At 37.3% G+C, this 62,493-nt stretch overlaps 1 protein-coding gene across 1 annotated transcript; it reads right to left on the bottom strand.

Annotated features, from left to right (window-relative positions):
- Positions 1–4,754: 4,754 nt before the first annotated feature.
- Positions 4,755–44,610, bottom strand: LOC112964145. The gene is made up of 29 exons (XM_026061870.1): positions 44,536–44,610; positions 42,463–42,554; positions 40,183–40,342; positions 38,990–39,069; positions 37,652–37,708; positions 33,936–34,040; positions 32,776–32,934; positions 31,509–31,689; positions 29,538–29,749; positions 27,593–27,781; positions 26,480–26,619; positions 24,929–25,091; positions 24,721–24,807; positions 24,203–24,337; positions 23,647–23,766; positions 20,968–21,185; positions 19,850–20,043; positions 18,831–19,133; positions 17,791–18,020; positions 16,912–17,073; positions 16,022–16,099; positions 14,111–14,467; positions 13,203–13,559; positions 11,804–12,154; positions 9,700–9,831; positions 8,686–8,835; positions 7,845–7,961; positions 5,938–6,111; positions 4,755–4,808 (listed from the first exon to the last, which is right to left on the bottom strand). The coding sequence occupies exons 2-29, from the start codon at positions 42,526–42,528 to the stop codon at positions 4,755–4,757; spliced, it is 4,731 nt and encodes a 1,576-aa protein (XP_025917655.1). The 5' UTR covers positions 42,529–42,554; positions 44,536–44,610.
- Positions 44,611–62,493: the final 17,883 nt, after the last annotated feature.

Raw genomic sequence — 62,493 nt, 5'->3', positions numbered from 1 at the left:
ACTGCTCCACCACACAAAGCCAATACCCAGAACTGTTTTCTACCCAATCTCTCTGTTCTTAGTAGCTAGAATAATTAAACACATCCCTGGAATGAGTCTGATAGATCTCATTATTAATGTAGATGCACAGAAGCAGAGTCAAACAGAACAAATCCCCTGCAGTAGCTTCTGAATGCTAGCAACTTTGGAAAGCATCAACATCCTCAACAGCAACACCAAGATCAGAGATGCTAGTACTAGAAATAATGCAGCTCAACTCCTACAGTATTAGGTGAGACTAATGCGTAGTGATGTACGTGACAGATAACTTGCACATAGTTACCTTGGAAGAAAGTCCTGCTGCACTGGGAAAGTACTGTAGAAAGAAGGGAAGATTCTGGAAGGCTTTTATAGTCAGCTCTTCACTAAAGGGAAGAAACATATTGTTTGTTCAACAATATTTCAGAAACTCCAGTCTCACTCTCAGCACAAGTTCAGTTGAGTGGTCTCCAAGCCTGCCACAGTTTTTGGAGTTACAAATGGCAGTTTCTTCCACTGAACATTCAACCAGCTCAGGCTTTTCGATGCCCATATGCAAAGGCAAAGGAGACTAAACAGCAGCACCATCTCTGACCTCAGTGGAAGGCCTGTCTATGCATTCCTGGGATAGCATGTGGCCCATTAGGTCAGAAATTACTTTGACTATCAGAGTAGACACCTCTGGTTTTTAAAAGTGAGATTTATATTCTGGAATCTATGACTTTGCAAGCATTGTAATGGTTTCCACATTTGGAATTTACAATTATTAGACATTTTAACAGAAACTGAAAAAATTTTCAGTGCAACGATCTTTTGCTGTAGCTTATTTATGAAACACCCAAAATACCCTTTCAAGACTCTAAGTCTGAAAATACTACACCTCTTAAACACCTTCAAAAGCCTACAATTTTGTGTATACTCCATACAGAATCTTTCTGTTTAGGCATTTATTATTGAGCACTTTTGAAGTAAAGAATTATTGAAAAGTATTCATCTTTATTTAAACAATCTCAAAAACTTTCAGAAGACAGAAAGAATCAGGAAAATTAGCACAGTAGATAGAGCCACACTGATAGCAATTTAGAAAGTTGAGTGCACCTCCATTATTTTCACAAGGGTCAACTGTGCTAAAAGTACTTAATAGGATTTAAACAGCCATATGGAATTAAGGCACTTTCTTAAGTACTTGGCTGGCTCAGACCTTGAGTTTTCCAGATCCTTTCACTGTCCTATGGCTCAGCCCTGTGGAGGAAGGCAAAAAGACAAGCATGCCCAAAACTGCTGGGTGCAGGAGGGGAAGCTTTTGCAGATCTTCACAAATTTCCTGAAGTACACAGACTGTGTGATGTGACTGCGCACTTAATCAAGGATTTACTATCCGTTCACCAGTGCTTTGGCAAAGAAAACAATAACTTCTTCCACTGAATCACAGCAGCCTAATGACATTTTTACAATGTCCAAAATGACTCTCTTACCCTTGCTGGTCATTTTTCCTATTGATGGTTAAGGAAAAACTTGTGTTTTGTTCACTTGTCAGCCCCAGAGCTCCTGTAATTTCATTTTCAGTCAGAACTTCATGAATTGCCATCTGTGGGGAGGAAAAAATCACAGGCCATAGCTTCTACCCAGCATCTCACCTATCTTGAGCCCAGTCACTTGACTGACTAAAAAATACCTTCTTGACTGAAGTTTATCTTCCAGACAGACATGCTTTCTAGATGCCTTCTAGACTTAATCCAAAGGCATCAACAGATGTCCTCCTTTTTTCCTGTGAGTGTGCTTCCATAGCTACTCATTTACACTGTTGTCAAATATTAGCCATACTTTCAATGTTCCCTTGTCTGGTTTAAGTCTAGAGCCTCTAGTGTCTCCTCCACTAAATTAAGGAGCCATTTAATACCCTCTCTTCTCTTTCATATGCTGTACTGAAATCACCTTTCCTCTGCTTTTTGATAAAACAGACTGAGCTCCACAAATCTTCTAGTCTAAGGTATTTTCTTTATTTTCTTATTCCCACAGCTGCTGGCTCATCAGCCCTCTAGGAGGGTGAGCATCCTCTCCCACTAAACATCAACACATGTTGTGTTTACCAAAGTCAGTGGGAACAGTGGTCTTGAACATTTAGAGGATAAAAAGACATTTCACCAAAGATTAAGGTAGGAGAAGCAGGGGTTATATGTAATTTTTTGTAATAAAATGCTGACATTAACTATTCATTTCAAACACTGACACATAATTTGCAGGTTTAATAGTGATCTAATACTTATTTTCAGAAGAGTCTACCTTTATGCTTGTATCCTAGCTACAAATCCTCTTATTTCAAGAGACGATAATAAATGACTTGGATGTGCTGTTCTGTGTACTACCCGCCAAGAGGGAACGAGACATTTCAACTAATACTTCTCCCAAGAGATGAACAGGCACAGCCTTTGTTGACCCCACTGGATAGTTTGGGAACGCAAATTATTTCTGCTTATTAAACTGTATGCATTGAGAGACAGTGAGGCAAAAGTTTAGGCATCTATTTTACAGATGGTTTAACCAAGCCATGAAGGAAAGCTATTTTCTACCAAAAGTCCTTTATACTTTACTAGCAACCTGTACCAGCTAGGAAATGACCATCAGAACTCGCAGTAAATGAGCTCCTTCCTGAAATGATTAACCATGAGACAACAGGGATATCAGGTACCTCCTGAGTTTGCTTGGAAACAGACCATTAGCTATATACTTAGGTTAAACAAAGATTCAGATACACTAAGCCAATTCCCCCCTCATCTACACTTGTATAAACCTGGTGTAATTTCACTGGAGATCCTAACAGAATTCTTGCATATTGCAATTTGGCTGACATCCATAACCAAAGCACAACAAAACATCTATAGTTTATTACCTTAAGGAAGAAGGGAAGTCCCAGATGACTGAGAAGTGATATTGAATGTTTCACCTCTGCCATGAATTCAAATGTACCATACAGTTCAAAGTCTGCATCAACATCCATATTCACAGTTATATCTTTGTCATCATATTGGACTTCACAGATAGTCTTGGCTTTGTTTTCTAAATAGCAATGACAAAATGGTGCCATTTTGACAGGGTCTTTTATAAGGCATTTCAGTACTGCTTGCATAAAACCAAAACCTCAATCAAAAATCAAAAACTAGATTCAAAATCTCATTCAAGATGATATAGTTGCAGTCTGTGGTTTGAAGAGTTGAAGCAAAATTCAGGACTTTTTGGATATCCTTGAATATATCAAGCCCTGAGTTAACAGAGCATTTGCATTCATGTATAACTGTTAAGTGACAAATCAGTTCCTGACAGTAATGTTTTGTGCTAGACACTCAGCATGTCGCAGCCATTTCCTCTAGAGAAGAATTCTGAGCCTCTTTCAACCTCTAATGACTCCCTCAGTTCCACTGACAGCAACCAACACTGCTCAAACAACATGACTTAAGGCCTTCTTTCATCCATTTTGCTACCAACTTTCCATATTTGAAAAGGAGAAAATACAGACTGTTAAGAAATAAAAATAAGAAAAGGACCTGAAAGCCAAAAAAGTTTTAGGGAAAAAACAAAGTCGTGGGTGTGTATGTGGTCATACACTAACCACTCCAATGGCTGTCCTGAAAGACAATCAGTAAATATTAACTGACACTTAAGACTTGCTTATTTAGAATAGGTGATAGGAGATGGTGCTAGCAACATGTGTGCTGGTTCAGTGCCTGCTGACCTCAATAATGTCTGAGTTTTGGTGCTCCCTGGTTTCTTCCATTTACATGGTAGTTTTTTCAATGTGAATATACTCCCACGCAGGCAGTGAAAGTACTTGACACCATGGAAATAAGCAGTTGAGGGACATGCAGACAGGATTATGTCAGCGCAAGTTTTGAGGACAGACTGGCTAATTCAGGATGGGTCAGTCTGTCCCTCCACAGATCCAACAACAAAAGTCATTAATAGTGATAGGGTGGCACAGAGGCAATTAGAGCCTCTATATCAGCTGATGAGAAACTCTTATTAAGCCTTTGCTTTTGATGCAGGTACCATCCTAAGATATCCATATCAGCTTTTCACACTATTTAGGCATTCCTAGGCTAACATGGCATGGCTTGAACTTGGTAATACTTGCAGGAATCCTAAGCAGGATGACCTAACACTAGACTACTTAGAGCCTGCTCCAAGACCAGGCACACGGTGTCAGGACAGCAGTAGCATATGCTCCAGATAAAGCCCCGGCCTCTCCATTCATAGGTCAGACCTGTGCTCTGCTGCCCACAGCCTTTGAGAAAGCATCAGCTTCTACCATTTCACCATTCCTGTTTCTGGGATTTCCTTACTAAGCCCCATCAGGAGATCATATTACTGATAAATTACTGCTCTTTTATAGTCTGACAGGAGCTTTTCAAGGTACCACACTGGTAAATGGTATTGGTGGATTTTGAGATTTCTGTGTTTTTTTTATGATACAAATCAAAGCACGCCATGAACCAGATTAAACACTTGGTCAATATTTGCCAGACAATGGACAAATGTATGAGAAAATGTAGTTAGCTTTAAAGAATGTGCACATACACACAGAAAACCAGGATCTCATCTTTCACATCATTAACTTCTGCAAAATTATTTATAATTGTTTTCAATAACCACTTAAAATTACACTGGGATTCACACTTTTTATGCTCTGCAACAAGTTTCATTGTGTGATGCTGAACTACACAGTTTCTTAGTTCATGCAGCTAAATATTCTGGGGATCACCTATTTTACTAGGTGTTGTACCACAAAATTTTTTCTGGAATAAAGAAAAGAGGCAACCTAATTAATAACATATGAAGTTTAAGAATGACAGTTTTATTTGCAGACAACGAAAAACTGTCCCTTTTTAGGTACTACTAGCAAATCTTAGTGAATCAGTTGGTAGCTGTTAAAGGAACAGCTGAAACATCCTCACAGAGCTATTACATAACAGGAACTCCAAAAGGAACAGCAGGTACCTACCTAATTTCTGTAAACTCAGAATCAGATTGATTGCCTTAGGGTAGCCAGATGCCTGTAATGTCTTGCTGTTATGTACACTTTGGCAAAAAATATCCATTTGGTGACCAACATAATAAGAGTTTATTATGTATGTGACTGATGTTTCTCCAGCTGCAATGTGCATACGTCTTTCTTGAGTAGTGTTTCTTCCTTGAAAAAACACATCTATCTAAAACAGAACATGCAGATTTATGTCTTTGAAATATCATTTAAATACCATTTAATTTTAAAACAGAAGACAAATGGAAGATTAGTTTTCTCTAGTCTATGCTTATTTCAAAAATCCATCCATTAACAAAAAAAACTTAGCCTTTCATTATTCATCTATGACTTTCTAATATCAAATCCATTCAAGTGAATGAATTTCAAATCACTTTAGTCTTACTGATTTATGTCAAATTCTCATTAGGCTCTCTTTTTTTCCCCACAAAAAGATGAAAAACAGGACTCTAGTTATATAAAGGATCTTTGATCCATGCATACTGCTAATATTTACTGGATAGAAGATACTTCAATACTTTCCTGAAGACAGCACTTAAAGAAGTATTTCTTTAAGTGTAAAATCCCCATTTAAGAACATAGGAGCAATATTCCAGTTCCTGATACAATGTACTGAAACTATATTCCTATAGGAGTCACAATACCCTTGAAACATGCTGTACTAACACTGATCGGAATGGAATGACCTTGTTCAGAAACCAGCCAATTAATAAATTCTTAATATTTTATTAGGTAATGTTTAAGCCATCCATAGTTTGTAAATACTAGGAGAAAACCTCATCTTTCATTCTATACCTTACACAATGGTAGTCCTCATTCAAGCCATGGGCTGTTACACTATAAAAAAGGACAGTAATTTTCATTTTTTTTAAATAAAAAACTACCTGTAAAGATGTTGGCACCCTGGCTTGTAGCAACCATGGCCAAGTATGCTGAAAATTCCCAGTTATGTCAGTACTTGTTTCAGACTCCTGGATTTGTCCTTCAAAAACTGTCAGGTAACCACCACAGTGCACTTTAATACTAAAACGCTTGATCGCTTTCAGGTCCAAGATAGCCTGTGTGATACAATGATAATTTGTGAAAAGGCATCTTTATAAAAAGAAAAGCTCTTGTTATTCAGGGTTCTTTTTTTGGTTCAGGCAGTTTCAGCTCAAAGATGTGTAAATGAAGGTCCAGTAAAAACTTGTATCATTTTGTAACATAATACAGTTACAAACACTGAAGAAAGCTCCCACTTTTTTTTTTTTTTTTTTTTTTCCACAGTTTAACAAGTATTCTGCAGTACGTCCTTACCTTAACCCTATTCAGGCTGTTAAATGATTAATAAAGAGCTAGTGTTGTGCTGTAGGCTTGTGTATCTCAAATATACAAATATGCTAGACAACCATTCCGAATGTAAACCCTGAAATCATAATTGTATTCACCTCCATCTAGCTGATACCTGGCACACTGCAGACCTATCAGACAGACTAGGTATATTAGCTAAAACGCACTGCCCTCCTTGTGCAACACACAGTGCAAGCTCAGGTGTGGCCTGGGCTCTTCGCAGATCAGGAGCCAACCTCCAGTCTCCTCCTCCTATAAAACTTCTGGTTCAAGAAGCTATTCTCCAAATCTCTCAAGAATAAAACTAGCTTCTGGGCTCCCTTCCACATTGAATTTTAGACAAGAAAAAAAAGGGGTCATGAGGGAAGCACAGAGAGAAAAGGAGCAGGGAGAGAGAAAGGTAAAAAAGAAAATATAATGTCATTAAACCAGGAGTAGACATTCTGACCTGCGTATATTGGGAAAATATCTGAATTCACAAAAATCTTATTCCTCAAGAGCCTAAGCAGCAACCTGCTTGACCATCTCTACACCTCACTTAGAGACCGTCCTCCCCAACTTCCTCCCACTTCTGTTGGGTTACAGAGCTCAGGAATACAATTTGCATGGCAAGAAAGCAACTGGTTTGTCTCCGTCCAGTACAGAGTGACATTTCATTTTACCACGAACACACTTCTGTGCCTCACGTTATTCCAGCTCATTCAGAAATACTACATGTATGCATGGGTACAGTCTGCAAATGTCCCAGACCATTCATTTGCACAGAAAATTACAGTTAAAGCCTTGCACATCCTGAATGGGACTGCAATGCACTTTCATAATGAATATTCCACCATACTTCAAATTACGCAGAAGGACAGAGGACACTGCTGCTCTTTGTGTCAATTGAATAAAAGGTAAGGAAGGCCCAACTTAGAGTATAGATAAGGAACAGTGTGGGACTGGAGAAGATTATGAATGAGAAAAGAAGCTGAGACGGTGTATCAACTCAGACACCTTAATCAGAAGAAAGGCACATTATTGAACATTAGCTCATATTTTAAAATGTGGAGAACAATCTTTGCCGCTTGTACCTGCTACATTAGGTAGAAGATCATTTGTGGTTATGGTTTGCTTTATTTCGGCTGCATTTAACAGCATCAAGCTTTTTTTCCTGTATAAATCTTGACTTTTAAGTGAAGCAAAATTGTAAAGCAACTTTGAAGTCTGTGCTATGATTTGATGCAAGATGGCATAACACAAGTGAAAACATGAGAAAGATGCCAAAGTTAACAACTGAATGAGTCAAATCCTACTTTCTTTGACAAGGAGACAACAACAATTTCTCCTGCATAGCAAGTGCTGTACAAAGTCACATCTACACCCTCTGTTCTTTGCCATTCAGTTTCTACAGTTTCTGCTTCCATAATGGCTTGATTACAGACCGGACGCCCATCTCCTCTGTCATCGTTTGATAACTTACCTGCAACTCAATCCTGTCGTCTATTCGCAAAGTCTTCAGTGCTTCTATGTTATGAGTAAGTTTGTAGTTAAGAGACACACTATCCAACTTCTGGACAAAGCTCAGTTCTTCTGTAATCTGTTTAGTCCAAATAAAATATGACAAAACTTAACTGTGACACATCTCTGATATTGACACTGTTCTGATTAACTGTAATTACTGTTTCTATCACATTAAATTACCAAAAATTCAAAAAATGTGACCTATACAAAAGTTAGTTCCTCACTACAAATCTCTGTACTGTAATAGGGAGTATGCACCAAGTGAAGATACTTGAAAAGACAGGTTTGATAAAATTTACAAATGGCAATCACAGATCACTTTTGATATCAGATTTGTTGCTAGAAGGGATTACGCAGCAGGAGTGACTGAAAGATACATGAAAGTCAGTAGTTCAGTACTCTAAGGCCAGCCCAACGCTCAGTGAAATCAAAGAAAGTCAATTCTTAACCGGATTGGGTACCATTTTGGGGCCCTGACTTGGTGAAATTTCTTCTGCTGAGCTTCAGGCCCTTAATAAATTAGACCTTTTGTTTTAAGACTCTTGATTGATTTCCACACTGAAGACGCTTCTTCAATGGTCTCATGCTATTCTGCACTGAGCATGTTTACACAGTACACAATTCAGTTAGTCTTATGCTTCCTTTAACAAAGGCCTTTAAAATCAAACCAGCACCCGCACAGAATACTCCTATAAAGGCCTCATGCATAGCTATTCCAAATGGAAAAACAGTGGTTACCAAATCCCTTAGCTCACTCTAACCTCTCTTTCACATCTTGCTAATACGGAGGAGACACTTACTTGCTTGCTGTTCACAGAGAACTGAATAAATCTTTTATAGAGGTCCCCAGTTTTTTCTGATGTCACATCAGCTAACATCCTTGTAGGAATGCCAATGTCAGTAGCTCCTTGAATGTTATGGGTTAGCAGCACATCCAGCTCCTGTCTTTCCTGTTAATATTTCACAACACATACAGCAAAGCGTGTGTAGATCCCAAAGCTTGCAGCCATACACAGTTTGAACAGAAACTCAGCAAATCCATCTGTCCTACATTAAAACTAATTACATTAACTAAAACTTTAACTAACTAAATTAAAACTAATTAAATCCAACTGCACTGAATTTAGTGCAGTTACATCAAGGGAAAAAGTAGAGAAAAATCAAGCATAGGACAGATAGGATACAAAATATATCTTTCAGCTAAAATAAAAAAGGTGCAACTGTCTCTTTCTGGTGGCAACGAACTCCCGCTAGCTGTTTTTCTACAGCACAGAAATACACAGAAATTACCAGCTATGGCAACCAAGTGAATGCTCAACAGGAAGAAGCAACTTCTGTGTGTATTCTTTCCTCCTGCACTGATGACGAGAAGCCAAATCTGTGTCTCTGATCACAGAGATCACTCTGTAAATCACAATCTTTTTTCTTTGTGTGCATTGCTGTACATTTTCATGGTGACTGAACCGCACTATATTGAGAGGATCTGCAGCATATCTGGAGTGAGATAAGCATTTGTGCTTTTGCATGTCATATTATATTTGCAACATAATATAATGAACACCAAATAGTACAAAATAAAAAAATACAGGCACACAAAGAATATAACAAGGAAATGATTCAGGAAGTGCCACAGTCTGTATCCTATTATCCTATACATCTGTTTTACTGCACATTACAGGTGCCAAATTCTCAAAGATCTATGTTTTATTCTGGCATTTATTACAAAAGCTTGTCTATTTGTTCCCAATAAAATAGTTTACAGTATGTCACCCAGCACTTTGTACACTCATTCTAACAATCTGTAAGATACTTACAGCAGTGGCTTTTAGTATAAGGAGTCCTTGCAACTTATTTTCATCAACAAAGATCAACGTCTGTGACTCTAGGTTCATTTTATCTATCAAAACATAGCCTGAACCATCAATTTTTACTGGTGCTCCAAGATCCTGTAGAAATGGGAAGAAAAAAACCAAACACTTCTACAATTATCCACAAATATGCTATACACCTGAAATATTTTCTTCCTAGTAAGGATCTATAATAGCATCTGGCTATAAAACCAGTATATCAGGCAGCATGTCCATACAGTGTTTCAGAAATCTTGATATTATTTTCTAAAAGTTTATACACTTTTTTTTTTTGCATTTTAAAGAGATCTGCCATATTTTTGATATATTGGCCAGCAAAAATAGGACACAGGATAACTTGGCAGCTTTTCTTGCCTAACTGAAGAGTCAATTAATTTTCTACGCTTTGCATTGCTCCAGTGACACAAAGCATCCATAAATCCTGAGAAACCAGTAAGGGTAGGTTTATTACGGCAGTTTTGTTCTGTAAGAGTCTGCTCTTTGTATAGTCAGTTATACCCTGATTCACATATTGAAGTAACAGCTCATTCTGTGATAACATCTCTCTAAACTTTCCCTATACACACTTCTGTCCTTTCCATCTTCTGCCTATCTAGCATTGACTGGTGGGATGTGAGAAGCCTAGGTTTATGATACAAGTATTTCAGACAGCAATACAAATTTTCAGTAAAAATCAGTGCTCAATCAAGCCAAATTTACAACTGCTACTTCAGGAAATTCTGCTGCAGAAATTCTCCCTTTCGCCCATCTACTGTTAGGCCTGGGAAAATAAACTACCAGGCCAGAACTGAGGTAAGAAGTGCTATCCTTCTCTCTTCCATCACGGGGTAAAAAAAGCACAGCACATCACACTAACTGAGAGGTCTCAGCACACTGCCTTTCTTTACTTGGAGAGCTTTGAAACCTGTCTTGCGCCCCAGCTCACACAGCTCTTCCCAGGCAACTGCACTTTGGTCTCCTTCAGAGACGAGGACTCCCAGGACCAACGCAGCCAACCAGGTGGACTGTCCCAGAGCCACAGCTCACTTTCCTTTGCTTTAAATAGAAATGAGACTGTGCTGCAAATGATGGCTCATTTCTGTGATGTGGACTGATCTTTCTCCACAGAGCTCCAGAGACTTTTTTTCTTTTCCTTCTTTGAACAGCGCTCTTACTTCACTACCATTTATAGCGTTTGCAATTCAGACTCCAAGCCTGTAGCAAGGTCCCACCAGACCAGAAGTTAAATCTCATTAATGGAACAGGAGGTGTTACCTGGTGATGCATGGTCAGGCACTATAAATGGTAGGGTTCAGCTCTGGGGCAACTGCATGGACAGTATTTGCAAGAATAACCACTGAGAAAAGGCTCACCAGTCCAAACCAGCTTGTTTGAAATGCCATTTTTGTTTTTTCAGCCAAATCCCCCAGATATTCCTGAACTCGGGTCCTACAGGAAATTGTAATTGCTGTTTAATGCTGGCTTTCTCACTCTGTGTATTTTAAGCAATGTTTTTCTTATATTACATATCAGCTTGTTAGCAATTTCAATTTTCTGTAAAGCTGAATGGAAATTTCCTGACATGAAGATTATCCATTTAAATTATATTTTCATTTTGTTTCACAGTTTACTTGATGCATTTTTAAACTATTCCATGGTTTGTCAAAATGGCTGAGAAACTGCAATCACAGTTCCCAAAGAGAACTCTGAATACGCATTATCTCTGAAGATAAAAGCCCAGCAGATTTCTCAACTGTCCCTTTTAAAGAATACATCAGAATACTTAACAGTAATCCCACTTGAACAGTACGGACTAGTACAAGCAAGTCCATTGACTTCAGGTATTGATTCATACAAAATTTGGCTTATACCATATAAAAGTACAGTGAATGACTGGTTCCAAATGTAAGATACAACATAAAAAGGGGACAATGCTTTTCTAAGATCTGACTGTGCTACCATTGAAATCATCAGACTATTTTCTTTTGACCTTAGTAGGTGCAACGGTAAGATCCTGGTTTAGAATTAGATGTAGCAAGTCAAAAGTAAAGCAAAAGATTCTTTCAAATACCTGAATTGTTTGGCATTTGTTTTCTATAAACATTTTCCACTGAAGCTTCTTTTCAGAGTAGAAATCCCCATTCATTTGAAGCTCACAAGCACCTGAATTCAATCCTATGTCAATATGATATTTTAACTCCTTTTGTGCCGTGACAGACAGCTTGTTTTCCCTTGGAATTTCTTTCAGTTGAAGGAACTCATGTCTGAATTGAACTTCCAGGGTCATCTTTGGCTTGCACTCTGTTCTTACTTCAAGACGGGCAACCTTGCCATCTGTTTCAAGGATGCAGAGAAGTCCTGCTTGGCAGCTGTCTTTCTGAATATATCCTGTGAGCCGTGACTGAGCTGGAATACCAAGATCCTATCAAGATATTAAAAAATCCTTTAGATTATACATACACATTGAGAAGAGAGGTTTTTCTTCTCCTCTTAGCACATGAGGAATGAGATTTTATGCTACATCAGCAAACACAAAGCCTGCAGTCTCAGCGCTGCCATTTTTCTCCCTCCCAACTGTAAGGTGGCAATTTTGCCTGGATAATGCTTGAGAGAAGATTTTAGGACTGGCCCACAGAAATTACAACTTCTTTACCTATAAGAACTTTTACACTTACAAAAATACAAAATGTGTATTTCTTCAGAACAGCAAAGATTATTGACAATTGTCTGCTTCATTCAGATCACACCAATCTTAATTTTCAGAATGCACTAAGCCCCCCAAAATAATAGGCTCAACACATGTTCTTGTAGCTGATGGTCTGAGGAAATATTTTTTTGTAAAATATTAAAAATTCAAGCCTGTCTTGTGCAACATTCTAAATGAAATGTTATCTCCCATTTGTTTTCAAAATATTTGTGAAAACACTGAAAATTCTATTATTTTTTGCATTTTGAGTGGTTTTCATTCTCTCTTCATGATGGATGACAATACAACGATACACATTTTCCTGTCATTTTTGTATTGTTACCCTGTAGTTGAAGAAATTAAAATTGAGGAGTTAAATGGAAAAAATAAATGCATATGAACATCTGGAAATAACCCTAAACTTGCAGAAGTCATTCTTTCTAATGTAGTAAGTGAGACTAGATGGGAAAACAAAGCAAATTTCACAACTTCTACTTTGATAAAATGAAAGAAAATATTTTTTGACAAATGTTTCAAACTAAAACCTGCTGATCAGCCCTAGAACAGCAAGGGCAGTCTCAGTTTGCCAAGGCGACAAGCAGCAAGGACTTTAAAACTAACCTCAGTCTACGTAACATCTGTGAACCACAAGATCCATACCGTCTGCCGTAAGACATACGCCTGTAGAGTGACTTTCCAAAACCCAAACATTGTTATTTTAGCTAAATCCCCATAAGGCCTTCATTTGATCCCAAAACTTTCTTTAAAAGCCTCAAACAGCTACCTGCAGAAGCTGACACTCTGTTTCTGTTTCCAGTGTCCATTCAGCTTTATTCTGAATACAGAGACCTCCTCTAGCCTTAAGGTTGCATCTGCCAGCCTGCAGCAACAAAATGCCTTCAGTGGTGACATCTGTGGCTGCAGAGAACAGGACAGAATTTTCAAAAGGCAACCCAAGCTCCCTGAGCCAGGGAACTGAATGCCTTAGCATCCCTTGGAGTGTGTATTCATGCTTGCAGGAAGTGTCTATCTGCATATCTGCTGTTTTGCCATCACACTGGAGGTTCATCAATAAGCCAATGTTGCAGATGTTCTGTTTGAAAGAGCCCTCAAAGGCTACTGCATGAGGCAGTCCCACCATCTGCAACAGAAAAGATTATACTATTTAAAGTACATAAGGTAAAGCAACCGTCTTCCTAATTTGTTTTGAACTAATGATAAAGCATTTCTTCTTTCTGAACCCATATACTTTTGGAAAGGACCATATGAGACAGCTTGTTTCACAGAGTAATCAGAAATGACCCTGAGAATGAACAGTATGGAAAAAATCTGACAAAAACCTTTTAATAAAAACTGCAGAAGTTCATAATCCCAAAGGAAATCTCCAAAGTTTCAAACAGAAAGGATTCACTTTTCATTAGATTTTAGGACCAAAGTTATTTTATTAAAAAAGCTGGGATTAAGCAACTATTTTATGGCTACAGCAGTAACATGTGTCACTCTGTTACTCCAAATTCTCATTTTTAAGTATACCTTTGCAAATGTTTTGACTTGTTGCTCTGGCAGAACCCCTTTAATAACCAAAACTATCCTTCCCATAAATAAAAGTGTCAGGACAGAGTCCTCTGTGACTCATAGTGATACGAAATACAAAGATTATGATACCATATAGAAAACCATCTAGAGTGTTACCTCTAGACTGACACACTTGTTTCTAACAGTAAGTATCCATTCTGTATCTGTTTCATTGCTTGCCAGGTTCACTTCTCCATCAGCTTTTAAACTGCAGTGCCCAAGGACAATCTCAAGCACGCCTTTATACTTGTCACTTCTCATGGCTGACACCTTCACTTGGTTCTCTTTGGCAACACCCAGAGACTGAAGCTGAGGCAAGGAATGCTTGAAGTCAAGCTCCAAATGAGGCTGGATGTTGAAGGTGGCATAGAGTTGCAGACAGGCAAACATCTCATTAAAAGAAATGTGTCCAAAGAAGCTGACAGTAGAGTTGCTGGTAAACATCGACCCATTCAGTGAAACTTTTGCTGGAGTCTATAAAATTACAGAAAAACTGTTGTCAAGCTTGTTCCCCTGTCAGACCACATAACCATTTCCCTACTGCAATACACATGCTTATTCTTAAAAAAGAAAAAAAAAATGCTACTATGAGTGCAAGAGGAAACACATTTGGTATCCATCCTACATACACATAAATGTCTACAGAAATAGAGAGAAGGGCCCAGAGTCTTCCTTTAGAGTTCTATAATAAAAATAACAGCAACCCCCCCAACTGTTAAAACAATTATCAATAACAAAAAAGCAACTACTATTGCTTTTATTATCACTTTTATTTTTACTGTACACAAATAGAGCTCTAGCATGTGAGAATGTGTTAAATTCCCCACAGACTTCAGCAGAAGTGACCAGTGTTATGTAGACTGGACCCACATTACATGAGGGAACTGGAATCTATTTGTGTTTTTTGCCACTGGAACACATATGAGAATTGCAGTCACTGCCATTACTGTTTGTCTAAAGACAAATAGTAATCTTTCTGAAGTCACTCACAGGAGACATGTTTTTAACACAATCTTAAGAAAATGTCAGATTATAAGGCATATCTTTCTGGAACAGTTCAAGTGTCACAGGGGCTTTCACAAACAAATGATTAGTTAGAAAGAGCAGAAAATGGATTAAGAAAAAGTAAACCATGCAATTTATACTGACAACACTGGGAAAAAAACCCCACCACCAGCATCAAACTTACAGTAAGACAATATGGCTCAGTGGCCAGTTCCAGTCAAACAATTTTTTTGCCCAAGTAGTCTGCATTTTCAATTTGACTGACTTTCCAACCATAGCATAGTTAATGTACATCTTCAGGGAAATCATACTAGAAACTAATTGTCCATCAGTTTGTGTATTTATGGAACAGACAAGATTCTCAGCTTGCGCCTCCTATGTTCCCATGTCCAGTTCATTTCAGATTGGCTGCACAACAGCAAAACAAGATCATTTATACTGAGTTCAGTTCTAACTGGCAGAAGATACAGTTTGGAGGCCTCAGCTAGTAACATTAATGAAACTCTTTGCCTTTGGTTTTATGCAACCTGTTATCTCATGGTATCATTAGTTTTACGCTAGGTGCAGACTCTTTCACTGAGCTCTGAATCAGTCCAACTTACTTGCTTGTTGTAGGACATGGGAATATCACCTTTAAAATTGCACCTGTCGGGCCTGTAAGCACCTCTTAGCTCTGCTACATGTTTTGCACTTGGTGCATAATTGTGCACTAAGGATGTAAATCCGTATCACCCAGATACAAGTTTGGTTGAAAGTTCAGACTCAGAATAAAAATTCTATTGCATGACGGTGAAACTGAATGCTACCTTCCTCATGGATTTGTCTAGTTTTTGATGAACAAGCAATCTGATGCAGTTGAATCTGGAGATATTAAAGGAGTGAAAATATCTGAAGGTTTGTACACAACTTCCTGCAAATTCAAACTCATTTCTACATCTCTGACACCTTCCAGTACTTAGATTCCCTTGGTGGTAATTAAGACAGTATGCTGTTGATAGCAAAGTTTAAGAATGAAGCCTGTACCTCAGAATGATGACTTGCAATGTCTCCATTGCAAAGGCCAGAAAGTTGTTTGTAGATGGATTCTCCACTGCAAGTAACCTGTTGGCATATCAACATAGCACAATCGGAACATGGAGAAAAGCAGAGAGGACTAAAATACAAAGTAAAGATCTAAAAGGCTGCTTTCAAGAGAAAGAGCAGGAAAAAGTTAAAACATAGCTTTAAGATTAAAGGTTAGAGATCAGTCTCAAAAAGACAAAAAGTTTAGTGGATCTGAGCCTAAATCATGTCTCTAATCTTACATTATTATCCCAAATATCATCAGGATAGACAAAGAGAAGAATATCTTCAAACAGTAGGAAACTGTCACTTGCTAGACAGATTTTTGATGCTCTGGCTTTTGAATTTGGCAGGAGCTAGTGGTATTTCTTATGTTTAACATGGAAAATACCACTGTCACAAGTAGACACTCAGTGTTTTAAATGCCATCAGCATGCCCAGTTGCAGACTGCGAAGTCCTTGGGGATGGCTGTTGGCTGTACAAAAACTACTGCCATTATTAACCATTCTCCTGTTTAAATTACTGCACCCACAAACAGCTAAGTGCTCCACCTGCAAACCCCACTTTAGCAAGGTGGAAAGGGACTGGACATTATCATGCCTGGACAAGCACCCTTTTGGATATGCACACTCCAACTTCATGCCATACATGTTTTGTTACCTGCCATATTTTGCTTACCAGTAAAGAGCAGGTTTTCAAGCAGTTTCTAGGCTTTCTGTGCTGGTCTTGTTTGGGAAAAAATCTCTCCCTTCTGATCTCCTAGCTTGCTCTCAAGATGATAATTTAAACAATTGAGAATGAACAGCAAAAAGTGACATTAAATACATCATATAACAGGATTTCTGCTAACCTGTATGGCCTGTGGGACAATGTTTATCAGTACTCCCACATCATGATGAAGTGAAAGGGAAATTTCCATAGCACCAACAGTGGTTTTCTTCTCTATTTTGACTTTGAACTGTTCCTTCTCCACCATGGTTGTTAGCCCTGCAGCAATCCCTTTGCTGAAATTCTGAGTACAAAAGAAACCAAATAAGGGAAAGACACAAATGACAACATCCCAGTGACAGCTAGTAAAGCAGAATCTGTTTCACAATGCTGCAACCTGACAACCTGAGTCACAGCAGCAGCACTGGTAAAAGGGAAGTGCAAATTCTTCAGTGTGGCTTCATTTCAAAGACAGATTTTCCTGTCATGCTAGACCTTCTGAATGCTCTGTACCAGCACTGGACCAGCAAACACGATCCATGATGTTCCTGTGCTTTGAGATTTCCAAAGGGAAAGCCATGTTAAACATTCTCTAGCTATTTAGCAGACATCCAAAGGATGATATTGTAACTAGCAAAATCAGGTACAAGATGCAACACAGTGCCTAGGCTCATGGACACTTACGCTACATACATTAGGCCTGCCTGTCCACTTCCTATTTATAGAGGAAAAATAAAATTGGACAAGACTACCATCCCTCAAGGCACTTCACTTAAATCTGAACTGAATGTAGCATCTTATTTAGTCTAGATTTAGTTCCAAAACTTCAGACAACTGGTACATGGTATGACTAGAAGCCATGAAGAAACCTTTCGTTCACACAGCAATTTAGTACATCTTAAAAATGCAGCCACCTTTGGAGTGAAGTGCATCCTGTGGTTAACAGCACACAGGAATAACCTAAAGTGATTAGAAATGGTTCTGCCAGAAATTAAATAATCACAGGCAGAACTTTTCTTACCTGGTAATAGCCAGCAGCTTCCACAATAAAGGGAATCCCAAGTTTCTTTATCTTTGAGATGTTGTGCTGTAAACTCACAGATAGCTGGGATTTAGGAGGCTCTACAGACAGACTCTGACCTTCAAACACAGCAGTAATCCTTTCACTGCCACTCTGTAAGGCTATAGTAACGGTGTGATTTGCTGTGACATGGTCACCCACGGCAGTGAGAATGCCGTCCAAGGGCAATCCTAATGACAGGGAAAGAAGCAAAATCAACACAGATACTGCTGGGTTGTCATTGCCTGTAAAATAGATAAAAGCTAAATTACAGATTAAAGAGAGAGCTTCTATCCCTTTTCATAACAGGAGAAAGCACTTTCTGCTGTGTACTTACAGGAAGAGAGAACATTACCTACCATATGAAAATCATTAAAATCATTAAAAATGATTGTTAAATTAAAATGTGATATGCACCTTGGAAGTCAAAGATTATTCCTTTCTCAATAAAGGATATATGGCAATGAGTATTGTGTGCAACTCCAGTAACTGGCTGTTAGAAAGTTTCAAAACAGACTTCTTAGGTCCAAAGGGACAAAGGCAATTTGCCCATCTGAAATTATTGATAACTTCAGTTCACAAAAGCCCTTGGTTTTGCTTACGAAACAACACTTGGAATATTTTACTCTTCAGAGTGATTTATTCAATGACATTCAATGACATTCAAGAAATGTTTCAATTATGGTCCGAACCAAAAAAAGGTATAAAAATATGCTTAGAAGAACTGATCAGCATGCACTAACTGATCAATATGCAGAGATAAAGATGTACAAGAGAAAAATAATTTATTTTGAAGCAGTTCAAATAGTTTTAAAATAGTCCTGTATCCATTCTATTGTATTTTCTTAATGATATTAAAATGAATGTTGCTGAAGTTAAGTCCAGATCACATTTTGCTCTGGTGTGAGCAAATGTAACTTCCACAGGTCTGCACCCATTTATACAAATTCACCCCTATATTGTTACACCATATGTTGATCAAGTCAGAGTTTTCTTCATACCTGCATTTTTTAAAGAGCTGATATTATGTGCGAAAGTCCCACTGACCCTGATGTATTCATGACTCATGACACTGGAAAAATCTACAGAAAGGGCTTTCTCATCCACCAAGAAACTAGCTAAGCCCCTTTTGATCTCTTTACTCAGCTCCAGGTGTCCTTTCAGTTTTGCCTCCATTGGCATTGCCTGACTGCCGTTCTGAAACACAGCAAAAGTGATATTGTGTACGCTGGAATTCCCAAACACATTTCTGTTCCTGAGATGGAGTCCATACAGTGCTTTGTTGATCATCACATTGATATTACCTGTAATGGGCAGAAATGATTACTGCAGAGAGCCCTTTGGGACAGAAATGACCAGGATTTGACGAGCAACATGCAAATTAATCATTAATTTAATACCAGGAGGAAGTAAATGTATTTCCACTGATTATAATAGATAATTTAGCCTAATCCAGACAGAAAATTGGTTCATTGTTAAGAGAACAGTTTCTCTACTAGTAGAAGCGCCTGTGTTGAGAACAAATTACATAATAGCATTTATGGCAGCTGTTTCTTTTTATTCACAAATTTGTTTGTGCCTTTAGGCCAGGACTAAGTATACTGCGCTGTCTTCTGAAGGCAAATGTACAGAGGGATTATGATCTTCCACAAAGGCTCCTTGTATTACTCCAGGATAAACAATTCCTCTGGAGCTCTGCAGTAACATGCTCTACTTCATGGAGCCATTCGCAAGGGCGAGGTCCCCGAGCCTGCCACTCCCCTGCATTTCAGAAGGCTTGCACAGGGAAAAAAAACACCCACTACTTCCCTCGATCAACAAAACTAACAAATAAAAGATGCACCTGCAATGAGAATGGTAGTTTACTCAAATGTGTCTTCACCCCAGTGATCAATGGTTCATTTTGCATACTAAATGCATCCTTTTGCATTAAATGCACTACTGTAAGGAATACACTATGACTAAAAAGTCTCCTTGGATAGCTGCAGAATTAACAGCAAAACATAAAGTAAAAAAGTACCATCATGTATGTTGCTTTTGCGCTTCAGTAATCCATTCAGAGAAAGAAGCTGAGGTATAGCCTTTAATCCAGTAAACGTGTGTCGGACTTTTCCATTTAGGGACAAGACAAGACCAACTTTCTGCTCCCTGGCTCCCATGAAATCCACACAAAGCCTATTTTCATTAAGCTTTATCTCAGAAGATATCAAAAGTCTAAAAAGACAGACAGAAAAATTGCCAGTAAAGTCATCTTAGTAGTGCTTAATTCATGTTAGTCTGTCTCTGTCGACCTGCAGCAAAACCATCCCATTTATTTGGTAATGTTCAGTGCATACTCTGTATTTAGACAAAAGAGAAGCAGATTTTACAAGAGATCTGTACAGTATGTTGAAGAGGAGACTTTTGCCTAAATGGGCAAAAGTTAGTGATCAGAAACCTAGCACACATAGCTGGGAGAACCCAGAGAAAAATAAGGTCAGACTTGCTGTGCCTCACTGCTTCTGCTCATATTGCACCCAGAGTAGTTTCTAGGGTGATTGTTTCTGCAGTTACCTGAAAGCTTCTGTTTGGATGGTTCTTCTGCACATGTTCTTGTTACCATGCGTTGTTAGTCAGAAACTGGATGTTGGAAGAGATGGACGAACTCCAATGATTTCTATATATGGAAGGGTAAGGGAAGGGACTTCTAGAGATTGTCCTGCCCAACCCCCCTGCTCAAAGCAGGGTCAGCTAAAGTGAGTTACTCAAGACTGTCTGGTCAGGCTTTGAGTATCTCCAAGGATGGAAACTCCACAAACTCTCTGGGCAATCTGTTCCAGTGTTTGCTCACCCTTACAGTAAAAAAGTTTTATTTTTTTATGTTTAAACAGAATTTCTTGTATTTCAATTTGTGACCATGTGTCTCCTTTGCTGGAGACATTTGTATTAGAAAAGTTTAAGGAACAAAGTCTACAAAGTGGCAAGTTCCATTTAAATGACAAGGGTTTAAACTTTAAAATCTTATAAAACAGTGAAGATTCAGTACATTAAAAAAACTAAAAGGGTATATTTTGAAGGTAACATACGGGATTTCTAAACTAAGTACAGTAGGCCCAATTCTCCTCTCACATCTATTAACCAAGATTCTGATTTCTCTACCTTGATGGAAAGATTTTGCCCATTAACTGGAACTGCATTGACTCTGGTTCTGTCAAGATTGCCTGATGGAGGAAAGCGCTCACTCCGACAACTCTGGCGTGCCTCCTCTTTTCATTGTTCATATCAACCTCCAGCATCAGCATGTCCCTTCCATTGGAATGAAGGCAAAAGGATCCATTAAGGTTGCTCTCACCATAACTCTTCAGGGCTGCTTGGACCTACACACAGAGAAAACAAGAACAGCACATTAAGAATCTCAAACCATAATGCAGAATAGTGAAACATCAGTTTGAGGAATAAGATTGCAGACAACGATGAGGTTTGGGAGGGTCTCATGAACCATTAAGAAATTTAAATTAGGAGGACTAAAAATAAAATTGCATCTTTTTTTGCCTCAGATAAGATCTCTTTTCCTGGCTGCTGGTGAATCATTCATTTACTATGCTCCTAAAAAGAACTTACTGAATAAATATTCTCAAAATTCCAGTTTCCCCAGGCGAACACTATCAGATCTTCACAACTGCACACTGACTTCCAAGGAAACAAGCCAGCAGAATGTTTGATAAACTCCTGAGAAACAATGTTTAAACACCTTCAGTGTCATTCACTTCATAGAAACCTATTTGCCAGATGCTTTTGTTTCTTTCCTTGGCTAGGAGAAGGCATTTGTGTTTAAGCAGAAAAATAATAAAAAAAATAGATTTCCTAATCCATTTTATTCTCTTCAGCACCCATTCCTGGGACACAGGATATACCACAAACTAGAGGAGCAGTCTGAAGTTAAAATCTTGACAATACATCACTGCCAGTGATAAATGAAATCACAGCCATTAGAGACTGGAAAGACCTGCTAGATCACATAATCCAGCCCTTGTCAACATGGGATAAAGCTAATCCTAGAGAAAGAACATTCTGAACTGGCAATAAAGGCTACAGACGATACATGATTTTGCCTAGAAGTCTGTCACCATGATAGAGCTTTCAACAACCACACTGGTGAATTATTTTCCACGAGAAAATCCTTTTCTTGCATTATAGGGAGCTGGGATGCATGCAACGCAATAGAATGTTCCCATATTTATTTCTTCGAGAGCACACATTTCTCCAGAACAAGACAAAAGGGAAATATGACAACAGAAGAACACTGTGTCCTTTTAAATTAACACATGAAGGAGGCACCTTGTTTTGATTATCCAGAGCAGATGAAAATGAATGAATATATTCAACTCTCCTTTGAATTTTTAAAACTTTACTGTTATTCTTCAGTGTAAAAGGAGGAGAAAAATACAATCAAAATGCAAGCCCCCTTTTCCCCCCAAACCCAAAATGTTTCCCCAAAACCCAAATGAACCACCTAGCTCATTACACCAGCAGAATCAAGGAATGCAGATTTCTGAAAGGAGAGCTGGCACAGAAGTAATCCAGCTAGCATGTTATTCATCACCCTTCTTTTCCTAGACCCAATTTATGGCTTTCCTAGCCTCTGTTTATAAACAGGTTGACTGAAAACAACCTTCTCAAAGACCTGAAATAAGGTCAACTCATATGCAGCTCAACTGTAACTGCATTCTGGTCAAGAGCCAAGACCTTAAAACCTTACTCTAATGCACTGCTACTACGGTTGGTCCAACCCAGCGGCTTCAAACAACTCTGCCAAAGCCAGCCTCTTTGTACCACAATTGGGAGTAGCACAGTGCTGTTTCTCTATCAAATAGCCATCACTCCAAAGTAAAAGGATATTTTTAGAGGTTAAATGATCTGTTTATGCTAGAGCACTCCATATCTCAAAAAGCTCGACTCAAATGGTTAACATTATGGCTGCTAAACCGAAGAACCATCTTGAAACAAATTCAGTGTATTTCATTAACTGATTTAGAGATCCTGGACTGATTGTTATTGTACATTCAAGAGATGGCTCCAGTTAATTATTCAGAATAATTGGATATTAAGTTACTTAAGATATGTCTATGTTTTGCTCAACTAATAAAGGTATAATTATACTGAATGTATAGGTAGAAAGAGAGTGTATCCCAGCTAATTTTAAGTTAATAGCTTTTACTTGAAGGATTAGGGGAAATTTTGACTGATAAGAATACATAAACATGTAAGAAAATCCAAAATGCAATTTTTATCCTTTCAGCTGAACTCTAAAATGTTGGCACAAGAAAAGTTATACTGTTAAAAAGATGAACTATTTTGAATTTCAAGTATAATTTTACCTGAGTTTCAGACTGATTTTTTTCCAAAGTTTTCTGAATTACAGCCAAAACATAAGCCACCTATTCCAACTGCATACAGCCATCTATCCAGAACAAACTCTATTCAAAAAAAGTTAACTGCCACCCCAAACAATTTTGGCCTCTCCACTACCCTCACTGGATTCCCTATAAGCTGAACAACTTTATAGTATATACATACATTTGTTACCCCGCTACATCTTGAAAGTGGTTCCACAGTAATTTACAGTACAAAGTTGAACTGCTTTCAGGGTGAAATGCGTGCCTAATGCATGCAGCAAGCAAGAGACATAACATGGATCTTCAGGAAAAGAGTTTTTATACTGACTCTCCAAACAAGACAGAATTTCACCCCTAATGGACAGGAGTCTTCAACACTGAGTGAAAGAGCTGCAAAAGCCACAAGTTCATGCAATGAGACTGCAATTATCAGGGAACTGACCTGTGAGGAATCGCTGTTGTTGATTATGGCTTTTACATTCACACTGTAGTCAAAGTCTTCCAGTTTGGTTTGCCTGGAAAACAGCTCCCCACTTAGGGCCACTGCTTGTGGAAACTTGAGCTATTTGACAAAGCAAAATGTAGAAATAATCACTGCACTCACATCAACTGCTTCATGTTATTTCCTGTCTGAAATTTTAGCATAAAGTGAGGAATGTTTAAAAGCAAACATGTATAAAAGTTTACCCAAGGCACTGCTGAAACAGTATGAAAACAAATGATCAGTGTTTTTCTTACAAGACAGTACTGATACTGATTGTTATTTGGTCTGCAGTGATATGTGGGAGCCTTTGTCATCATCAGGATTTTATTGAATAGGAAGTTCACAAGCATAGAACAATCATAGTTCTAAATGCAAAGCAGAAAAAGAACCACCAAGACATGAAGATTAAAACAACATAAATGAAGACAGACATGGAGAAACTGTTCTCTGGAAAGGAAGAAGGTAGTTCTTTTTCTGTACATTGTAAAATAAAGACCAGTTTCAGCATCAATACCTGGAATGAATGAGTTACATCCACATATAAAAGGTGTCTGAAATCTGCCTCACTGGATTTGTCCTGGTATCTTCCTAGAAAGCTGAGAACATCTTCCTTATTGACTTTCAAGGTAGCCTCAACTTCCTGCTTCACCTGTGTGTTAAGAATGTAAGTGAACTGCATTGAGTATTAACCCTATGTATTATGACAGATGAGAGAAGCCATTGCAGTTGAGAATTATTACATTGTGGCTCAGAATAAAAAATAAGCAAAGCAGAGGAAAGAAAATAACTGCATTTGCAAGATGGATGATAGATAGGTAAGGATTAGATCCCTGAATCCTTTCCAATGCTTGTTACTTATAATAATATTAATGTTTAACATTAATTCAAAGAGAACTTTGCTTGCAGCATTTACCTGGTGAGAACTAAAGACCTATAAGCAAGCTAGGTCCAAAAAGACAATAAACTGCAAATCTATACAGACAGGTAATGAATCTCTCCTTCTAAATGAAATTTAACAGGAAATTTACTCACAGTTTGGTGGCTTCGAGTTAAAATGCATATTTCAACATTTTGGGGGAACCACCTGTAGTTATAAGGATGAGCTAAACCAGCACAAATCTAAAGGAGTTTAAAAAAGAGAGGAAATGCAAGGAACATAAAATATGTACAGTAAACTACTCATTTTCCGTTTTCTTGATATGCCAGGTTAAAGGAAATTCGTGCATCAGGTATTACTCACATAGGGGTTTTCAGATTGATAGCCAAGTGTAAAAGTTTGAACTGATTCCTCCAGCCCATTTATCAAAACTTTTGTCTCCAAGAAGTAGTGCTTTTGCTTTTTGTCGATGGTAAACGTCTCCTGGAGAAGGAAGCTCTGTGGAATGAGCAGTTCAAATGGATGCCTGGAACAAAAAAAGGAATGAACAAAATGTAAAAGATCTTTATAGGCAACCACAAAGAGAAAACATGCATAGTTCAGCTGAAACTCCAAAACTTTCAATTGCAGATGTGATTAGGGTACTGAAGCAAAGCATGTAGGACCAGGAACCTGTGAGAACTTAATAGAGTGTAACTACAGCTTCATACAAACTACACACATTCACCAGAATTTCTGATGAAAAATTTCCATCCTGGATTCAGAAAAGGTTGGGCAGAGCATGGGAGAGGGTGAATCTCTAAAATTCTGATGTGCAGACCTAATACATACACTTTACATACCTTCATGGCCAAAACTTCATTTCAAATAGGGACAGAGTGTCCAAATACTTAGGAAAATCTCAGCTGGCAAGTACATTCTCCGTTTTCTGCACAAACAATATCTGCATGATGATAATTCCATGCAACATATGTTCAGCTAGTAAGTAGTAAACTGCTCAGAGAACTATATAAGTGCAACATTTTATGCTCTTTATTAAATACGTCTCTGCATTTACTTAGATGCCTAAAAAAATGCAGTAACATTTATAATCACACACTGGACTGCATTTATACATGTTAGGATATCTGACAGAGCTCTTGATTTTTCATTCACATACTTCTCCCATTATTGAAAAGGCATCTCAGGGTTTTTTTTTTTTAGCTATCTCAAAGATGCAGAGCAGCTCCTGAGGGAGCCTTTGCACTCCTGTAGACCTTACTACGTCTTAAGAATGCCGAGATCTCCCAAGCGATGATCTGGATTTCTCAGGTCTGAGCATGTATTTTTAAGGAGGTCTTCAAGCTGTGTTTTGATAATGGGTCATGAAGGGAGAAATTCTGGTAGCCAAAATCTAGAAGCAGTGTACTCATTATCACCAGGAAATGAAAACATGTTCCAAATCTAAACAAGAGCATTTGTTATGTGTTTTAAAAGGGAAACATGTGGCTTTAGAACAGCTATATCATTGCTAAGGAGTAGAAGAAAAGCATCTGGATGGCACAAGGGATCAGATCTGGATTTTTGAACTTCTCACCACTTAGAAGTTTGGCCATACCATAAATCCTGTTGTTTTCATGAAAGGAGGATATACTTTAAATAGGGTTCTTAACAAACACATGGCCACAGCATGCACTGCCTATTGCTTTTGACAACTTCTTCGTGATCATTTCAATAACAAGAGCAAAGGCAGAATGGATGCAGATAACCAACCCATGGAGTCAGTGTGCTGGAGCAAGCTTAGACAACAGAGTAGGAAGCACAAGTTTTGTGCATGTGGTACTTCAATCTTGTAAACTTTTTCCCAAGAGCATCAAGATGCATATTAAATTTAGGCCAAAACATTCTTCAGAGATAGAAAAAAGGCTACTGAACCTGAAATGGAGAGTTCCACGTTTCTGATAGAGCATCTTCTCCTTCTTCAGCTCTTCTATCTGACCTTCAAACTGCAGCACGACAGGCAGACTATTATAGTCTGTCCATATAGCCTTCACAGAAACGTTTGTCTTTTTAGGCTGCAGTCCAAATCATGCAACCAGGAGAAGAAAGGACACTTGCATCAGATTTATTGGATTCATATTCAGGAATGCCAATATAAAAAACACATAGTTCAGCAGGCTACAGCAGGGATGTAACTTCACACAACAACTCCTTTCTCCTAAAGTTCAAAATCCTGATCTCAATTTAGATAGAATTAAAAGTGACATTAGTAGTAAACCACTGACTTCAGCAGAAGACGATCAGACAAATGCCCTATAATGTATAATTTGAGTGTAAACTGTTGCAGTATAAAAAAAGCTGTAGCTCTGGTACCAGTATATTTGAACACAAAAACTGATTGAATTTTCAAAGCATAGAATGTTGTGACTAGAAGAAACACTGTTTTTCGTTTTATTTAATACATACGACATCGAACTGACCAAAATAACCGACCAAAGCATCTCTTTGGATGGCGAACTGTTGTTTGGTCATGTAATGCAGACACAAAGCAAAGTAGAAATTATTTTTATTTTATTTTAATTATTTTTATTTTAAGCACTACGATAGATAAGGAGGAATGCAGGGGCTTAAATAACATATAAAACAAGCCTGTTACTATGCAAACTTGCAGGCAAAATATGTCAATTCTCCAAGATACTTGGCAGAATCTTCCAGGCCTGTCATACATCTGCATCAAAATATAAGTAGTCACATTTACAGTTCTCTTTCTAGGCACGTATTACCTCTTTGACCTCTCCTCCCTGTGTTTCTGTCTGTAGCTGGCCTCCCAAACAGGTGAGAAGGACTCACAACAACACTGCACGATGTTTGTTTTTTGTTTTTTTTTTAAATGAACTTTTATTTTGCAGGTTGTCAGAACAGACAGAAATACAAGGAGCCCTGGAAGTGCTTAAGCCTGGACGCTAGCAATGACATCTCTCAGGAAGGTGGCAGACCTAAAAAATGCAACCCCAGGTCAGAGAAATTACATTTGTACTTCTTTCTTACCACTGGCAGATTCTGATAGATGGCTGTGAAGTTAAATTCCTGTTTTATACTCTTTATCTTAAAGCAGAGAAATTTGGCTCGTTCATTATTCTCCAAAAGAATCTCATTCTTCACAAGATGATTCCACAGAGATATCACTTCACTATAGCTATGCAGAACATTCCTCCCAAGATGATTAAATGTGGATGCCTGAAAAACAAAGAGGAACATGCTAGTCTGGCTGAATTAGGACAGACAGAATCCTATTCTCCTAATAGCATAGTACAGAGGTGAAAAGAAGGCATTTTCCCAGAGATGACCATTACAAGAACTACTAGAAATAGTGCACCAGCATTTTGGTTATCAAAATATTCTTAATTGCCATAAAGATCTCAAAAAATTACTTATGTTACTCTTATTTTATCCCATCTAAGCAGGAGAGAGAGAAGAATTAAGTATTCGGAAAGAACATTGTTGATAAACAGTTTTTTCTTTCTCATTCAAGAACGTTTCTCACAATCCTCCACACTGCGCCTGAACCAGCAGTGATCTAACAAGGAAAAGCTGCAATTCAAAATAAAGGAACACCTTAAAGATCAACCTAAGTTAAAGGTCTACCACATCAGCAGCAGATTCTAAAAGAAAGGCAAAAATTCCAGGCTCTCACTCATTTATACAGAGGCAAATAAGGAGCAATTCACTGAAAATAAATAAAGCTCCTCTGAGGCAAATCAACAGTTTGTGTAGTGACAAGTGTTTATCACATTGCTTAATGCACAGCAACTGTGACGAGGTCAGGATAAAATCTATATTTAATGGCCTAGTCTAAAAGAAATTAGGAAAAAGCTTAGAATCTATAGGCCCAGGGCATGCAGATTCCATCCAATGGATATTTAATCATTTTTATAAAAAGCGGAAAAATTCCAACAGAAAAGGCAGAAAACTACACATTGAGACTCTACTATTGAAGGTTCTCACAGAGTATTGTAGGAGACTGGAATCACTGTCTATGAGAGTCAAAACAAAACAGATAACCTTTCATTTTTCAGGACTATCTCCTAACCACTGGACTATCCTGTGTTCTACCAGGCAACAAGCTTACCATTTCTCCTACTGAATCTGTGCATTTTGTATAGATACTGGTATATTCAATGGAACAAAGAGTAACAGTAAGAACATCTTGATGGCAAAGGCGTTCTGCGAGACTGAAGCTCTGATATTTATGGAACTCCAAATAATCATGCAGGATTTTTCACTAAGGTGGCCAGATCAAGAGGGAGCATGTACAGTGAACTACGTGACAGCCTGCTGGACAGGATACTCTCCAGGCAGAGGTGGGTTACATTCACCTCAGGCAGAGGATGCCTTTGAATCTAATGCCTCACATTTAGGTGAATGCTGTAATCACTGGGCTCTTAATTAAGAAGCTTGGCTATTGCTCGTCATGCTTCTTAAATCGAACAAAAGCAAAGCCACAAAACTCAGTTGTTTCAAATCACTGAGGAACAAATTTTAAACATTTCTTAGGCATTGGTCCAATTTTCCTACTTCTCCAAGAAACTTTCAGAACTTAGAAAAGTTAGTTATTTGTACACACCTAGGTAAAACTCTCACATCATGTACTTGGGTTCTGTGCAGGGAGAGATGAACTCCCATTCCAGAGAGGGACACAGCTAGTGGCCCTAACATTTTTTAAAGTCAATAAATAGACCCTGATTGTGCTGACAAGCCAAGGCAGGCCCCACAGGAAGCCAGTGCAGAGGAAGAATAGCATATTGTTTAAGCTCAGGAAACAGATGAACACAGGCATTACAAGATACTCTCTTAAAAGTTAGCACACAGTGCAAGAGTTTCTCAAACAAGCTAATTCACACAGTGTGCTGAGCAAGTGTCACTCCAGTATAATGACAGTTCTGTTAGGCATCTATCACAAAGCTGTACACAAAGGAAGCATCATGTTACTAACCTGCAGATATGTGGTAGCTGGGGTGTAAATATGAATTTTCCCTTCTTTTTCATTGCCTTGATCTTTACAGAATAGCTCCACTACGAGATTCTTAATAGAAACAATTTTCCCAGCTGTGAGCTCCATAGTCAATAAATAAGCAGAACGCTGAGGCTGAGTTAGTTTGTGAGCTGCATATAGATATAGCCATGGCGTGTCCATATTTAATCCACCTGGAAAGAATATATATTAAATGTAGAGATAAGTGAGATTTCAAACTACATAGCTTCTAACTCTGCAACAAAGCTGATAAGAAGCTGGACTTTGGAAAAATGCCATTATCAGCCTATTCTCCTCCAATAGCCAAAATCTCCAGATGGTATACAATGAAATAAATCCTGTGAACCAGTGTAACATTTCATAGTGAAATCCATAGGAAGGGTTCCTAATGAATGGAAATTTATAAAGCTCAGTACTTATATGGCACCAACAGAGGGTTCTGCTCTGCAAGGAAATATAGAGTCTTTGCTTGAACTCTGATTCTACAATTATTATTTCCATTATTACAATGGATTTATCAAAGCTGTTTAGACATATGCCAACTTAGAAATTCAATTCTGCAATACATACTTTTTGGTTATTTTGGAAACTGGTTTCTAGACAGCTCAGAATGCTTATGTCTGACAAGCTGTTAAAATTTCACCAGCAGACATTTATCAAATTACGCCAATCACACATTACAGTATGATCCAGTAACTCACTCATGAATATTTTATGACAGACACTCACAAAGTAATCTCCAAATTTTTTAAATTTCAGAATTAATTCAACCCTAGTTCATTTCACCTGAACAAGCAGAAAAGTGTAACAGTGAATTCAGTCCACTGTATCAAGCTACTTACTTTGCATTAATAAGGATCCAAGTTTGCACACACGGTGTACACTAGCTTTGAAAAACTCTGATTTATACAGCATGTAATCCACTGAAGTATAAAATGGTAGCAGCACTCAATCCATCTTAAACACTAAATTCCATAAATCTGATTTTTGGCACACTTAAGGTAACTTAACCCCTATTTGAGAAAGAACTCTAAAAATGTAAAATACAGCTTGCAATAATAAAGGCCTACTTCCTGCTGTACTTTCTGAAGAAAAGGTCTAAGATAAATGCAATTTTTAAATATATCCATATATATAAACAGGTGTTTTATTTATAACTTAAGATATGCCAGTATTCTGGTCATTAGTATTCTGGTCATTGCCCCATTTCCTAGTGTCCTTAAAACAAACTTGATTGCTCTTTCTAAAGCAAAGAATGTTTTAAAACATGGCTCACTTCTCGGTCAGTTTTCTTAGTCAAAAGCTAGTAGGACAATACTGGTCTATATTAGGAGCATGGCCATCAAACAGAGAGTTATTCCCCTCTGCACAGCACTGGTGAGGCCCCTGCAACATTGGATCTAGTTTTGGACCACCCAGATCAAACTGGATGGTGAGAAACCCAAAGAGGGTCCCACAGGGGGCTCCTATGATGACCAAGAGCCTAGAGACACGACAAATGATAAGAGGGGAGGAAGCTGGGTTTGTTTAGTTTAACAAAGGTGTGGGGGTGGATCTAATTGCCTACAGCTACTTGAAGGCAAACAACAAAGATAAGGAACATGAACTCTTCAACAGTGGCAGACAAACTGCCACAAATTGCATTTTGAGAAGCTAAGGAAGCACTGGAACGGGTTAGCCAGACAGGCTGTGGAACGCCCATCCTTGGCAATTTTCAAGACACAGCTAGACAAAACCATAGCAGATGTGACATACTGTTAGCAACAGTCCTGGTTTGAGCAGGAAGCTGGTCTAGACACCTCCAGGGTCTCTTCCAACCAGTATTTCTATGATTCTATGACACCCATATACAACTACTTCATAAAATCCCAGCAGCTTCTTTGCATGCCTACTTTTCTAATCAAAGACTGAAAATGGTTTGTGGTACTTCACCTTCCCACTTCTTAAGGTCATTTCTAGATGCGTCTTTCCACTGTAGTCCAGCCACAAATGGCATGTGGTCATTATACTGCACGTAAAAGTTGGTGCTACTCTGTGAATAACCCTGCGAATTGTGTGAGTGCTGCAGCTGGGTTCTGTAATTCACCTGCTTTTCCAGGACTTGCACGACAAACTGGAAAACAAGTGAAACAAATTTAAATAAAAATTGGATCCCATCTTCAGGGCCATCTAAGATAACACACACATATAGAAGTAGGAAGATCACCACTAGTGCCTCTGCTTTGTGCAGTTGCCATTTACTTTACTGCTTTTCCTGCATGCTGGCCAATTACAGATTGGCATTTCTTTAATACACATTTGTTAGATTCACTGGAGATTTAAAAGGGAAAATTTCCACTGATTTTTGGACCATTTACTTGGTTAAAAAAATAATGACAATAATTCTAGGTCACTCTATGCTGCGATCACAGATAAATTCTATACTTACAGGTGCTCCTTATGGAAATAGCATAATGACAACTCACCTCAGAAAGTAAATACCTGTTTTAAGACAGCAACAGATAAGACCTGTAACTTCTAAGAAATAACACAAAAGTTTACATGCATTTCTGTAAGACCTCTCTACAAATAAAACAAAGGGTCACAGGATATGCTATTTAAAATCATTATTTTCTTTCTTTTGAGAGCTCATAGAATATGCTTCAAAAGAAGGCATAAACTCTCTCTGATGCTTTTAATGATGCTCTATTATATCAGAAATCTTTTTTCTGATCCAGAATAAAAATCAATTTATAACTACAAAAAAATGAGAACAGGTCTTATCTAAGGTAGTATGGAATTGTGACACCTAAACTAACTTCCATCTAAATGCTGTAATATTCTGAGTAATTTTATAATGCACCCCCCTTCAGCATCACGCGAGCAAAGCAACCTTTGTAATGACTGGAAATAACCATGCATAAAATAAGCAAACACTGCAGGGAACTCAGATCACATTACACCCAAACCTTTTCTGGTATTTGAAAAGTCCACCTACTGGCTTTCTGTTGTTCATTTTAAATGTCATTTATATTTATGTGTTTGGGTAAGACCTTCCTTAACTCTTAAGCTCATCACATCTGGATATCTGCCTCATATTATTAATACATGGCACAGCTAGAAAAAGAAAGTCTTAATAAATTAATTCATCTCAAATTTTTCTTAGTTTTTCTGTTATATCTTTGAAATGAAGGTCTTACTCTTTAACAACCATGATTACCTCCATGAAATAGTTGACTAGAAACGAACTGGAACTATTCTTAAATGCTTGGCTGATCAGAACTTTTTTCCTGTTGTTTATCTCATCCCAGTGTTTTCCATAGTTCACTTCCAGCTGGGAGGAAAGCCAAGATGCACTTGCTTCATGTTTCAGGTGAACCTAAAGAACAAAAACCCATCTTCCTTCTCTGTGCCATGCCTTCTCTTTCATTCACTGCTGTTAACTGCCTGTAGAAATATCCCTAAATCGCAAGCAGGACTAAAGCAGGAAGAGTTGCAAATTTTGCAGCAAAATCATCAGAAGACGTAAATTCAGTATACAAAGCCCAAAACATTTAGTCAATGCAGTGCTAGTCAAACTGCTTTTCTCCAAAGCTAAGACAACTGCATGCAGGTACTCCTCATGGACTGCCCCCCAAGGATCCATTGCGCAGCTGCACAGTCCATCAAGATTCTGCTTCATGGGAAATCTTAACACTTTTTGGCTTCAGTCCAACTTGGACCAAAAGCAAATCTGAAAGGATGCAGAATTTCTTCTATCTCAGAAGCTTATTTTACATCCAGTTCTGTATTCTGCAGCAAACACTCAATATTAAAGCTGATTTGTCTTTAAAAGAAACTTTGTCTTTGTACAGTCAGTAACAATGAAGAAATTTTAAACAGGTCTGCCTTTCTCTGCATTTGAGAGGCACACAATTGCGATTTTTAAGAGTATCTCCAAATCTGAACTAGAAAACTAATACAAAACCAAGTAAAATGCCTTATTTTCTACACATACAACTTCTAAGGATAATCATAGAAGAGATAACTTCTTAGTTACAAGAAGTCCAGAACAATTAAATGCACTCCTAAACTTATTAATACTATTACTTTATATATAATATAAACATTTTCATAAACACTCTGCAGAAATTCTGTGAATTGATACATTAAAAAATGTCATCACTGGAGAGTCTGATGATTTACAGTGTAATGGAGGGCACAAATCAGCAAATTGACTTGATCTCTTTGTCTACACAGGAGATCAAGACAAAAAAAGAAGACAGGAAGAAAAAGACCAATCCAAAAATGACATCTTGCTCTGTTGAAGCCCCTCAGAAAAGTGCACGAGTGATTTTGTCAACATCTCTACCTTGTGATTATAGGTTGGAGTCTGCGTACAGTGAAATTCATGCCCAATATCCAGTCTGTATACTTCGTGTGCACCAGTCTCCTCTTTAATCTTCTGCCCCGTACTGCATTCATGATGAAGGTTTTTTGCATCTCCTGTTTAAGTTAAACCATGAAGTTATCTGTTTACATTATTCAAAAATAAACTATCAAAATGTCAATAGTACAAATCTAGAGTTGGTTTCATATTTCTATTTTTCAAAAACATTAAAGTGGGATTCATCTATTTTTACAGACATATACTTGTTGTTTTATCCTAAGAATCAAAAGATAAGCACACATTTACGGAAGCTGCATTTAAGAACAGTGAGTTTGTATTTGTTCGATAAGTGAGTTACACCTATGAAAATGAAAACACTACCACAATAAGAAACAAAAGATAAGTAGATATTTAATTCATGTAAAAGGATTGGCAGTTCTTCACCATCACTGTCTTGACTCCTTCCCAGATTCAAACTACTGGTTCCAATAACTGCTTAACCACCAAAGGAGCAGGACAGGTATCGTGAGTCTGAGTGCATGGAAGACAATAAAAGGACTGAGCACTTGACTTGCAGCCATAATCTTTATGAAGTATGTTCTGCACTCTAAATACACTGACTAAAGTTTGTTAAGACTGATACCAATAGTGGTATAACTGCAGCACCATGAAGTGCAGCTCAACAACGGTCCTCAATATCTGCCCAAGATCTAGACACATTTACAGACTCAAAGCTGCTGTCAAAACACTCTTTCTGATACTTGAACTTATTTGCCAGCTAGCGGTCCAACCTAATGGCAATCACTAACTTTGCACTGCTGACTAGAGACGTGCTTTATAGGGAAAACAATTCATAAAAGTTAGGAAAAACTGGGCTAGGCATTACAAATTTTGATTTTTTCCACAAGCTGCACTAGAAATGAAAATCCTAAGACCACCCACGTTATAGGCTTTACTATAAGAGTTTGGGCCTGTGTTTATTTCATTCTCAAATAAAATTAAAATTGTTTTCAAGTTTAGGAAATTGGAAACAGCTGATCCCTCTTAAGAACAGAATGAAAATGATCCAAATATTTGGGCTGATTTTGTTTAAGAAAATCTAAAGCTCTGCTTATGTTTAGTCTGCCAAATTTCCAGATTGTTTCACTCACTTTTTCCGCAGAAAAAAAATAAAATAGGAGAGTTTATTATTTAAATGGAATTTTACCTGGATGAAGTAAAAGTATTATAAATTAATCATGGTCAACTTTTGCAACTTTCTTGGGGCCTCACCATATTTGAAGATTTTCTGTTACCACTCAGCTCCTGATATCATGATATTGCATGAGAATTTCAGCTTTCATTAAAAACAAACCAAAACCAGTAATAAAATTTCAGCCCTCATGGTCACTGAGAAAAGCTTAAAATAATGAATCTGAAGTTTTAACCATTGAGTATAATTAATAATTTATTATTTTTAAATCCAGTAGTTTTTAAATGGAATTGTTTTTGAGTACTTCAGGTGGAATAGTTGTCAAACTAGGCATATAACAAGATCTGACTTAAGCTCTAAGAATGTAACTGCAAAATAGCTTTTCTTATATACAAGCATCATTTATGATCGTTTTAAATGTTCAGGTATGTTTCTATTTGCATGTATAAGATATTCTAATCAGCGTGCCATTTTTAGCAAAATGATAGGGTCATACCTGTGCTGGTTTAAGAAAATTCATATTGGTACATATGTTCTCTGAATGTGCAATATGCTTTACGTATACAATCACTCAGTACTGCTCACAGTGACCAGCTACTATAAGTATTCAGCACATTGATAGAGTTCATAGTACTAATGTTCACCTGCTTTGTCTAATAAAATTAATGTAGAGTTTATATGTTATAATGGGTTAAATACAGCAAATAATTTTCTGGAAACATTCCCTCACATTTTTAAGTGAATGTATGCACCTGTTCATTTTGCATAAACATCTGGGAACATGAATTAATTAGGAGAAATTCCTATTGAAATAACAAATTTTAAACAAGTGTTGGACATATTTGTGAAAGCACATTAGAAAAAAAATTATTTTTTTAATACGCGGATTCAAAGAGCAAAGTTCATCCAAGTGGAAAGAGAAACTCAATCTAGGTTTCAGGCCACATAGCTTAAAAATGGTGTGATATCTTTCCTGCTAAGAGAGGGTCCTGGACATACAGGCAAATAACTTGCAGAAAAATCTGAGACAAACAAAATATTTTCATTTTTCCTCATTTTAACTGTACCTGGGAATCCATATTTTATCCTCAAAGCATGTGACCACAAGCTCTCACATTGCTGGAGAAGACTGACGACATGAACTCCAAGAACACCTGGAAGGTAAGTCTCCCCTTCAAGTGAGTACTGCCGCAGCTTATCATGAAGCTTTTTCTCCAGAAATACTACGAAAAGAGTAGAATGGAGCATGCAGTGATAGAACACAAAGTACATTTGCTAACATTAGTTAGCAAAAGGAATACTCCAGTGAGCAAAAAGCAAATGTGACCAGTCTCATTCCATCTAACTGAGAAACCCCATGTAGTCTTGGTAAGCTCCGTGTATAGCAAACAAAAAAGACGGAACATGTTGTCTCTTACTCTGGCTACTTTGTACAGACCATATTTCTAATGGACAGCTCAGATACTGCCTGTAGTTTACTGAAATGAATCTAGCCCAAAGCTGCTCCTTAACGGGAACCAATTTTAATAGATTGATCCTTTTAATTAACTATAGAGATAACGGATGCAGAGATTTACAACTTTTACATTAAGCTGGCAAAGATGTGGCCTTTGTAAAGGAGGAACTGATGCAGCCCAGTTCTCAGGGGATATGTGTTTAAATCAGACCAGCACCATTTTTGGATGCAGTCACTAGCACTCCATGTGAAAGTTAAGGATGAAGAAGAAATTTCACAAAAAGCTCTCTCAAGACACAAACTGGCAACTGGCACTCCTGAAAAGTTAGTTTGATTTGAAAACATTGTGGGGAATCTTATGACCTGGCAATGTCTTTGCCACATGGAGACCACAGTAAGAAACACTAAAGAAAAAACAGAGCACCTTAGTCTTACATCACTGATTTATTCTACCGTATTAATTTACCTTTTAATAAACTGGCATTATACAAATGGTAAAGCCCTCTTTCTGATATTTGCTCTCTTACATTTTCCTGTTACTGTATCTGTGAGGAAAAAACTAATTACAAGATTTTCAGAACAACGGGTCTTAGGAGAAGTTTAGCTACATATTTGTCTCTGCACTGTTTTGTACTAACAAAAGTGAACAACAGAAAATATTGTAAATATTGCAATTTCTTCTGGTTAAATGACTCCTTACAAATTATTTCCTCCATCCTGTTCAAGAGTAATTAAAAATAATGTTTATTTTATAATTTATTCTGTAACTCTTATTAGTACTAATATGTATTTCAGAATAATTTATAAAGAACAATCATTTTAAAAAGCGGTTTTCCTGATTTGAAAGAGATTCTAGAAACACATGTCCAAAACAAGGCAACCTTAAGATAGCCTCCATATTTTCTGAGACCTCCAGAACTCACATTTATATGGCAAATACTTATTGTCCTCTAACCTGAAAGAAATGCAGCATCCTTCAATAAATTATTCAGGGATACTGAAAAAGCTATCTTCTTGCCAAGTTGTTTAGTGATGTTTCCTGACAGAATGATAGGGCTGCTTTGTCTTATCAGCTTTACCTCCAGCTGGGTCATGTATCTCTGCTCTCCACTTCGTATGTGCAAATCTGTCATTCCCTAAAAACAAAACAAAACAAAAAAATACATGAAACAAAACACAAACACCCACACCAAAACCCAAACAAATAAACAAAAACAACCCCCCAAACTACTCAACAGTGCCAGTTGATTAAGTTTTGAGAAACCAATACTCTAGACGTGGGCACTTTGGGAATGAGATGAGAGAAGGAAAAAAAGATTTTTTTCTGTGCACCCAAAAAACCCCACCCTTAAAACTTGCTGTTAACAAATAAAGGCGAGGGAGGATGGCTTTATTTTTCCAACTATACAAAAAACACAGTGGTGTCGGATGATGATTTCCATCTCCTGCTGATTTCCATAGTAACTGAAATCACAAAAAACATTACAACACTGGGCCAAAAAATTATATGGTGTTATTGAAAACACTAGCTGTCTAGTAGAGAACTAAATTTATGTTAGACTAGATGCAAATACAACACTCTGCAAAGCTAAGCAGTGTTCAGGTTTGTCATCGAGCTGAACAGAAGAAGAAACATCCAAAATACCTTAGCTGAAATATTGCTCTAGGAAAAAGAAAAATCTGTTAAATACTGTGCTCACAGTAGGAAAATGCACAGTGTTTGAAAATGATTGACTTTGGAGGCCCACAGAAGACATGCCACCCTGCTATGGGTTTCAGACAAGTAATGAACAAAGTTTTAAATCCTGGAATAGAGAAAAAAATCCCAGTAAAATTTCAGTGATAAATGTCCACCTGAATTTTTGTTTGCTTATTCATTTCAGAAATTAGACATTGGCATGTACTTGCTTATTCCCCAGTGCTTTAAAAAAAATGGTTTGTGTAACAAAGAATGGTATCTTGGAGATTCTTACATCTATGGAGTCCACAGAAGTGGAGAAACTAAGCCTACGCTTAGTCGGTTATTACATATAGGCAGACTATAAGTCTGAAATTGTGTGTGACTACACATACACATAAACCAAAGTCCACAGGAGTGAATGTTATTGTCTCTACTGATTTAATGTTGGAACCAACCCAAAGGCTTCAAGTACATCTGAATATGACAAAATTGCTTGAGATTACATGCAGATGCCATGCCTTAAATCTTTTAAAACCCAGCAATTTAGGTTCAAATACATACTGGCGAATCATCTCAAAATAACTAATAAAGAGAACTGATAATTTCCCTGATGGATTATTCGCACAGATACTTTTCAATACATGTGTATCTCATTGGCTTTCTTTTGGAATTGTCTTCATGTGCTTTTATTCAAGTATCCACCCTAGTTATGAGAATTCTTGGACTGAAAACATACCTTAATGTAGTATACATCTCGGTCATCTACTATCAGCTCCAGGCGTCCCATCCGTGAATTTTTCAAAAACTCAATTTTCCCTTAGAGAAAAATAAAAATGTTTACTCTTTCCTGGACATACATAATTCAGTAATGCTTAATAAAAATGTATCCAAAATGCTAGTTGCCATTTCTGTGAACAATATATTTGCAGAGTAAAAACATAATAAATCTCAGAACAAAGGAAAAAAATGTGGAATAAAGTTTGCAAAGGAGTTGAAGTGTCCTCAGAATACACATCTCATTCTGAAAGGATGAACACAGTCATGGAGAAGAGGCAACCAAGCTGTCTCCAGCAAACCAGCTTCATTCTGGAAGTGATTTACATAGCTCTGTGCCAAAGCTCATAAAGCTGTGTTGTGCTGTGGAGACGTTCCATGAGCTCAGAACACTTTGCACCCCAAGCCTTTGCACAGCATAGGTAAATCTTCCATGTAATCCATTTTGAAAATAACTGGGATCAAGAAAAACATTTCTGGAGGGACAAATTCTGTATTTGTGATTTGGCAAAACACATAAAACAAACAAACAAAAAAAATCAGCCTGACTTTGGCAGACAATACATTTTAATATTAATCTAAATATTTTGACCATCAAGTCAAAGAAGCTGAAATTTGTTGTCTATAGTATTATCATTCACATATTATCAGTTTATATTTCATCAGTGAGTTTGTTGACTTTATTTTCTATATTTTACTGTGATTGAAATGTTATTTCCAATTATAATGCACAGTAATATCATAATCATTACTCTAATTGGTTTGGCAACAAGTAATTTCCTATCACAACTAGCAGAATACAGTGAAATAAAAATTCAGTAACAGTAAGGCCACTCAAGTATATGTAAAAGATAACAGAACAATCCATCATGTTTCTTACCCTTACCTTCACATATACTGGTAACAGCTTTCCACTGATGCAAGTTTGTGAACAATATACTGAACCTCTGACTGTGCAAAACAGGAAGTCTTAACCAAGATGCAAATACCATTGGGAATGGGTGTCACCTAAAGCAGTAAATTGAACGGCTATCACACAGCACTAGTTTTAACACTAGATTGTTGACTGAAATATATTGGCATTTCTCTGTCAATGCCAGTAAGTTCTCCTGATTGACATTAACTCTTAATCTGGTTCTTAGTTGGAAAACCTACCATCTATCTCGATTTTCTTCTTCGGTTGTATAAATTTGATTCTGAATTTCTTCTGCAGGACACTAAAATTTAGGTCAACACCAACATCCCTTTTCAAGTTTGACTTTGGAGTCCCAATGAAGAAGTGAAGGACAGCTTCATTTGGGATCCAAGAATCCTCCTGAAAAAAGAAAGGATAATGACATTTGAGATGGACACAGAATTTGCAAAACAGAGTCTGCCAGACTGAATTACATCACATGATCACAACCATCTTCACTGCTATCTTTTTTTTTTTACGCCTCTGCTTTTAGAACTTTACAGCAACCAATTTCTATTTCTCCCATTCTCAAGCTGTATTTCCCATTCCCTGTCTAGTGCTTGTCTTGTGAAACTTGGCTTGAGCACGTGGGATGTCCACAGCAGACTGAACTCGTTTTGAAATTATGGTGAAACCTGCCAAAACTTGGGCAAATTCAGATGACACTTCCAGTTATAAATGTAAGCGCTACAGTTCAGGCCTAAGTCACAAGCATTTTCAACAATTTTCTTCCAGGTTCAACACTTTACAGTTCTTTCTTTAAGGTTCTACACTCTCTCATAAAAGTCAGTGTTTCTCATGAGCCAGGAGATTACAACATTACAATATCAATCTTTAAATTCAAACAGTAAGAAATGCATTTGAGAAATATGAGGAGTTATGAATAAATATAAGGAAAATCATATTTAGATAAACATTTCTTAAAATACAAAGGGGAGACAATACTTAAATGTTTCATTTCAAATGACAAACTATATGAACTTATAATAAACCTACAAATGCTAGACAACACTGCACAACAGTCAGAGCACAACTATACTATTACAGGTGCAGCATTTTTAGAACATAAGTCTCTGTATTTCTCTTCAGTCCAAAATGATGATTCTAGACACTCAGTGCTTTCCTTTGCTGTAATCTCCACACTCATATGACAATTGCAGGCTGCAGTTACAATAAACTGTTTTGCAAATATTACAGCAACCTGCATGAAGTTTGGAAGGAGAAACTATAGGGGGAAGAATTTGGAAATAGCATCAGGAAGCAAATCTCTGTTCATCTGGCCTAAACGATAGCAGTAGTTGCAACATCTCTATTAATAGTTCTCCTAACAAAAAGTAATTAGGTTTACAAACGCAGAACACTCCTATCTTCTTACATACTATGTGACACATGAAATAAACACATCATGACACATCTTAAGTTTACTTACAATTTCCTGTTGGACAGAAGTATGTGAATCTTTGATTTGGTTCTGTTTAAAACATGAGGTTATTTCAGGACAGAAAGGTCAGTTTGGGGCTTTACCCCTTCTTTCTTTTTGCAGTTTCCCCGCGATCTCTTTCAGGTTGAGTTCAAACACAACCTTGAAAGAGTAAAGCAGGAGCTCCAGAAACTGTCCCCAAATACTGAGTATATCATTTTAGAAAAAGATATAAATTCTTGCTGTCCCCTGCAGAAGGTAAAAAAAACCCACTCCTTCTACTTAAACTTAGTTACTTCATTCCAACTGTTAAGGTGTTAAAATAAATTGATGTTTTGGGTGGGTTTTTTTTTGTCACAAATAGAAACAAGTCATCAAAGTGAGGTGAGGCTCCATTTCTACCTCTATCAGTTTTATCTAAGCAAATGACTTAATATTCCCATATATATTTCTTGTATATGGATAATAATATTTACCCACTATCGGCATCAGAAAATTTTTTTCTACATCTTTTTCCACTTTAATAGGAATGGAAATAATAACAACAATGTAGACCTTGAAAATTAGCTAAGTTGAATATACTGAGTACTGAGTATAGTAGTACTGAGATGCACTGTTCTTTCATCAGTGTAAGTAAACTTAAAAAAAATTACCAAAGCCATAGTAAAGCATGGCATAATGAAGAATTACCTGAGGAATATAGTTATATGCAGCTTCCACAAGGTATTGCTGCAGGCCTCTGTCTTGCTTAGTTAATGTGACAGCCACTCTCAGAGGTCCAGTAAAGGGGAAAGGCAAACCACTGGCTGAGTCAGGATACAACATTTCAGAACACAACTGCCAGCCAATAATCTTGGACACTAGTGGAACATAACAGTTAGACATCCAGGGAGCACAATGAAAATATACAAACCACATAATGAGCACTGAAGACTCTTCAGAAGCAATATGAAACCAGAAGAAATTCTATTCTATAAAATGATCTCTGCTGTCGTTTAGCTCTACCCCCATATTTCAGAATGATCAAACTTTCTAGGATAAATATGATACCTAGACTTACCTTCCTCCCTAGTGCAAGATCTGGTTTCTGTGTGGTCTTGGAAGACATCAATATCTTCTGTCTCATCCACCATTGTGAAGTAGAGTTTAGAGCTACAACCAAGAATTTCAAACACTCACTTTAAAACAATTATGCTAAAGCTACAGCAAGTTTTAAACAAAGTTCTCAGTTGTATGCCATCTATTTCCAAAAGAGAAATACAAGAGAGGTGAAGTTCTGCTAAGGTCACTCTACAGTTCTATTAATCAATATTGATTTTTATCCACAATTTCCATGTTTAATATGTCACTATCATGATATGGTTCCACAATGCTTTACAATTAGCTATAGATCTCTTTGTTCTAAGCAATTTGGTATGGTCAGCTTATTGCAATTCCACTGACTTCCTGGCTTCTATACATTTTTTTCCTCAGGATATGATATGGACATCAGTTTTGTTCCAGTCCCAAAGTTCTTACAGAATTTCACTGAACTGCTTGTATAAGGACCATGGAATCTGCCCTTGATGGGAGCAAAAGGGCTAATAAAATAGATTGTACAGACAGTCTCTTGTTCAAACAATGCAAAATACAGGTTTGTAATTATTTTGATTTTCACTCTTCAGCTGAAGAAGCATTAAAACCAAAACCAAGCTTGGAACCTTTTCTAGCATTCCCAAGACGATTAAGGCCTTTCACATCAGAACTCAGGCAGTTTTACCACACACGAAAGGGCAAAAGACTAGTGGAGGGGGTTCATGATCCATTGCATAAAGAGATTTAAACTTCTCTGATGGCCTGTGACCACCTCTGTTCAAATCAGCCCTTCTCCTTTAAACCAGTTCAGTTTACACTGTGTTTACTCAGGTTATAGTTATCAGATCCATGATCTGACATTATGCATACTGGGAGAAAAACATGTTGACCCCATTATTGAAAAAAAAAAGAAAAAAAAAAAGATGTAAATCTTAAACATAAGTAACCGTAGCTACAAATAACACTAATTGTAAAATTACTTAAGAATGCAAAAAACACACTGGGCCTAAAATATGAACCAGTACATTGAAATATATAATTTAATGTAGCCAACATCTTATTAAAATCCTAAAATGAATAACGAAAAACAGCTTAGTTTGGCATTTATCCTTTAAAATATGAATGGTCTGTCATCCATCCTAGCTTACAGAAAGAGAATTACATCACGAAGCGTCCCAGAGTCCTAAAAGGAATGGATGGTTTAAATGCTAAGTCCACAGTCTTTTAGCTCTTAAGTTTTTCCTGAACTGCATATCCTACAGTACTGCAGCGTCCCAAATCAAGAGAAATACAGAGGAACAACAATCCACATACTGCAAACACTTCATTAATCTATTGTCATGTCTAAGAGGCATGTGGTTTACAATATGTCATCACACTGATTATCTCAGTGCTTTCTACCTGGACTTCTATCAAATCTAGAAGTGCAAAGAAAAGAGAAAGCCAGCAGAAATAAAAACTAAAAAGCCTAGCTTGCGTTAACACAAGCAATTCATCTCCTTAACATCTGACAGTTGTTGAAGTGGTATTTTACAATAAAAGCTTTAACTAACATTGAAGAATCTAAGTAAAAATTCACTAGAAGGATATGAGCACACCTCATTAATACCATAGTCCAAATTACTCTAGTGTTTTGCTAAATGTCATTCTGTATCTGGTTTTGCTAAACACCGCCTGTAGAAGTAATGCTAAGCTTTTACTCTGTCACTTTAATATCCTGAACTAGATTCTTCAGACACTTAAGTTCCAGAAACAGCACTGACGTTCAGTAGGGAAAAAGAGGGGAGTATGAAAAATTCATTTATGTCTTTTATTGTCAGGTTTTGATTTGACCATTTCACTTCACTGGAAGGATGTATTTATGGTAAAACAATGTAAAATGCACAGAATAATTTCCACTTCCTTTTCTTCAGAATGGCAAATTTGGACTATGAGTCAGATCGAAAGAGTTTGTTTCCTGAAAAAATATTTCTGCACTATTAACAAGTCTGCCAGTTAAGCTCCAATTCAAGGTTATCATGGTTACTATTTGCAGGAAGATGTCCTTGCTTCATCTTACCTGAAATTAATTATCTCCATAGATTCTTCTGGAGTGTTCAAAAAAACTTTGAGCTCTTTCCCTTTTTTAACTTGGATTCCCCCATCAAGGCTAGTAGATGTCCTCATTCCTGTTTCCCAGCTTAGGCCAGCTTTTCCCAAAGTCCCCACAGTTCCCATTTGGACAGAAATCTGGATAAATGCACTATTGAAAGATGGAGATGCACACACTTCTATGAAAAGCACTTTCTTTTTAAGGAACTTTAAATTTAAATCACAGGCTTCTTATCCTCTTGAATAAACACATAGCATTTGATGCTGTACAAAATACACTGCTAACATCAAAATCATGATGAATATTTTGTTTCAGGCACTAACTGAAAATATTCTAGGTATATAGATATACACTTTTTAACATTAATTACTGCAAAACTAAGCATTATGAGAGATGTCCTGAGTAATGGATTTGAACCCAAACTTCAGCAGGGAATATTAGGGAAGGGAACTAAGTGACCCGGTGTAAGTTCATCTGTAGTTATATCACACTTAGCAAAGGTTAGTAAACAATTCAGTATGTGTAAAAAGCTACTATAGCCAGATAAGGAAACATAGGATTAAATCATCAGCTGGTTTGTGGATTCATAACTGCATGTTTGATCCTGGAAAAATCCCCAAAAGCGCCATCCCTGTAACGGATAAAGCAATTCAAAAGATCATCTGCATGCAAACATTCAGGAAGTTGACTTAGGGATAGGAGAGAATGGTCAGCTTAAAGCAGGACTGGAAAAGCACAGCAAGGAGAGTTTAAAATCAGACAGGATAGGAAACAGCTACTTTCCTTGTAGCGCAGCAACTCTTCAGCAATATAAGCCTGGTGACTGCTGAGTTCTTCAGGAATTTCCTGACTGATTATAATGGATGTCCACACAGAACTCGCATATCAGGAATTGCTGCTTAATGACAGGAATATGTGGAAGTGACACACATTCGCAGCAGCTATTACCTTGGCTTGATATATCCATTTACAAAGAAATTTGACCATTGTTTGAAATCCACATTCCCTTTGATTTTTACATTGGTTGCTGCTGAGGCATTGACAGCCAGTTGAACAGGAAAGCCTGAAATTGCTGGAAATTGCAATTCTTCAGTGGCCAAACTCAGTCTTTTATTAAACTGAACCTCTTGCCCCTGTGGTGAAAATAACAAAAAAACAAACCAGAATTATTTTGCATAATAAAGCCACCATGCAAGAATTTTTCCAGACCTTTTTGGGGGGCAAACTATGCACTGCATTTCTCTTTCCTCAATGTATTTTTAACTGAGCTGGTTTTGGAAACAAGGAAGAAAGTAGCCCAAAGCCTGTGTCTAGCCAGGGCATGAGAGTAGGCACTAGTCCTTTCCTGGTTAATAAAAGGAATTATTTTGCACTTAAGCATGGACGCTTTTGAAAGAGAAAAACAAGAGAGAAGAACCATCAGACAACAGACCAAGTCCTTGCCTCATAAACACTAATGCAATTCAAACTACAATTTACCAAATGCCGTTTAAGCCCAACATATACTGGAGTCTTTTAAAGTTTTGTTTAGAGAAAGAATAAGTAATATTCTGTATCTTCTACATATCTGCCAGAAAGTAGTTTCTCAAATAGCAGAAAGGTTCCTTCTACCTTCAGAAGTTTGACAGCCAGCTCAGCCAGATTTAAAGAATAATGTTTCATCTGTTTTCTTGAATCTGCACAATCCAAAAAGCTAAGTTCATTTCCAAAGATCTTTATGCTTAGCTCACATTTCAGCTCCTTCTTCCTCACCATTCTCTCAGTGAACTGACATAGGGTAAAGAAATAAATCAGGAAGAGAATTATGTTTACATTAAACTCCTTTCAGACCCCTAATAAGCAATTCATCAGTACAGCTTATGTTATTAGCAAACAGATATCAATCCCCTTTATAAATATTTCAAGCCCATTTAAGATCCTGGATTAGTACCTGTCCTTTACAGCTAAACTTCAGCTCCATACCACACAAGCTGGCTTTCATTTAACACAGGTAACTTGTATTCCTAAGATGACTCAGGAAAATGCTAAGTATTGCTGTACCCACCCACAAACAGATGAAGCCTTGAAAAATACAGGGGAATACAATTTCCACTGTTATGCCATTATGGGCACCATGGTTGCTAAGCCAACTGTAAAGGGGCAAAATTTAAATTTTTACTCCTTAAGAATCCATACAAGAGTAATACAACATGGACCATGAGACATGAGTTTACACTGTAACAAGAAACACTAAGAAGAAAGATGAACTCTAAAAGGAAGGTGGTCTAAGACAAACAAAAGAAATCATAGCTCCCAACTTTTGTAGATAATACTTCAACAGTTAAAGTCAATTCCCACAAATTCCCTGTCACATACATAGAACATAGCTCCCGCCAACTTTAGTCGCTTCATCGGTCAATGCACAAAGGCTCAACATAACACCTGACAGCAAATCTGGGAAGTCAGATCACAAACATGACTCAGAAACTAAACATCAAACAGCTGTTTACAGTGCCAGAGAAGTCAACAGACAAAAGGACATCACTGGAAAGAGGATCAGTGTTCAAAATAATGGGAGGAACCCCAAAATACTGGCAACACATTCCCCTGGCTGAGAGTCATTGTTTTGAGACAAAGCTTTCTGAAAAAAAGGAGACTCAGCTCTTTGTGGCTTTGTATTTTGTGCAGCTGTTAAGTTCTGTGTGAGTGGAAAAAGTTATGTACACTTTCTGCAAAGGAGTCATGATAATACACAGCAATAAGTAATGCTAGATGGAGCCCTAAGGTCAACTGAGAAACATCGTGAATTTTTCCAAGATCTGCAGAAGCAGTTACCTTCTTCACTAACTCACTCATCTTATTATATTTTCTACCAGTACAATTCTGGTTAGCTCTTCTCAACTTTGGCTTGCCAGCCTTGGTCACAAGACGATCACCATGGCTGTACCGCTTTGAAGTGAGCTTCCTCTGCTTGACCTTTCCTACTGTCTTCACTGGGTTTTCTGACTTGTGCTTTCTTTCATCAGTGTTTGCAAAAAAATAGTCACTGAAAGTAGCAGACTTTTGCCCAAAAATCTTCTGCATGAGAACTTCTGCATTCTCTAACCGTACACCAACCTAGAGGAAACAATACAGTGTTCACAAGTCAACTAAAAATACATCAAAGTTGGTAACCTTCAGGTTTTTGTAGGAACAAGGATTTACCGCACAAGATCACAGTGGTCTATAAAGTTTAGTATCCTACCCCATGCAGCATCCAACATGGGTATTTCAGTATTAAGTATTTTACTATAGTTTGTTGATTATGTGAAGCTCAGTACAAAAGAAAAATCCATTCTTAATCTCATAATAATTTATTTACAACATAAGGGATGGTCTGAGCTACCTTAGATTAGCATGTTACAAACAGTATTTTGGTTGTAAAACAAGAATGCACCCATTTTATGCTCCTGGAACGAGATTCTGTTTGGAAATTCGCCTAAGATAATACCAGTAATATGTATCAATTAGGGACACATGGCATTGAAAAAATATTTTTTCTGTTTACTACACCTAAATGTAACTTGAGATCTGAAGGTTACATTAAATTCTTTCTTCCACATATGCCTTTTCACCTGCAATAAAGATTCCACATGCCAAACGTTGCCTTCTTTTACAGTTGAGCTACTCAAGGTACAACTAGAGGCACAATTAAAGATGAGGTTGCAAGCAGGCCACTTAATTATCCCAAGCATGGGACAGTCAGTGGGAATAAAACTGTGAGTTCAGTCAGCTATGTATGACTCTCTCTCTCTCTCGTATTAAAGGAGTAGTGTATCCAAGCCAATCCAGTTTCCACTGAAGTCAAATGAAGGACTTAACAGGAGATAGACCAGGGTTCTCAGAACGTAGCAACACTGAGTTTTATTTTTTATTTGAATCAGCAGCTACAGTTGAATATAATTCACTTGGCTAGTCTATTGTACGACTAGAGTGAAAGTGGTTTTAATACAAATATGTCCACTGAAAAAAAGGAGTCTTCTTGTCAATCTGAAGGCAACTTTGCAGTAGCAGTGAAAAGCATACCTCAGTAAATGGACTGTAATGGGAAAATAGAACACATTTCTTTCTACTTCAATCCACCAAGTCTCCTTTGAACAGTGGGATAAAAAAAAAAATTCCCAGAACTTGCCTCCAGTAGATTGATAGCCTGCCCCGTAAGATGAACAGTCAAGTTTGTCATGACTGATCGTGGTAGAAAAGATGCAGGAGAAAAGACCACTGATGCTTCCATATTTGCACCTGCACCAGCTGCAATATAAAATATCAGATGTCAGTCATTTGGAGTTCAGCTATTCTCATACACTTTTCAAATCCCATCATTCTTTGCAAATTTGCAACTTTGCCTATTAAGAAGATGGTGAATAAAACATTCAGCCAAAAGGGGATATTATTTAACTTTTTAGTATAACAAAGACTTCAGTAGAATTCCCTGAAAGCATACTATCTCGCTAACACTAAAAAAAGAGCACTTACAATACATCAGAAGAAAAAAAAAACACATCCCAATCCCCTGTTGCTGCAAAGGAACCTCACTATGGAAGGAATCAAATGTTGGTGTTCACAAAAATAAAAAAAATTCATTGCTTCTTATTTTCCACTCTCACAAAAGACAAGTTGCATGTTATCTAGCTTGCTGGAGTTACTTTTGATATACTCCAATAAAGATCAGAGTAGAATCAAGCCTACATTTGCATAGTTATTTTCTATTAAGTCATAAGAATTAAAATGCTCCACTGCAAGATTAGATGTAAAGGACCAGGAAAGCCATGTGGGTTTTTAATAATGCATATTCTACAAAGCAGCAAGTTCTAGAACTCCACATACCTGTGTGGAATGTAACATCTGAATACGAGGAGTATTTCCATGCCTCCCAGTCAAAATCTTTGCTAAGGATGTCATCAGGAATAGAATCGCGAAGGTGCTCCTTCAGGGGATCATCTGTCTCCAGGAGCTGGGAGAGATGACTCCAAACAAAGGAGCCCACTTAAATTAGACAAAGAAAAATATTTGGAAATCAGAGAAAAATATAAAATCATTTTTAAAACTGATACAAGGGACCATTTTATTCATACCAGAATTAATCCTAAACCATTCCTCTGACTGCAACAGAATTCACTCATTTTCAGCAGCATTAAAATTAGAGTTGATGCATCCCTACCTTTCCCATAGTCAACGTATTTAAATACTGTCTTATTGCTTTCCAATATGGCATGTGAGGGGCAATTCACTCCTTAATTTCATTTATACTTCTCAGTTAACTAGGCAAGTGTAAGTAAAGTTAACCTACGCTACTGTTTGCAAAGGATTTTCTATACCTCATTCAAAGGAGTGCTTCAAATAAAGATACAACACTAATACACAGATTAGAGGCAGGCTGTGCAGCTGAAACAATTTAGGAATGTTTAGGTTTTACATTAAAGTAACAGAGTGGAATCCGGCTCTTTAGCTCCAAGTAAACCCACAACAAAGAAGCCCTTCTGTTATGCCATTACTTGCAAAGAAAAGACCTTAAAAATATCAGAACTGCAATATCAAGCACTTAAAAATGCCAGAATATGAAAGTTTCATCAATATAGTTATTCTCCAGTTTGGCTGAATCAAATAAAAAGCCATAGGGTAAAGCCATAGCACAGACCCCCACTACTTAAACAAAGAACATGACTCCAAGAAGTGGTAGTAAGCTACTGCCTTCTGAGGCACTGCCTGTTCTCACAGGAGGGGCATTTCACACTGAGCCCCACAGTGCTGATTCCCGCTTGTCCAGATGAGATCTACGGGACCTCACCACTCCTCACTTCTGGCCTGCACACCTTGTTCTCCTTCATAATGCCAGAAGGATAAGAACAGGAATGATAAACCCCATAGTCTCAGCCCAAGGTAAAGCTGACATACTGCATGAAGCTGACCTGGACAAGGTACGCGGAGTTCTCAAGTGCCAAGCAAGCTGTATATAATGTGGAAGAGCTACTACATAGTACTGACTTTGGCAATGGTGTATATATAAATGACACACAGCAAAGTAATTATGGGCACTGCTAATGCTGTGCCTTTCTGAGGTGCAGTCTAGGGCTACAGACAGCATAAAGTCAAAATCCTGTTACACAGGTTGTCCAGCTACCATACCTGGACTGGGATCTGAATGTGAACCCAACACAACTTGCATCTCAAGGAGCTCTGTGAGCCTAAAGGATATACAGTTAGAATGCAATGGACTGTAAGAGCCAGTCTCTAAGAATTTCTAAAGAACATGAGCGAGCTCAGTGATTTTTCAGATTCTTATAACTTGATCAAAACTGGAGATATTTCATTGAGCCTTAGATATCTCTTTTACTGTAGGACTCTCACATTTGCCAAATTTCAAGTCCCTTCTTCAAAGAACAGATGCAACAGAATTCTTTAAAAAATGGTTTTAAACTTTCATTTTGGCAGCATCACTCATTTTGTTATTGAAAATCTCTGACCCAGTGTACTGAAATGTTTAAAAAAAAATTAAGTCTAAGATAGACAGCAAGCACATGAAAATCTTATCATCAACAGTTAAAGACTACAACCAACCGTAAACAAAGCCTTTTACCAGCAAGTATTCAGCAACTTTAAACATAGACAGTTCTATTAATCAGATCCCCTACATAAATTTTGGCATGCAATTATCAGCTCTCTTGAGGCTTACTAATGGACATGGAATTACAGAGAGAAAAGAGAAAACTAGCAATAAAGGTTCTTTACATACAGCAAACAAACCGTTCTAATACACAGAATCTTTCTGCACTGTGCAGCATACGTGGATTTCCAAACACACCTTCGAACAAAAAGCACATACAGTTATACTGTTGTGTTCCAAAATTAATACTCCTGCAAGACGATGTGTCAGTCATGGCTTGGTTGCATATGTGCTACACTGAGGGGTCAACATATTCCATGTGTTTTGGAATTTGCTCCTCAAACAGAGACTTATTCCCCCCTGAAGAAAACAAATGTTAGGCTCCAGTGCTAATTCAGTGCACACACCACTAATACTGATATAAATTTCTTTTTCACAAAAAAAAATATTTTTTCATATTACTTTTTATGAACAAGGTAACTAAAAACTAGTGTGTGCTCTATGACTTAAAGAGAGCTTGTTACTCAGAAGTCTTATGCAAATTACTTAGGTGGTACACCAACCCAAGACAAAGGAAGGAAAGTATCAGAATTCAGGGATACTGCATTAAATTGGAAGGTTTAAGACTTCAGTACTTGCTTGCTAACCTTGACTGGATGTTTCCTTTTGCAAAGTCTTTTGTACTTGTTTAAATAACTCTTCACATGGACATTTCATTGCTATATAGTAAGAAGCAATCCTTATTTCCACTTCATCACTAGTTGCTTGATATAGCTGAACTAATACAGCATTCTAAGAGAAAAAGAAAGATAAAAAAGATTACAAAAAAAGCAAAATAGGATTATGGTATTTACTCCCCTAAAATACCTCACGTATGCACTTCAGGGTATAACTGGGTTTTTATGTCTGAAAAAGATAGCCATTGTTATAATTACACTGCCAAAGTCCCTTCATGCAATATGTATACAAATGTATGCACATATTCTCCATACTACCTTATCCACAAATTTTCAGAACAAACTGCCATTATGGCCTATCCACTAATCTATACGTATAGGACTGTTTCTAACAAAGAGCCTGGCTTGCTAGCACTACTGTGAATGAGGGTTTTATTCCACAGGAGTAAGCTCTTCTCTACCTCACATGTATTTGCCACAGCTAACACACAGACAACAATATTTATTCCTGGTCTCAAACAAAGGGTAGGACTGCAGCGAATTCATTCTTTTCAATACTTCGCCAGTATCAGCAAGCACGGATTTTCTGGTGAACTGCCCGGAATTAAGGCACAGGTGACTGATATTAGCAGCATTTCTATTAGCATTTAACACTCCCTAGTCCACTCACAGTGCATTAGTTTAGGAGCTCACTTATTAGATGATGATGATAGGGTGCATGACAACACATATACCTCAGATTTTCAACAGCTCTAAATAGCAACATGGAGCTTCAAAATCACAGAACAAGCAAATTATGCCAATCTATGCTGGAATTAAACTGAAGAAAGCAAGCCACAGAAAATGCTTTTTTAAGTGCAAGTCCATGCAAGCGCTGTGGAAACTCCTTGCTCTTCTGAAGCAGGACAGCCACCTTTGCCCAGACTAGCACTCCTGGCTTTGCCATTGTTTTTAACATTAAGTTATTTAAGTAACTTGTTTGTGTTTTCTTCTTTCAAACCATTAACAAAATATCCTAACTATGATAGTGTACTGCCAATCAGAGCAAGTGTCTCATATTAAATACTTAAATACTCTAGCATTTCAGAGAGGGATACAGAGGAACAGACTACTGGAAAGATCAAGTACTGTGGGCTTTCAGCCACAACCCACATAGTCATAAGCTGCACAACTCAAGTAACTTTTTTAAAAGTCATAAGCTTTATCTCAGTGGCTGGGTGTCTTGCCCCAGCTAATACAAAGTGTATTATGGTCCTACCAACCTTTCCAACAGCAGAAGAGCTGTGTGGGAAGACACATTTACACTTGATTCTTATTTGTTTGCATGTTTCATAACTATTCCAGAAAGTCCAAACTCTGGGACAGCACCAGGAAGCCATCAGTCACCTGCTGGCAACAAATTACTTACCCTGACAGAACAGGGAATGCGCCTGAATGCCTGTATAGCAGCTAGACGAATTTCAGTAGGATTACTTCTCAGGGAAGCACAAAAACTCAAAACAGGAGCTAGTGAAGCTGCAGCCAGTCCCGCATTTCCGACAGCTTTTAACACTAGTTGCATCTGTAAACGCAAAGCAAGGCAGAATCATAAATTAACCACATCTCATCAGCTGTACATGAAATTTTCTTGCATTCAGACATTCTGTCAAAATTCTTTCAAATTTCTCTGCTTAAAATGGATCACTGCTCATCTGGGGATTCCACTGCAGCCCCTACAGCTATACACAGCTACACAGTGCCTTTAGTGTAAGGACAATGAATGAACATGGATTGTATAAACGCGGATTGCTGTTTTAATATCACACAATATTTGTGAGTGAAATCTGGCTTAGACTTGATGGATTACTAAATCATTAAATCATTAAAATATCATTAAAAAATCATTAAAATAAAACTGCATTTCAGTGGGAAAGCAGAAGTCACAAACTTGATGTACAGTAGAAGTTTTTCAAATACTTTGACATTTTGTCCCTTTTGATCACAGACAGTTTGACCTTTTTAGTGATCCAGTGTGGAGTTCTGGACACAATGACTGATTCAAAATAATACTTTGTCAACAGACGCCATAATGTTACCGCAGTTTTCTTCTTTTCCACAGTTAAAGATGAAGCTTTGATTTCAAAGCTTCTCTTGAAAATCCCACTCTACATCCATCTTTAGGAACTTAAAAAGACTGTTTTAATTTTCAAAATATTTTTTTCTCTCTAAGAACTCAGTAAAGACCAGTGAGACACCTCTGAGACATGAGGCCACTCACCAGTGCTGGGGTGCCTCTTTCTGATAGAGAACACAGATTTAAAAGATAACTCTCTGTTTCCATTTTCTTCTGAGAGTCATGTATCCACAAGACGTGTAAAAACCTAGGTCTACCAGAATGGACTAGATAATTTCATACAGCACATAGAAACTACAACTCTAGGGCTAATAGGGGAAGACAAAAAAAGTTCAGGAATGGAATTTTTATATCAAAAGTTTGTTTGAGACTCCTGATACATAAAATCTGTTTTTTTAAGTTATTCCTTCAATAAATGGTTGAAGAATTAAGAGTGAACAGACTGCTCAGACTGTATGAAGAAAAGTACAAATCCCATGTATCTAGCCTGCACACTGGAACCTTATACATGAGATAAACTTAGCTCTTGGGCTCTTACTATGCTATCTGGTACACCAGCATGGGGATTTTTATATTCTAACCATGAAAAGGATTGTTTAAGTAGATCATTAAACAGAAAATATGAAGATTTTTCTCCAGTAGTGAGTAGCAGTTAAAAATTTAAAATCCCAAAACTGTGGTGGGAATTACCCCTAATCCAAGAAATGGATCATGCAGAACAACTAAGATAGCACGATTTTCCTCTCTCCCTAGGCCTTCCAATATCATGGCTTATTTACAGCCAGGAACACTGTGACTCAGCAGAACTCATTAGCCAGTGATGCCATAGCTAATTCTAATTGTACATGAATCTCATTAACCAAAGGAATAGGGAGTGTCAGCAAACTGCCATTCGATAGGGGAGAGAGGGGTCTGTTCTTTTAAACTCCAAGTTCATGAAGTTTGCTTCTTCAGAAGAAAAGATGCTCCTCATACTTCCTCATTTAACACCATATAACAAAAACATCCATGCTGATAGGTCAGAAATATTTGCTGAATCATAAAATTTTATGCCCACCCTATCAAAGAATATTAATTAAAAAAAACTTTTATTCATAGCTTTCCGGAAATTTACTGAATGCCATTTTCATCAAAGAAGCTCTAGATCGTAAAGTAAGAAGAACAGAAACTAGTATAGAAAAGTAAAGCATTATGCCACATGCTTCTCTACAACTAATACCTGGCTGAGTCTTTCTGAATCTCGCACAGTGCAGTTTCCTCCCAGAAATTCACCAAGAGTCCTCATCACACTCTGCACAGCAGGCACACCATCACAGGATTTGTGAGCTGAACAAAACCTATGTACAAGAGCAGTTATTCCTAAGAAGGAGCTCTGGCTTGCTCCCGCTGACTGCAGCAAAGGCTGTAAACAAACACAAAAACAGGCTGTTCTCAAAAAAGTCATCCTCACAATTACTGTAACACACTCAATAGAAAATAAATGTATCAGACGATTTGCATACTAAAACTCAATCTCAACAATGCATATTTTCAAACAGCCCTTGAAGGATTTCAGAAACACAGAGGACAACCTTGAAGAGAAACGGCTGAAAATTCTTCCACCTTCACATGTATACATGAGGGCTAAAAAGGTGTCAGCATGAGACACACCTCAGTTCTTTCCACAGGAAATCACGCCCTGCATGATAAGGAAGGAGTGTGAAAATTAATCTAAACTATTTTCCAGAATGCTCAGAAGGAAAAGTGTTTTAAATTAAGGATCCTCAATGTGACATGCAAGTAGTTTAGGAAAGGATGCAAAAGTTAGCGCACACATTCATCATGAACATGTAAAGAGGCACAACTGTGTAATAAGTTACGCCTTCACGAAGATTCTCATAAAGATTTATTTATTTATACATTTATACTCTTGTACTACTTTTAAAGAATTAGTAGATAATTAAATTATTTGTGATTGTTAACTATCTAGTCCAACAGTAGAGTATTCGAAATCGTCTACAACATCTGCCAACATGCTTATATCCATATGTAGAACGTGCTCTTGAAACTGGTAACCTACTTACAGCATCCATAAATGATAGATTTGACTTTTATAAACCATTATTTATGGACCCTTAATATATCTTACAATGAATATATCTTTTCCAAGGTCCAGTCTTGTAACCCCATTCAACTCTATTCTTGTAATTGTATTCAACAGAAATGATCAGGTACTATGCTCTATTGCAGAGAATTTGTGACATTCAAGCCTGTTGTACATCTAGCCTGGGCTTCTTATCCTTGGAACTGGCCAGCAATTCTGTTTCTGTTTGACTGAAAACACTAATATTTCAAATATCATTTCCATTCCAAATCAGATCCAAATTTGGGAACAATCTCATACATTTTTAAATTTTGACAAGGGAGGCATGGAGGAAATGGGAAAGCATACATTTACTGCAGAACTAGACATGTCATTTAATACATATTTTTATGGTGTTTTATATTTTATATTAGTTCACATGTCATCTGTAGCAGTAAAAGGGGCATTGTTAATATACAGATTTTATCCTGCAGTCAGATACATTGACTCTCCTCAAACAGTTTGGGAGATGATGACAATAAGTAAGTTCCATCTGGCAAAACCTTCTTTTACTCATGACAACCAAACTCACACTGACCTGCCCTTGAACCTCAAAACTAACCAACACAGAGCAGTCTCTGGAGTCCAGGGGGTAGTTCAAACACTTTTATTTTTAATTGCTAGGTTGCAAATGTAAGTCAAGCTCCAGTGAGCAAACATCACTGCATCCTCTTTTGGAATCGAGATTAAATTAGCCAGTACTTTCACCTCCACATTGTTCAAGCCACCTGTACAGATGGGCCTTTGTATAAATCTTCAAAAAAGACTAGCACTATAAAATACAACAATTATGACCTAGCTAGATTTGATGATAAATTAAAAAACTGGTCTGCTCACAGCAAGAGATTCAATCATGCCAGAAGTAGGCTTAGGAATGAACGAAAATGACCAAAGGAAAGATTCCACTTTGTCTTCCTCAACTTCTCTGGAGACTATAATTTCTTTCATTAGCAGAACACATGCCTCCGTAGCACACGATGGGAGAGCGTCTATTAGGGGCTGCCTGTAACACAAGAAAAAAGTACACCAAACCTAACATGACGAGTATTCCCAAGAATCAAACAGCAAACATCTTGAGACCGGGCTTCTTTCAAACTAAATAAAAGCCCAAAAACATAGTAAATGCCAGATTCCATAGAAATTAGCATTATCCTTTGGTTCAGTGGCCTTATGGAAAAACACCTCAGCCAAAATGAGATGAAGCATTTTGGTTATTTCAAGAAATCTGGGCAACAAGACTTTCAAAAAAATATTCAGCTCCTTTCTCTGAAAATGAAGCCAAAAGATGTCCCAAGTTGGACTTATAAAGATTGAGGTACCTTAAATTATTAATTTTGTATTAATTTTTTTTTAAATTTTACCAATAACAAATGAAAATATTAAAACTCAACTTATTTTTACTTCCTGTGCTGTTTTAACCTAACTGGGAAGGTTATACCAGCAGGACAAACAATACACATTTCAACTCTTAAGAGTCCCTCTGTAAACCTTCTGCAACTTCCTCCTATACTGGTAGATGGACATGTTTATGTTAACTAGGAAGCAGTTAAGCTAAACAGGATAAAAACACTTGTAGCAGAATAAGAGACTTTACTCTGTCCTGAGTTAAATTAGTCTAAAATTAAAATGGAAAGAGGCAGAGTATTTTAGATTATTGTCTAATACTTAAGAAAATTAACATGACTATTTGTCAACAGGTGAGAATAAACTTTAGTCAAAACAAAATTTGCCACTTTTGTGCTAGGTAAAGTTTAAAATATTGTTATAAACACAAAGCTTGGCATTAGATAAATTTCAAATAAGCTGATGACATTTTATACTGAAATCAAATAAAAAGCTTGTGTGTTTGTTCACACTTCTCAGGATTCTGATTTTGGAAAGAAAAATCCTACTGTAATTAATAACACTGGACTGGCATTTCTGAAAGAGTCAAACCCTTGAATCAGGACTATCCCTGTCTGCAGAGAAGTAAGGCCCTTGATTTTAAAAACTGCAGTTCCGTGATTACTATAAAGCAATCTAAGATCAGGCTGCTACTGAAAGACATGGTTCCACCACCTCCATACTCCCAGCCAAATATTTGTCTCTTCTCTCCTATCATAAACAAATATATGCTATCACAAACAAATCAGAACCACTTCCCTTTTTTTTCCTTTTCTTTTGGAGGGTTTAGATTTCAATCAGATCAGTGAGCCAACTCAACTCACCCCACTCTTGATTTCTTACAAGAGAGAGGGCAAAAACAGTGGGGAAGGAACACCTCTTTACACTAGTAACTTTCATTTTGTAGGATCAATTTTCCTCCAGTTTCGCTCTCAAAGTTATGTCCCACAAGCACCATCATGAGCACCAAAGTACAGAAGGTAGAAGAGATGAACCATCAGTAGCAGTATGAAACTAGCAGTGGGAACAATGAGCAAGGGACTGGCAGGAAACAGGGGCACAGGGGGATTGATAGTTAACAGGATCATCTTTTTCAGTAGCAGCTAGCTTTTAGATCAACTTAGTTGCATCACCAGAACAAAATCCAACTGGTAAAGGTACAGCCTTAGTACTAAAGGTACCAGTTCAGGTAGGCTTTTTCAGAACAAATTGCAGTAGATACTTAAAAACAGCAACCTTGATTCACATTTAAGCCATGACTCAAGTTTCCTGTTAACATTGTTCCTGAAACAAGAAATCTGTCTGTGGGAATAGGCATGAGACAGAAAAGTCTATTTTGCATAAAATGTTAATTCAGTAAGGGGAGAATATCATCCTTCTGTCACATAAACAAGATGTGCAACACACCATCTTACTTTAAAGTGCTCCAACATTAAATCCATATTAAAATACAGTAACACCAGAACAGCACTTATATAAATTTTTTCCCATGCCCAAATGTTTAAAATATTAACAAAACATTTATTTTCTATAATTTTTAAAAAAATACAGTTGCCAAAGGGCCTTACCAGTTATCTCTGCATTTAAAGGAAGATCTTCGCCATAGTGCCCTTAAGGCCTGAAGAGAAAGATGTCGAAGCTCAAACACAAGAGTCATGAAAAGGTCTGCAGTCTATAAAAGAGCACAACAACAAAGGTAATATCACAGCTGTGCGGAAAACCAGCTTTAGAGAACAGAGCTCAACAACAAGGGACTTTGGGTTATACCAGCTTTGCCATTGATTTGCAATGTAACCTGAAAGTAAAACCTCCTCTCTTCCCTGCACCACCATCCTTCCCTCCCCTTCTTTTCTCTTCAGGCAACAAACAAATAAGGACAAGGACTTTCACTGAGGATGTCCGTCAGTCCTTCATGCAGCAATGCGCAGTGACGACCCCTAGGCACACCATTTTGATACAAACGAATAATAAGCAACAATACACTGTGGTTACAAGCTGGAAGAGAAGGCTCTCATCTCTTCTGAATTTGTACAGCAAGATCCTTATCCACCACTAGAACTGCTGACACAAGCTTAGCACAAAAGAACAAAAATCAAGCATAACTTTACATTATTCTTAAGTTTACAAGATCATTTAACTGAAGCATGGCCAACATTAAAAGTTTTACTTGCATAGCTGTGGCACTGTGTTAAAATATCCCATCTTAATGGGAAAAAGCCCAAGCATACCTGCTCTAATCTCTACAGTGAAGCCCTTCAACTAACATAGAATTACTAAAAACTATAGTAGCAAAAGAGCTGTTCTACCTGGCTAAGCTGCATCACTGCTACACACAGCTACTATTTTATGAGCAGTATATTATCCCACGCGCTTTGCAGCAGAAAGAAATGCTTATTCACAAGCTGCCCCTTGCTCTTGTCAAGTGAAATAGACAAGACTGAAGAACTCTTTGGGGTTATTTTATTTGGGAAAAAAAACATTTTAAATATTCCACTTAAGCTGAATAATTCTGTTTTAATAATTTACTTGCATGTGCATGGTTGAAAGAAGTTAGCGTAATTTGCAGCTAACCCATATTTTTCAGTTAAACAAGTGAAGTAGCTACCTGTACTAGACTTTACAGTGAAGAAGAAACATAAAAAAATCCTTAACTTATATGTCAGTATCAGTTTTCTACCAGTTGAAACCAGTATTTTTCAAGAATTTCTGACTCGAGGTACTCTTGGATGTATATTGCATTATCAGTAATAATTCTCTGAAACCTGACACCAGAAATAAAATTAATCAAATATTTTGCATTTTGCCAGGGTTTTTTAGTTATGGTGCTAAAACCTTTCGTTTAATGTAGCCTTTTCTTGCTCATAATCCATATTAAGGAAAAGCACATATGAGTTCACTGAACATGCTATCAAGGACAGAAGCCTTTCTATTTTTATGAAGGACAAGCCCGTCAATTTATTCCTGAATCAAACCAGGCCCTGTATTACATCTGTCCTCTGCTGAAAAATCTTTTCTCCTTTTCTCAAATTATTTTCATTTAGTAGAAGTCTTTGGTAGGAATAGTATTTTAAAGGCTAAACAACATATAGATATGTTCTCCCGTGACCTTATCCATAGTTCCAGAAGTTAAGAGACAGGTACCATTACTTGAAAAATTAGCAGAATGTTACATACAGTAGCCTGTATGTTCATTTATAATGTACAAGCTTTAATCATGTTCTACTTCATACAGATTCATTTCAATTAATTATTTACTTCAGATGTGAAAGGCTTAGAAATAAGACTACTACTCTGGTCCCAAAGAAAATATTTTTCATCACATAAAAAACATACAAACAAAATCTAATTTCACTAAGTCACAGTGCCAAAGGCCTGGGGAGTGACCTCATTTGGCTTCCTGACCTTCCTTCCTGGAGCTGCTTCCAAAAGCATTGAAAAGCTGGAATAATCTAGTGCCAGCATTTGATTTTCATTTAAGACCACCAGGATGCTTTCACTAAAAAGAAGCTGTCTTTCAGTAAGAAGATGGAGTAATTTCTTACTATGTTCAGTTTGCTAGGCTAAGAGAATCATTTTTCAGATCCAACATAAACATTGCTTATGCTTTTGTTCTTTTTGGACTTCTATTTAGCAATAGTATACTAATTTCACCAAAACGTAATTTCTTCTCGCACATAAAGCCCTAGTAACCAGGGCTTAACTTGGGTAACATTTATAGTTTCATAGCTAAATTTCATCTTGATACACATGTATTCCAGCATTAGCTTTACGGTCTAAAAATAAAATCCAAACCCTGAACATCATAGAGCTAGGGAAGCAGATTACATTTCATGGTCTGTAAAATATTCAGAGAAAATCCTCCTAAAGCATTTGTAAAACTCAGGCCTTATGTGCCTTTCTGCACATGCGAATGCACAGTGGCCCTGCGTAGGTGCACAGTCTCGCTGCAGGCACCGCGAGCAGCTGCGGCTGGTACAGAGCATGCTGTGCTCAGCTGAGGTGGCTTCTCAGCTGGAGGCCACAGCATAGTTCTGGATATAATTTCCAGATTGATATATTTCCAGGTGATACAATTTTAGACTGTAGACTAGCATCACTGTGCTTCGCAACTGCTCACTAGACAAACTCCTGTCTAATAACTCAGTATAAAATTTAGCAGGGAAACAGCTATTTTTACTTCACAATAATAATAAAACTTTCCAGTGAACTGCCTGGTGTAGTGGGCTATTTTTATTTTTAAGGTAGGTTGCATTGAAACCAGGCTGTCAGTTAAACAATAACCTCATTGCAAACTCATTTATTTGTATTTTCATAGTGACAAACTATATGCAAACTTGGCTCCCATTCCCATTTATTCCCTGAATAAAACATAAGGAAGGCTGGCTTTTATTCTAAATAGAAGCTTGTTCTTCCTTTTATCTATAGATTTATCGTAATTCTATGGAACAAAAAAATCCTCTAAAAGCATAAACATGGTATACTTTAAATTGGAAGGTGAAGTAGTAAAACGTTTCCCAATAAAAGTATTTCTATTTATGATATATACAAGCACTTACCCTTTTAAAGCTTGACACCTTATTTGCTGCTAAGTATGAGCCCATGTAATCACAAGGGAAGTTGCTTTGAAAATGTGTTCAACAAACACATTTATGTTTGATTACTAATGTATGTTCTCAAAGGGTGTACGAGACCTCCTCTCCAATAAATTTTATACAACTCTTTGGAATTACAAAATTCTTCTCCATACTAACTGCAGTTTTCAGCTGTCTGATTTCTTTTTTCAACTGTACATATATTAAAGAACTATCAGTTTCCCTGAATTGAAGACCAAGTCTGAAACCAGATGGAGGCAATGCATTCTTCTCCTTGAAGTCTACTGCTTGACCAACTATGGTTATTCTCTCCCTCCCATAACATTACTTTCCTACCTTCTGTTCCTCAACAATTCTTTCTTATTTTGGTTTCTTACTTTTCCAGTTAACCTTATTTCAGCCTTGATTTCAGATAC

The sequence above is a fragment of the Apteryx rowi genome, unplaced genomic scaffold (genome assembly GCF_003343035.1).
Source record: "Apteryx rowi isolate R43461 unplaced genomic scaffold, aptRow1 scaffold_186, whole genome shotgun sequence".
Taxonomy (NCBI): Eukaryota; Metazoa; Chordata; class Aves; order Apterygiformes; family Apterygidae; genus Apteryx; species Apteryx rowi.
This window is presented reverse-complemented; position numbering and strand designations above follow the sequence as displayed.

Bases quoted from the DNA above. Each gene is read 5' to 3' on its own strand.
- LOC112964145 (XM_026061870.1), bottom strand. From the start codon at position 42,528: ATGAGACAGAAGATATTGATGTCTTCCAAGACCACACAGAAACCAGAT. The intron at 37,709-38,989 runs GTATGTTTTCAG...TTTTGTTTTTAG, and splicing joins GAGATGTATACTACATTAAG to GGAATGACAGATTTGCACAT. The intron at 23,767-24,202 runs GTATTGATGCTG...TTTGTCAAATAG, and splicing joins ATGTAACTCATTCATTCCAG to CTCAAGTTTCCACAAGCAGT.